Source organism: Phaseolus vulgaris, unplaced genomic scaffold, assembly GCF_000499845.2.
Source record: "Phaseolus vulgaris cultivar G19833 unplaced genomic scaffold, P. vulgaris v2.0 scaffold_23, whole genome shotgun sequence".
Classification (NCBI taxonomy): Eukaryota; Viridiplantae; Streptophyta; class Magnoliopsida; order Fabales; family Fabaceae; genus Phaseolus; species Phaseolus vulgaris.
In genome coordinates this window covers 142,230-214,318 of record NW_027174092.1, presented here as the reverse complement: position 1 = coordinate 214,318, position 72,089 = coordinate 142,230, and the positions used below count along the sequence as shown (strand labels likewise).

The window sequence follows — 72,089 nt, the reverse complement described above, 5'->3', positions numbered from 1 at the left end:
TCCCACTGCTGATTCTGAAGGTACGCTTTCTCTGAAAAGCATAACAGGGTTCTGACACATGCCAGAAAAGCATAACAGAATTCTGTTATGCCCAGAAGCGGAGAAAGAGAGATAAAAGAGAGAATCAGGGTGAGAGTGGGGGGATACGAAAAACAGAGAGCAAGAGTTTTTCACACACACTACTAGTTTTCTAGTCTTTGGTGGTTCTGTGGACTAACTTGATCGTCGGAGTGCAAACGGCCGCTAGAGGCGCCGTCTGTGTGTTTTGCAGGTCACGTTTGGAGATCCAAGAGAAGGTTCTGAGGGTGATCCTGTAGAAAACGCAGTCGCGTAGACGGGACAAAGAGTGCTACGAAGCGATTCCTCCACGTTCGAGTTGCCGGCAGGATCATTTGGCGCCCACCGTGGGGCTCGAGTGAATCGTTGTCCCATATATACCACAGTTTTAAAGCTTACCAGAGTTTCATCAGTTTCCTTGATAGAGAAAGATGCCTAGAAACAGACAACCATCACCTGCGCCATCCGCTGACGAAGGAGCTGTGACAATGGCGCAGGTCCTGGAAATGGTGTGCACGCTGTAGGATAACGCCGCAGCGTCAAAGGTTGAACAAGAGAGGATGCAGACGGAGTTAGCTGCGTCGCAAAGCAGGAACGACGAGCTGAATCGCGTCAACGAGGAGTTGAGAAGGACGCTGCAGGCGCAGAGGGAACACATGGTTGACGAAAGGGTGTCTAGGCAGCCCTCACCTCCAAGAGCGTTCCCCATGCCATTCTCCCCTGAGATCATGGGAACCATGGTGCCTCCCAACCTAGTGGGGGTGAAGGCATCGTTCAAGGGGGTAGAAGACCCGAAGGCGCATCTGATGGCGTTCCACACCCAGATGATGTTGTCTGGGGGTTCAGACGCTGTCTACTGCAAAATGTTTATGAGTACGCTCAGCGGAATCGCAATGGAGTGGTTCGTGAGCCTACCAGAAGGACATATCACGTCTTTCTCTCAGTTCTCGAAGCTCTTCACTGAACAATACATCGTCAACAAGGCGCCTGCAGTGGTGTCCTACGATCTGTTCAACGTGCGCCAATACCAGGGGGAGTCGCTGAAGGACTACCTCAACCACTTTGGGGCACAAGTGGTTAGATTGCCCAGCAAAGATGAAGATATGCTGGTGCACGCGTTTAAGAAGGGAGTGCTGCCTGGCCCCTTCAGCGAGTCTCTCATCAGAAGCCATCCCAGCACCTTTGCAGAGATCCGACGACGTGCGGTGGCGCACATAGTGGCAGAAACAGAGGTTTCTGAGAAGAGAGGAAGTGTTGCACCACCAAGACCGCGTGGAGGGCAAGGAAAGCCACAGCAAGCAAGGGTGCATGAGGCCAAGGAGGGGAAGAAGGTGCGGGAAAAACCTCGTCCCTATGCACCAGGCAAAGACCAGAGCAGGGGGCGTGCAAGGGAGAATAACGCACCCCCGAGATACAACTTCATGGTGGGATTGGCGGATCTCATCGCCCTTCCTGCTGTAGCAGCAAGACTACGAGTACCAGAGAACACAGATAAGGTACTTGGAAGGAAGAAGAATGAATGGTGTGAGTTTCATCAGGCCTTTGGCCATACACTTCATTCCTGTTTGGCGCTGGGACACCAACTGGTAGAGTTGGTGAAGTCTGGTTTTCTAGCAAATTACCTGCGTGAGCCGCAGGGTGATCGCGCGTCAGGATCCCAGACTGGAGAACAACAGCATGAAGTCCCTGTGCATGGGGAAGTGCAGACGATCGCGGGAGGCTTCTCTGGTGGGGGATGCACAGCTACACAGAGAAGGAGATACGCTCGATCGGTGATGGCGGTAGATGCAGTGAATGAGAGTCATTACCCTGAAGTGGACATTATCTTCAGGAAGGCTGATCTACGGGACGTTGTCCCGCACGACAACGACCCTGTGGTCATTTCTCTCATCACGGCGGGAAGGCGAGTGCACCGAGTACTCGTAGATCAAGGAAGTTCGGCAGACGTCATGTTCTGGCCAACATTCAACAAGTTACAGTTGTCCCCTGACCAGCTAAGACCGTATACCGGTTGTCTCTACGGTTTTGCAGGAGATCAGGTAGAGGTACGGGGATACATCGAGCTGAGGACAACGTTCACTGACGGAACGACAGCCTGCACTGAAAAGATAAAGTACCTGGTGGTGAACGCCCCTTCTGCGTACAATGTCTTGTTGGGGAGGCCAACACTCAATAGACTGGGCGCAATACCATCGACGAGGCATATGAAGTTGAAGCTGTCGTCGATGGAGGGGACCGTGATAACCATCAGGTCGGATCAGGCTGAGGCAAGACGCTGTTATGAGAACAGCTTGAAGCAAAAGAGAAGTGTGTGCCACGTCACCACAAAACCACCACCAGGCGTGCGCGAAGAGCGATCGGTGGTCAGAGAGACACAGGGCGCTCAGAGGATGGAGGATGCTACGGTGGGGGACTCCCAGGTAGCCCAAGTTGAAGAAGAAGAGGAAGGCGCGATCACTCCTCGCGAGTCAGGGATCGCGAGGGCGGTCATCGCCAGTGAGAGAAGGCCCCACCCAGCTGAAGGATGGGTCGAAGTGGACATCGGGGGAAGAAAGTTCAAGTTAGGGGGATCCCTCGTTGAAGAAGAGCGAAGGCTGATCATGGGTGTGATTGAGAAGCACATGAATGCCTTTGCATGGTCAGCATCCAACATGCCAGGAATCGACCCCGATTTCCTCTGCCATCGTCTGTCGATGGACCCTATGGTTCGACCTGTGCGACAGAGGCGAAGGAAATTCAACGAGGAGAAGAGGAAGGTGATCCACGACGAAGCGCAGAAGCTCCTTGCCCCAGGGCACATCAGAGAAATCCAGTACCCCGAGTGGCTAGCGAATGTGGTACTGGTTCAAAAGGCAAGTGGCAAGTGGAGAATGTGCGTGGACTTCACTGACCTCAATAAGGCGTGCCCCAAGGATTCTTACCCCTTGCCCAGTATAGATGCTCTAGTTGATAGCGCCTCGGGGGGAAAGCTACTCAGCTTCTTGGACGCTTTCTTGGGGTATAACCAGATCAGGATGCACCCAATGGATGAATGCAAGACTGCGTTTATGACGGAACGGTCTTGCTATTGCTACAAGGTCATGCCATTCGGGTTAAAGAATGCGGGGGCTACCTACCAACGGCTCATGGACAGGGTGCTCTCGCCCATGCTGGGAAGGAACGTACACGCCTATGTAGATGATATGGTGGTTACGTCCGAAGAGAAGAAGCATCATGCAGCTGATCTGGAAGAGCTATTCACCACCATTGCCAAGTACAGGCTGAAGCTCAACCCTGAGAAATGCATTTTCGGTGTGGAGGCTGGGAAGTTCTTGGGTTTCCTCTTGACAGAGCGGGGAATCGAAGCTAACCCGGAGAAGTGTGCGGCGATCGTGGCAATGAGGAGCCCAACGACGGTGAAGGAGGTGCAGCAGCTCACCGGTCGCTTAGCAGCTCTGTCCCGGTTTATGTCCGCTGGAGGGGAGAAAGGTCACCCATACTTCCAGTGTCTCAAACGCAACAACAGATTTCTTTGGACACAGGAGTGCGAGGAGGCCTTCATCAAGTTAAAGGGGTATCTGGCGAGCCCACCAGTCTTGCGAAAACCTCAGGTAGGCATCCCTCTTCGTCTATATTTTGCTGTGACGGAGAGAGCAGTCAGCTCAGTCCTGGTGCAAGAGCAGGACCAGGCCCAGAGGCCTGTTTACTTCGTGAGTAAAGTGCTGCAAGGCCCTGAAACAAGGCACCAAGCTCTCGAGAAGGCTGCTCTGGCGGTGGTGTTTTCAGCCAGAAGACTCAGGCATTACTTCCACAGCTTCACAGTGGTGGTGATGACTGATCTGCCTATCCAGAACGTATTGAAGAAACCTGATGTAGCAGGCAGGATGGTCAAATGGGCGGTAGAATTGTCAGAATTTGATATTTAGTACGAGCCCCGAGGACCGATCAAGGGGCAGGTGTTCGCGGACTTTGTAGTCGAGCTGTCATCAATCGCGACACCTGCAGAAGGGCTAGATTTCCGATGGGTGTTATCGGTGGATGGCTCATCTAATCAGCAGGGGAGCGGCGCGGGAGTCATCCTGGAGGGACCAAACGGGGTGCTGATCGAGCAGTCCCTCCGTTTTGCCTTCAAGGCTAGCAACAATCAGGCGGAGTATGAAGCCCTGATCGCAGGAATGTTGCTAGCAAGAGAAATGGGAGCAAGAAATCTGCTGGCCAAAAGCGACTCTTTGCTGGTCACCGGGCAGGTTACAGGGGAGTTCCAAGCAAAAGATCCCCAGATGGCAGCCTACCTGGAGTATGTGCAGCTCCTGAAGACGTCCCTCGCCGAGTTTGATTTAGTGCATGTGCCAAGAGAGCAAAATGCCAGAGCAGACCTGCGTGCCAAGCTGGCCAGCTCAGGCAAAGGGGGGAAGCAGAGGACCGTCATTCAGGAGACCCTGAAGGTACCGCACGCGTTCGTATCAGACAACCAGGTGCTTCATGTATACAAGTCAATGGAGCGTCTAACGATCGGTCATCGGTCGTTGACCCAAGAAACGCTGAGAACGCCAAGGGTGAGATCGCGACCGTCAAAGACTGATGAGTCGATGGAGGTCCATGCGGGGAAGGAGCCCGACACCTGGATAACGCCATACCAGCTATACTTAGAAGATGGTGTACTCCCGCTCGATGCGGCAGAGGCCAAAAGGATAAAGAGGAGTTCAAGTAAGTTCACTCTTATAGATGGAAACCTCTTTAGATTTGGATTTTCTCACCCTGTGCAGATCTGTGTGCACGGCGAGCAATGCACCAGACTCATGTCTGAGCTGCACGAGGGGGTGTGCGGAAGCCACGTAGGTGGTCGTGCTTTGGCAAGTAGAGTGCTCCGCGCGGGGTACTACTGGCCAAAGCTGAAGGAAGACTGCATAAGGTTTGCTCAGCGTTGCAAACAGTGTCAACTGCATGCAGACTGGCACAAGGCACCCCCTGAGGAGTTGAGGTCCATCCATAGCCCGTGGCCATTCCATACATGGGGGATTGACATCCTAGGACCCTTTCCCCTGGCGGTAAGGCAGATGAAGTTCCTCATCGTGGCCATCGAGTATTTCACCAAGTGGGTGGAGGCAGAGCCAGTCGCACACATCACCGCACAGAAAGTCGAGCACTTCGTCTGGAAGAACATTGTCTGCCGCTTCGGAATACCCAAGAGGCTGGTTTCCGACAATGGTACCCAGTTCACAAGTCATCAGCTGAGGAAGATGTGTGAAGAGTTAAAGGTACAACAGGTTTTCGCTTCAGTGGAGCACCCACAAACCAATGGGCAGGTGGAGTCAGCAAATCGAGTGCTGCTCAGGGGGCTGAAGCGAAGACTAGACAAGGCCAAAGGAGGCTGGGCAGAGGAGGTCCCCAAAATTGTATGGTCTTATCACACCACCCCACAGTCCAGCACCCATGAGACACCCTTCAGCCTTGTCTATGGGACAGACGCCATGATTCCTGTGGAGATACAGGAGAGCTCCCCTAGATTCTTGAACTTCGTTGCTGAAGAGTCCAATGAAGAGCGTAAGGTGAATCTGGATCTGCTAGACGAAGTGCGAGAAGAGGCCAGAGTCAGTGCTGAAGCTGTGAAGAGAAGAGTAGAGCGGAGGCACAACTCTAAAGTGAGGCCCAGGCGCTTCCAGGAAGGTGATCTGGTGATGAGAAAGGCGCATCAGAATGACATGCAGAACAAGTTATCCCCAAAGTGGACATGCCCGTACAGAGTGGTGGAGACATTGGAGAACGGAGCCTATCGCCTAGAGACTTTGGAGGGAGGAGCAATCCCCAGAACGTGGAACGCCACCCATTTAAAATTTTATTTCAGTTAAAGTTGTACAGTAATGGCGTTCTCGCGCTAAAAGATACATGCTTTGTATGTGGTGGAAACAGTTGAACAGACAAGGGGGCACTCTTTTCCCTAAGGAGGGTTTTTAACGAGGCCACCCAATTAAAGAAAAATTTCCAGCATATCAAGTGTGCTCAAGTATTAAAGTTAAAATCCTCCTTGCCCCAGGTGCAAGTGCAGGTGATTGGTTAGGCCCTACTTGCCCTAGGCGCAAGTACTGGCACCGATCTAAGTCTTCCTCACCCCAGGTGTGAGCGCAAGCAGTTAAAGGTTTGAAAATCCAGGGGTGCTAGTAAGACCAAGGGAGGGAAAGGAAAGGTTTTGACAAAACGTCCTTACCCACTTGGCATACACCAATATTGGCCCAGTAAGACTCTCAGTCCGAAACCCTTCTCACCCCAGAAGTGAGGCAGGGAATGAACGACTCAACGCCCTGGAGGGTGATGACCTTGGGGAAAGTAAGAGGGGTTAGCGAGAAACACTTTTATTTCCCCAAAACAAGGCATCACCTCGAGCGATCGGTGCCAAGGTTTTCTACACCACCATCTACACCTGCTCCGCCTCCAACATCGCCACCCCACCAGCTCCTGCCTCACCAGTCCAAGCAATCCCATTGGCGTCTGCGCCACCTGCGGTTGAGGCCCCCGAGCCAAATTTCATGGAGGACCCCCCGAGCGCCTCCACACCTTTCGTATCAGCTGGAGGGGGTCCTCCTTCAAATGCCTCAACCGCCAACATCGCACCAATCGGGGATGAGGTTGCCCACAACTCTCCGATTCTGATTACTGAATCCCCGACGTCGCCACCACGCCAAGAAGCACCTGCTGAGCAACCAATTCAAGAAGGTGGCGACGAAAGCCAACAACAGGCTCACCCGGTGCCTCCACAGGCAGGTCTCTCTATTGAGGTTAAGAGGATGTGGGAGCCTTTCTCTGCTAAACTGAAGATGATGGCAGAAGACTTCCCCGCCATTATCTCTAGAGCTGTGGAGAGCTCCACCAGGAAGCTCCAGGACGACCTCTACGCCCTTCGAACTGAGAACAGCACTATTAGGATCGAGGCGGAGAAGTTGTCTTGCAATCTAACACTCGCGGAGATTGAACACTCCCGAGTAGAAGATGCAATGAGCACCGAGCTCCGGGTGGCGCGCAAGGAGGCTACCGATCTCCGCCATAAGGTACAACTCTTGGCTCAAGAGAAAATTGAGCTGGAGAGCAAGATTGTACCTTATCGCGTCAAAGTGGCTGACCTGGAGGCCTTAATCAAAACTGACACCGCCAAGGTGAAGAAACTGGAGCAAAGGTCAGCCGATCGGGAGGTCTTCCTTGGAAAGGTGGAGAAAGCGAGGGATGACGCCATGGCTGAGCTTGCCGAAGCCAACAAGGAAAAAGGGGAGATTGCTGCTGAACTGGGCCAGGTGCAAGCAGAATCCAAGAAGGTTGCTGAAGACCTTCTCCAAGCTCAAGAAACCATTGAAAAACTCAAAAAACAAGCTGAAGAGCTGGAGCAGCAGAACAATGAGCTGAAGGAAAAAACTGAAGAACTCAAGAAACAGATTGAAGAACTTAATCTGAGTTCTGCCCAAATTTTGGCTGCTGGATTCGAGGCTGCACGGGAACAGTTCGCCTGCTTGTTCCCCGATCTGGACCTTAGCATGGTGTCCCTTAACAACGAGGTGGTGGATGGGAAGGTGGTTCCCGCTGAAGACTGATCAATTCCCTCCATCCACTGCCTTTATGCTCTCTCTTTGCATATAATTTGTAATAAACTTCATATTTTCTTGTACATGTGTCTTGAACTAACTTTTACTTTAATGACAAAGTCTTGGTATTCCTTCTTATAACTTCTTTAGCTGCTTTAACTTTCCTTGCACAATTTGCTTCAAGAATTTAACTTAGCGATTTCGTAAGCGCGATCATATACGTAACTGCTTCGAACCACTTCGACTTCAAATAATAATCACTTTAACAACTTGTAACCTTAAGGCAATGAACCTTAGCGCAAAATCACTCTTCAAGCAACGAACTTTAACTCAACTACTGGCTTAAAACATCGCTTCACCCGATCTGCTTCATCAAAACGGGTCTTTAACTTTCTCGCCGCTGTTTGAACTTTTCCTGGTCGCCAGAGACTCTTGGCGATATCAGCTTCTTTCTGGCTTCACAGCTTGGCCATTGTTCTTTCATCTGGGGGTAGAGGCGCCTTTCGGATCCTTCTCTACCTTCCTGAACTTCAGAACAAAAGACCGGGTGACTAGGCGTTCTCTTCGAACCTACCTTAGCCACCCTTAAAACTTCTTCCACCCTTTACACCATACCTGAACTCGTTCGAGACGAGAAGGATTTTATCTTGCCTGAACTCGCTCATAGGCGAGAAGGTCTTTAACTCGCCTGAACTCGCTCATAGGCGAGAAGGTCTTTAAATCGTGCCTCTACATTGCCCCAGGGGTTACATCTCCTCCCCCCAGAAACACTGAGGACTTTCGCTTGTGCCTCTACATTGCCCCAGGGGTTACATCTTCTCGCCCCCAGAAACACTGAGGACTTTTCACTGGTGCCTCTACATTGCCCCAGGGGTTACATCTTCTCGCCCCCAGAAACACTGAGGACTTTTCGCTCTTCCTCGCCTGCACTCGCTCGACGGCGAGGAGGTCTTTATCTCGCCTCAGGACGCGCGAGGGCGTTGAGGTCTTTTAACTCGTGCCTCCGATCGCCGAAAGACGATGAGGACTTTAACTTTAACTTGTGCATCCGATCGCCGAAAGACGATGAGGACTTAAAACTTTTTAGAAAGCATGCAACATATCTTTACTTGCCTTAAATCACATATAAGTGACAAGGTCTTTCTTCAAAACTTTCTAAAAACAACAAGCACGCAATCTAAAACAACTTTGAACTTCGAAAACTCTTCTTTTATTGGGTGGCCTCATTAAAAACCCTCCTTAGGGAAAAAAGAGTGCCCCCTTCAAACTGTTTTAACAGAGACATTGTAATATAACTTCGTGTTCGTTTTTACTTACAAAGCTCTTAACTGTAATACAACTTCAGGTGCGTGGCGTTCCAAGTGCGAGGAATCGCCCCTCCTTCCAATGTCTCTAAGCGGTAGGCGCCGTTCCCGAGCGCCTCGGTTATTCTGAACGGTCCCGTCCACTTGGGCGACAGTTTATTCTCCATCTCGTACTGGTGGGCTTTCCTCATCACCAGGTCGCCTTCTCTAAACTGTCTTGGCATCACCTTCGAGTTATATCTTCGTTCAATCCTTCTCTTCACCGCTTCAGCTTTCAATCTCGCCTCTTCCCTGACCTCGTCCAGTAGATCCAGGTTCAGCCTTCTCTCCTCGTTCGAGTCTTCATCTACAAAGTTCTGGAATCTCGGCGAGCTCTCCTAGATCTCCACTGGAATCATTGCATCACACCCATAGACCAAGCTGAACGGGGTCTCATGGGTTCCCGACTGCTCGGTGGTGTGGTACGCCCAGACTATACGGGGTACCTCCTCAGCCCAGCTTCCTTTGGCTTTCTCTAGCCTTCTCTTCAAACCTCTCAGCAACACCCGATTAGCTTATTCTACTTGGCCATTTGTCTGAGGGTGCTCGACGGATGCAAACACTTGTTGAATTCCCACCCCTTCGCACAGCTTCTTCAACAGGTGACTTGCAAACTGAGTCCCGTTGTCCGACACCAGGCGCTTGGGCACACCAAACCGGCACACAATGTTCTTCCACACGAAACCTTCGACCTTGTGTGCGGTGATCTGGGCCACTGGTTCTGCTTCGATCCACTTGGTGAAATACTCAATCGCCACCACCAAGTACTTCATCTGCCTGATCGCCAGCGGGAATGGTCCCAGGATGTCGATTCCCCAAGTATGAAACGGCCAAGGGCTATAGATCGACTTCAACTCCTCGGGAGGCGCCTTATGCCAATCGGCGTGCTGTTGGCATTGTTTGCAACACTGGGCATACCTCTTGCAATCTTCTCTCATCGTTGACCAGTAGTAACCTGCACGGAGAGTCCTCGCGGCCAGAGCTCTACCCCCGACTTGGCTTCCGCATATCCCTTCATGGAGCTCTGCCATAATCCTCGTGCATTTCTCGCCATGTACACATTCCAGGAGTGGGTGAGTGAACCCAAACCTGTACAACTAGCCATCGATCATTGTGTACTTGCTAGAATTTTTCTTTACCTTCCTAGCCTCTGTCGGATCCAGTGGGAGAAGGCCATCTGTCAGGCACCGCTTGTACTATGTTATCCAGGTGTCTGGCTCATGGATAGCGCAGACCTGCGTTATGTTCACCTTCTCTCCTCGACATGCTCTAATTCTCGGCGATCTCAAAGTTTCTTGCGTCAGGGACTTATGACTTCTCGCTGCTTTCTCCGTCGACTTGCTTATCTGAAGAACCAGGTGATCTGCTACAAATGCTCTCGGCGTCTTCAGAGTTTCTTGAATCACCGTCCTCTGCCTACCCCCCTTGCCTGAACTGGCGAGCTTAGCTAGCAAGTCAGCTCGGGCATTTTGCTCTCTGGGCACATGCACTACTTCAAAGGAGGCAAAGGAACTCTTCAATTCCTGCACATACTCCATGGATCATGTGGAGGTAGCCGTGCAACACATTTCACACATGGAGCATGTGTTAATTGTGTACTCTTTTACCTTGTTAAACTGGCCTAGGTGAATTTAGAGGTTTTAGAAACTTTAAATTAACTTAGGCTGATTTTATGTGCCAAAATTAAATTCTAAGAAAATTTACAGTAATTTCCTATTCTAACTTTGACAGAAAATAAATTCTACTCTATATTAAGCTTGTGGCTTGAACATATAGAAGAACGTTTCTATGCCATCAGTAGCAGTGTTCCAATCCTCTTGAATTCTTCTAGCCATGGCTCTTGTCGTTGGCCCGAATCTTCTATGTGTTGGGCTTAAGCTGAAGCTTGAACTTGCAATTGGGCTTGAGTTTGGCCTCTTCTAGTAGTTGTTTATGCTTTGATGAATTGGATGTCTTCTTGAATATGTTTGCACATTTCTTCAACCTAGAGTTGTCCTCTTTCTTTGGGACTACAAATATAAACAAAAGCCCTATTAGACCCTACTTGCAATTAAATCAATAAACAACCTCTAGGTCTTCATCCTCCTTATTATATGGTTGTATGAGGCTGGACGGTTTTCCATCAACTGCTGAACTGATAAAGAATGAGTACAGCCCTACAGGCCTTAAGGCATACATTGGTATCCCACTTCCCTTTACTCCTGCTAACAATATCTTGCATGTGTGTGTTTTCTGAACTCTTGTTTGTTTTATTTCTCATGTAGGCAATATGTTGGATGCTCAGAAGAGAAAGAACCTAGCTGTTTTGGCCAAGCAGAAGAAAGTCGTCCCAGCCCCTTCTGCTAAGGGCCAAAAACTAAAAGCAGTGGCTAAACTAGCCCCCTCTAGGGACGAAGAAACCTGCTCTGGACTCATCTTCAGGAGGAAGCGAACAACTACTACTGCCATCTTTGTTCCTTCTGACTCGGATGGCTGAGCTCCCTCATATCGGGACTTTCCACCCAACGCTTCCCCTCCTTGCCATATTCCAGTGCAGGAGGGCAGAGGAAAAAGTGCCTCAGAGGGAGACCAGTGGAATTCCTCCTCAAACCCAACTTCCTTCCTACAAAAGATGTTTCTCTCCACCAAAGTTAAAGGGATATTGGAAAACCTAAAGGAAGATCCTTTGATGGAGCACATGACAAGGAAACTGTGGGAATCCCTAGTTACAAATTGTCTTCTCCTTTCCAAGTTGCGGAAAGCGAAAGAACTGGCCAACGAAGAAGTCCTCCAAGCTGTTGGGCTCAAACGACAAGTCAGCGGACTCACGCTGGAAGTGGAGGAGCTTCGAAGAACTCATCAAGAGACCAAGGCTCTCCTGTTTGGGAAGTCCTAGGAGGTTGTAGGGTTATATGCCAGGAACAACGACCTCCGCACTAAAGTGGAGAAGTTGAAAGAAGAGTTGGCCAGTAGGGACGAGGAGGTGGCCAGGCAGAAGGAGGAGCTGGCGCAGAAGGATGAGCTTTTACAAAAGACCAAGGATGAGCTGATGAGCAATGCCACTAACTCTTACGCGACAGACATTGAAGATGCCATGACCCAAGTCACCTGTGTGCACCCTGAGCTGGATCTCTCCCAGATAGGACCAGGTAAAGTTGTCGTAGATGGGCATCTAGTAGATGAGGAATAGCCGTGGGGGACTCCCCAGCTATTGCCTTCCTTTTGTAATCTAACGAACAACTTACCATTTTTGTGTACATATATATATATATATGAGTGTTTGCTTTGCTGACTTCAGCTAGCTTGATAATAGTGTATGTCTTGAAACGACTTTAACAACTAATCGAACGTTGATGATCGCCCATACCTAAGTAGCACAGTCCTCTTAATTAATTAATGGTAAACTTATGTTTTAGGGTACCTGAGTTCTCTAAGCAATAGGTATTGCCTGAATAGCTATGAGCCTTACTGCTCCCTACAAGGGAGATTTCGGTCCCACTCTTGGAATCTTACCAAAGGGAGACTTGGTTCCCCCTCTTGGAATCTTACCAAGGGGAGACTTCGTTCTTGCTCTTGGAATCTCACCAAGGGGAGGTTCGTTATGAACCCTATTGTTCCCACTCTTGGATTCTTACAAGGGGAGGTTCGTTATGAACCCTACTGTTCCCACTCTTGGATTCTTACAAGGGGAGGTTCGTTATGAACCCTACTTGATGAGAATCAAGTAAAGGAGGCTTTTATTAATGAAGGAAGAGGTCATTCGCCTTCACATCTAAAGTTCTTCCTTCTAGTCTTCTCAAAATTAAAAGAAGACATAAAATAAAGATGAGGGCCAAGCCCAAGCCCAAGAAGGCCAAAGCTCAAAGAGCCCAAGTCCATCCCATGAAGGGCAAGGCCAAGTTTTAAATAATAAAGAATATTGTTTAGAAAGGTGCTTAGAGGGAAACATAAGACACCTCTTTTGTAAAAGCATCTTTAGGTCTTTAGTTTAGGAAAATAATATGAAGCTTAGGGGGTGTGAGCTTAGTAGAGTGGTGTAGACATAATATGGAGGTGCCAAAGTAAGAGAGGAAGTCACACCTTCCTCATGACTATAGTTGGCGCCACTTTCATTTGTATTTGAGGGGAATTTTGAATTTAATTAGCTTTGCATTTCAGCACCTCTAGGCTATAAATTAAGGTGCTGCCTTTCTATTTTTCAGAATTGAAATTTGATTAGAGAAATTATACTCAATTTTTGAGAGAGCATTGGAGAGCTTTGTGCCTTCCTCACTAGTCTTATCTTGAGAGTTCAATGGTTACCTCAAGTGGCGGCTTTCACACTCATCTTGGAGTCTCCATCCTCTAAGTGGCGTGATCATCCAACCATTCATCCATCTTCATGAGCTTTCTCTTCTCCTTCCTTCCTTCTTTTTTAATTGTTCATGTCTTAGCTTGCTTCCTTTGATTTTCTGTTCGGCATTTTCAATTCTTATGTGTTTTGCTTCGGTCCATTTGCTTCCTTGTTGTTCTTCATTGTTTCTTCTTCATTTCTAGTCTTTATGTTCGGTTCAATTCAGTTTTTTTCCATTTTGTTCGGTGCATTTGCTTTTCCTTCCATTTTAATCGGTTCAATTTGACATTAATTGGAACTTCCATATGAGTTTTGGGTTTTGGTACTAGTTTTGGTGAGTTCTTGTTCATAGAACCTTGATCCAATTCTATGATAAAGTGCCTATCTCATATCCAACTCAAGATGATTCCTAAGAATGTCAAGAATCATTCAAAGTGTGCTAGTGGAATCATATCACTACTGTTCCCACTCTTGGACTCTTACCAAAGGGAGGTTCGTTATGAACCCTACTGTTCCCAAACCCTAAACCTACTGTTCCCACTCTTGGATTCTAACCAAGGGGAGGTTCGCTATGAAGTCTACTATTCCCACTCTTGGACTCTTACCAAGGGGAGGTTCGTTAGGAACCCTACTGTTCCCACTCTTGGACTCTTACGAAGGGGAGGTTTGCTATGAACCCTACTGTTCCCACTCTTGGATTCTTACCAAGGGGATATTTCACTGTTAGCATGATATATTGCAAGCATATTTTCCAAATAATTTTTATTGGGAGACCTCATTAAAAAAACCCTGATAAGGGAAAAAAAGTGTCCCATTAAATGTTTGAACTGCATACAATAGCGGAATTAATTGAAATAAAATTTAAGATTGGCCTCATTCCATGTTCGGGGAATAATCCCGCCTTCTAAGGTCTCAAGTCTATACGCTCCATTCCCGAGCACCTCTATCACGCGGAATGGGCCAGTCCACTTGGGAGACAACTTGTTCTCCAACTGATAGGGGTGAGCCTTTCGCATTACCAAGTCGGCGACCTGGAATTGTCGAGGTTTCAGCTTGGACTTCTGCTTATACTCCACCCTTCTCTTCAAGGCTTCGGCCTTGATGCGCGCTTCCTCTCTGACTTTGTCGAGCAGATCTAAGTTTACCCTCTTTTTCTCATTAGACTCCTCGGCCACGAATTTTTGGAATGGAGGTGAACTTTCCTGGATCTCAACGAGAATCATGGCATCCGATCCATAAACCAGGCTAAAAGGTGTCTCCTTGGTGGTGGATTGGGGAGTGGTATGGTAAGCCCACACAATACTAGGAACCTCGTCTGCCCAAGTTCCCTTGGCTTTCTCCAGTCTCCTCTTTAGGCCTCTGAGCAGGACTTGGTTAGCAAATTCAATCTGCCCATTCGTCTGGGGGTGTTCTACCGAGGTGGACACCTGTTTGATGTCGAGCTCTATGCATAGTTTGCCTAGCTGCCGACTTGCAAACTGGGTGCCATTGTCAGACACTAAACGCTTTGGGATTCCGAAACGACATACTATGTTCTTCCACACAAAGTGTTGAACCTTGTGGGCTATGATCTGTGCAACATGCTCGACTTCTACCCACTTGGTGAAGTACTCGTGGCTACCACCAGGTACTTCATCTGACGAACTACTAGGGGAAACGAACCCAGGATGTCAATCCACCATGTGTGAAAAGGCCAATGGGCTGTGGATCGACCGCAATTCCTCCGGGGGCGCATGATGCCAATCGGCGTGCTGTTGGCACTATTTGCACTGTTGTGCGTACCTCGTACAGTCCTTCCTCATGGTCGGCCAGTAATATCCTGCTCGAACAACCTTTGATGAGAGAGCTCGTCCACCGATGTAACTTCCACAGATACCTTCATGGAGCTCAGCCATGACACATGTGCACTGCTCACCACTCACACAGGACAGGATAGGGTGAATGTAGCCATGCCTGAACAATTTTCCATCAACTAGGGTATATTTGTTTGCGTTCTTCTTAACGATTTTGGCCTCCATTGGCTCCTGTGGGAGTAGACCATCAACCTGGTAACGTCTATAGGATATCATCTAGGTTTCACCTTCGTCGAACAAGCAAACATGCGACGATTCTCCTATTGACAAGTCGTATGTACTTATCTTGGGTACCTTAATGTTTCCTGGGTCAACGACCAATGACCTCTCCTTCCGCCCTCGAAGACACCTACTAGCTGGACCTCTTCCGTAGCCTGTGGTGGTCCTGGGTGCTTTCAAGGTTTCTTGGATAACTGTCCTCTGTCGGCCCCCTCTGCCTGAGCTGGCGAGCTTCGCCAGTAAGTCAGCTCGGGCATTTTGTTCCCTGGGAACGTGCACCAACTCAAACGCAGCGAAAACCTCTTTCAAGAGCATGTCGTACTTTAGATACACGATCATCTAGGGGTCCTTGGCCTGGTACTCGCCCGTAACTTTCTCAGTTACTAGTAGCGAGTCACTCTTCACTGACAAGCTTTGAGCACCCATCTCTTTGGCTAGCAACATTCCCGCCACCAAGGCCTCATATTCAGCTGGTTGTTGCTAGCCTTGAAAGCGAATCTTAGAGCCTGCTCGATCAGTAACCCATTTGGTCCCTCTAAGATGACACCAGCCCCACTGCCCTGCTGGTTAGAGGACCCATCCACAGAGAGGACCCACTAGAAATCTCCACTGCCTCGGTGTGTGGCTGCCGAGGAGAGTTCTACCACGAAGTCAGCATAAACTTGACCCTTGATAGGTCCTCTCGGCTCATACTGCACATCAAACTCGGATAGCTCGACCGCCCAGCGCACCATCCGACCCGCCACGTCAGGTTTCTGCAAGACCTTGCGGATGGAAAGGTCGATCATCACAATGATCATGAAACTCTAGAAATAGTAGCAGAGCCTTTGTCCTGCGAATACTACTGCTAGAGGTGCCTTCTCAATGGCCTGATAGCGCACCTCGGGCCGCCCTTGCAACACCTTGCTAACAAAATATATAGGCCTCTGGACGCAATCCTGCTCTTGGACTATGACTGAGCTGATCGCTCAATCTATAATAGTGAAGCACAGGTGGAGGGGAGTACCTTGTAACGGCTTGCACAAAACTAGCGGGCTAGCCAGGTACTCATTCAGCTTGAGGAACGATTCTTCACACTCGTTTGTCCACACAAATCGTTTGTTCCTCTTCAAACACTGGAAATAGGGATGCCCCCTATCTCCTCCTACTGATACAAACTGGGATAGAGCGGCCATTCATCCCGTCAGTTATTGTACCTCCTTCACCGAGGTCGGACATCTCATAGCTATGATCGTCGCGCATTTCTTGGGGTTCGCCTCTATTCCTCGCTCGGTGAGGAGGAACCCTAAGAACTTCCTTGCCTCTATCCTGAATACGAACTTTTCGGGATTTAACTTCAATTTGTACATGGCTATTATGGTGAATAGCTCCTCTAGGTTGACAATGTGTTGGTCCTTCTCCTGGGAGGTGATGACCATATCATCCATGTATGTCTGCACGTTTTGCCCTATCATAGGGGCGAGAACCCTGTCCATCAGCCTTTGATTGGTCGCGCTAACGTTCTTGAGCCCAAGAGGCATCACCTTATAGCAATACTTGAAGAGCTCTGTCATGAATGTTGTCTTGCATTCATCTCTGGGATGCATCCGGATTTGGTTATATCCTGAGAAGGCATCCAGAAAACTAAAAAGTTTGCAACCTGACGCGTTATCCACCAAGGCGTCGATGCTAGGCAATGGATATGAATCCTTTGGACAGGCCTTGTTCAAATCCGTAAAATCGACGCACATCCTCCACTTCCCGTTGGCCTTTTTGACCAACACCACGTTTGTTAACCACTCAGGGTATTGGATTTCCCTTATGTGGCCAACACTTAGCAGCTTCTGGGTCTCTTGCCTGATAACTAGGCGTCTTTCGTCATTGAACTTCCTCCACCTCTGGCGGACAGGTCGTACCTTTGGATCCATCGTGAGGCGATGGCACAGGAAATAAGGGCTGATGTCGGGCATGTCCGAGGCAGACCACGCAAAGGCTTCCAAATGTTGTGTTATTACCTTGGCGATCTGGTCCTGTATTTCCTGGCCTAAAGATTTGCCAAGCTTAAACTTCTTTCCCCCAATCTCCCTCTCCAGCACCTCACCTGCAGGATCAGGTCGCCTCTCCCGGGCCATATCTTCACGGACGATCCCTTCTCCGTCTTAAGGTTGGCTGGTGATCAAGCATACCCCTCTCTTCGTCTTCAAGCTATTCTGATAGCACTTCTTTGCCGCCTTCTGGTCGGACTTAATGGTAGTTATCGCTCCCTCGAGGGAAGGTAACTTCATCTTCATATGCCTCGTCGAGGCCACTGCTCCTATCCTATTCAGAGCAGGTCTGCCCAAAAGGATGTTGTAAGCTGAAGGAGCGTTGATGACGAGGTACCTGATACTGACGGTGCGGGATGTGGTGTCGTATGTGAAAGTCGTCCTTAGCTCCACATGCCCCCTTACTTCTACCTGGTCTCTAGCGAAACCGTACAAACAACCGTCGTAAGGTCTCAGCTGGTTGGGCAACAACTGCAACTTGTTGAAGGTCAACCAAAACATTACATCTGCCGAGCTCCCTTGGTCGATGAGGACTCGATGTACCCTTCTCCCAAATGTCACCACTGAGATTACCACTGGGTCATTATCATGTGGGACCACATCCTGTAAATCAACCTTCGTGAAGTAGAGGTCGAGCTCAGGTGACTGGTCAGGCTCCCGTGCTTCTACTATCATGATGTGATTCCAATAACATGATAGAGATATTTCAAGGACATGCTATGGATTCAACTTGAGTTGGAATATGATTAGGCACTTTTTAAGAATTGGATCAATGTTCTTAACATTCAAGAACTCACCAAAACACAAGTAACCAAGCCAAACTCATATAGAAACCCATTTTGAACAACAAACCCATGGATAGAAACTCAAGAACACAACATATAGCAATTATACCCATGGAGGACGTGACAAAAACAGCAAGAACAACCAATTTGCACCGATTAAAATTGAATATAAGTGCAGCAAATGAAAGAGGAGATCATAAGGAAGAGATTGCACTGATTGAAAGTGAAAACAAACAAGTAGAACAAAAATGGGTAATTTGGAATGAAGGGAAAATGGATGAAGAAGATGACATGGAATAGGGAACTTATGTGGTTAGAGTTCTTGGAGATGAACACGCCACTTGAAGGATGTAAGGCTCCAAGATGAGTGTAGATGTCGCCAATTGAGGTTCCAAGATGCACTCAAGATGAGACTAGAAGAGGAGAAAACACAAGTCTCTCAATCACTCACCAATTTGGGAGAATTTCTTTACTCAAAATATCAAATCTGTATTAAAAAGACTCAAGCCCTCCTTTTATAGGAGAAGGACCAGTCATGAGTGTACAAGAAGCTTACAAAGGAAGCTAACCAAGGTTACCTTGCAACTCTTCCACTTCTAGCGCCTAAAGTGGAGAAGGAAGGGATACCTTTCTAGATTTTTCTAAAGCTAATATCTAAAGATGCTTTACACAAGAGGTATCTTTAGGTTTCCCTCTTAGCACCTACCTAAACACTATTCTATATTATTTACAATTTTATACAAAAGAAACTATAAAGAGAGATATTAATTGAAGCCCATTCTTGAAAGCTTGTAGTCTTCTTTTGGCTTTAGGCTTGGTCCTCTCTTTATTTAAATTCTTCTTTAATTTCTGAGAATACTAGAAGGAAGAACTTCAAATGTTTGGGTGAATGACCTCTTCCTCCATTAGTAAAATCTTTTCTTATTTGATCTCTATCATACTCCTCAAGTTGGAGAGAATTCGACCACGAATTCTGAATCCCTGCATATAACAAAGTCAGTTTACTTTTACAATTAACAGTTGAATTAGAAAAAGGAAAACATGACTTCGAATTTGTAAGCAGTGGGAGTTCAGAAAAGGAGGTCCTATAAACAGACCAAGTTGGAAAAAATTGTTTGGGAATGATGATATTTTTTGGAAAAAGGCCACTTAAATGGTGAAAACCATTAAGAGGTATGAAAAAATCATCCCTAACATTTTTTAACCAAGATGGTGTTGAAATAGGAACCTTGGGTAATGAAAAAGATAAAGAAGAAGAATACCTTTGAGGTTCAACTTGAGGCATAGCACGAGTCAACATGATTGATTTAGTGGATAAAGTGGTGTGACTCGGTTTAGTACTTACTTCTTTTGCTTTCTCATTTTCTCTTTTAGTTTTCATTTTTATTTGGTCCTCATGAACCTCCTTGGGAGAGAGGGGTTTTAAGATAACCTTGCGCCCTTGTAAGGAAAAAGACATTGTATTGGATAGGCCATCATGTAAAACATGTCTATCATATTGTCAAGGCCTTCCTAAAAGAAGATGAGTTACTTCCATGGGCACAACATCACATAAAACCTCATATTTATACTTGCATATTGCAAAGTTAATGAGGACTTGTTTGTTAACCATGATTTCACCTTCGGTACTTAACCATTGCAATTTATAAGGCTTGGTACGAGAGATAGTGGGTAAGGCTAACTTCTCCACAACTCTTGTACTAGCCACATTAGTGCAACTACCCCCATCAATAATCAAGGAACATAACTTGTTGTTGATAACACAACGGGTGTGAAAAATATTTTCTCTTTGGGTATCATCCAAAGATTTTGGAATTGTGCCCAACATTCGCCTTATCATCAATAAGTCACCTTCACAAGGACTTTCGCTTTCAATCTCACTTGATGGCTTAGAAGGTGAAGAATGCCTAGATGAATTGGAATCATGCTCACTAACTACTACCCCATTATGCACAAACATATTCCTTTTAGAAGGGCAATTAGAAGCTATGTGACCATATCCCAAACATTTAAAACATTTCGTACTAGACGATTTGATTGGTGATATATGAGTAGAAGTAGAAGGCTTAGACTCTTTAGGTTTGAAAGAAGAATCTTTAGAAGGAAGGTTTGAAAAAGTTTTTTTTATTTTTCCAAGAATTGTTGTAGTAGCCATCATTGGGAGAAGTTTTAAAAGCATTTTTCTTTGCAAGTTGGGATTCAACCTTCATTGCAAGGTGAACCAAAGATCCTAAAGATGAATACTCTTGAAGATCAACAATATCTTGAATATCCCTTCTTAGACCACTCACAAACCTAGCTATCATAGCTTCCTCACTTTCTTTCATGTGTACTTTAAGTAAAAGCGTTTCTAACTCCTTAAAATAAGCATCCACACTTAGCGTGCCTTGTTGAAACTGTTGGAGCTTCAACATTAGGTCTTTCCTAAAGTGTGGTGGCACAAATCTAAGGCGCATACACTATCAAATCGTTCCAAGAGACCACGGGAGGTCTCTTGTTATAGCAAACGTCCGTTACAAGGCTATGCCACCATTTCATGGCATAATCTACAAATTCTAAGGTGGCTATTTTCACCTTTTGTTCCTCCTCAACCTCATAGGCTTTAAAAAGTTGTTCACATTTAGCCTCCCAATCTAAATACACATTAGGATCACTATCACCATTAAAGCTAGGGACTGTTACAAAAGGAACTTGAGGCTTGGTCTCTTGGTGATGTCTTTGGTCACGGTGGTGGCTTCCCCCATTGGAATGATGACGATGCCTCCTTCTTCTAGTATCCTCTCCATGGCCGTGAGCAGTTGAAGAATCCTTGGAAGAATGCCGAGGAGAAGTATGTCTACCATGAAAAGAATGGGACACTCTTTCTCGCTTCAATTCAACCTTTGCCATTCGTTCTTCCAATCTTTGCAAGGCCTCATCTTTTTGAGCAAGAGCCTTCTTTGCTTCTTTTAACTCGTTAAGAACATAAGCCTTATGAGTAGAGTGTGGTTTTGAAGATTCAACACTTGAATATGTATCCATTAGAAAAGGAAAACAACAAACACAAGAGCAACCAATGTTAAGAAAACAATGTTAGCAAAAACAATTAGAACAAAGTGTTGAAGGTAAAAGTCACTCAAATCACTCCAAGAAAGAATACTTCCCTTAACCAATCTGCTCTTGAGGCCTTAGTAACCTCAAATGAAAGATGTCAAAGCAAAAACACTCAATCTCAAAGCCAAGCACCACAAAACCAAAGAACAAACAAAGACAAACAAGAAAAGGTGTAAACAAGAAAGGCTACACAAAAGGAGTACAAGAATAATGACAAACACAAAGAATAGTGAAGAAAAGACAAGCAAGAAAATAAGGTACTCAATGAAAAGGGAGGCACACAAAAGAAACCTAGAGAAAAGCACTAGAATAGATGAAGAAAACAAAAATAGAACTACTGGAAAAATATTTTTGTGCAAACTGTGCGTGACTTCACAGATTTATCTGGAATTGTATAAAGCGAACTGGATTATGAAATTGTAACCACGGAAAGTTCAAGATCTTATCTCAACAATGGCACTGGAATTGCACAAAAAAAAAGTAAGCCAATTAATTGCGATAAATTTTGCAAAATCACTGCCAGGTTGCCGTATTTTTTTCGGCAGAATTACACACTGATCGTATTTTATTTATCATTTTTTGTGTACTTGGAATTTTGAAGTAATTCTTTTTTCTATTATTTTATAACACTTTGAAGAACTCAAATCCAGAATTTCAGAAATTTCCAGTAAGCAAATAAATTGCAATAAATCGAAACAGTCAGCATGCTTTCAAGAAAACAGAAGAAACCTAGCAGGAATGAAAAACGGAATTAAGAACTAGCAAAGACATAATAGAAATGATGTTTAAGAACTTGTATAGGTCTATTACACAAGTATGAACTCAATACTAAAAAGAAAAGGCACCAAAGGATCAAGAAACAAACACATAAAACTGTACTTAACACAAAATCAAGAAACAAAAATTATCAACAAAAGGACTACAGAGAATTGATAACATTTTTGGATAAACATGACTTTGACAAAACTTATAAGGATTCAAAAATCAAAATGACACAAACACAATGTAATAAAAACAAGAAATACCCAAAAATAAACCTAAAACAGAAAGGTAACAACAAGAATGTAAAGTTCTTGAATTAAAAATGCCAAAACAACTCAAACACACACAAGAACAAACCTAAGACTCATGATACCACATGATGTGATTCCAATAACATGATAGAGATATTTCAAGGACATGTTATGGATTCAACTTGAGTTGGAATATGATTAGGCACTTTTTAAGAATTGGATCAATGTTCTTAACATTCAAGAACTCACCAAAACACAAGTAACCAAGCCAAACTCATATAGAAACCCATTTTGAACAACAAACCCATGGATAGAAACTCAAGAACACAACATATAGCAATTATACCCATGGAGGACGTGACAAAAACAGCAAGAACAACCAATTTGCACCGATTAAAATTGAATATAAGTGCAGCAAATGACAGAGTACATCATAAGGAAGAGATTGCATCGATTGAAAGTGAAAACAAACAAGTAGAACAAAAATGGGTAATTTGGAATGAAGGGAAAATGGATGAAGAAGATGAAATGAAATAGGGAACTTGGAGATGAACACGCCACTTGAAGGATGTAAGGCTCCAAGATGAGTGTAGATGCCGCCACTTGAGGTTCCGAGATGCACTCTAGATGAGACCAGAAGAGGAGAAGACACAAGTCTCTCAATCACTCACCAATTTAGGAGAATTTCTTTACTCAAAATATCAAATCTGTATTAGAAAGACTCAAACCCTCCTTTTATAGGAGAAGGACCGGTCATGAGTGTGTACAAGAAGCTTACAAAGGAAGCTAACCAAGGTTACCTTACAACTCTTCCACTTCTAGCGCCTAAAGTGGAGAAGGAAGGGATACCTTTCTAGATTTTTCTAAAGCTAATATCTAAAGATGCTTTACACAAGAGGTATCTTTAGGTTTCCCTCTTAGCACCTACCTAAACACTATTCTATATTATTTACAATTTTATACAAAAGAAACTATAAAGAGAGATATTAATTGAAGCCCATTCTTGAAAACTTGTAGTCTTTTTTTGGCTTTAGGCTTGGTCCTCTCTTTATTTAAATTCTTCTTTAATTTTTGAGAAGACTAGAAGGAAGAACTTCAAATGTTTGGGTGAATGACCTCTTCCTCCATTAGTAAAATCCTCTCTTATTTGATCTCTATCATATCATCACCTTACTAGCATACTTCTTTCGCTGGGAGGCGGTGCATCCTCCTCCTGAGAAACCCCAAAGATCGTGTTGACCTCGCCATGGACTGGTACTTCGTGTCCCTAATCCTCTACTGGGGTTACTATCGTTGAGGCTTCGTGACCTTCCTCTAGGTATTCCTTCAGGAAGCCATCCTTCACCAAATCAGCGAATTGGTGTCCAAGTGCCAAATAGTTGTGCAAGCTGTGCCTAAAGGCCTTGTGAAACTCGCACCAGGTGCCCCTGCTTGGCCCCAACCTCTTGTCACTCTTTAGGGGTGGCTTCAGCTTGTCTCCCACGTCTGGGATAACGATTAGCTCCTTGATGTTTACTCTTAATTTGTGTCGATAGGGCATGTCTTCCTTCGCTCGTGCCCTAGTATGATGCTTTTTCGGCTCGTAAGGCGCATGTTTGGCCGGTGATATCTTCTCCGTTGCAGCTTTATGTACCCTCATGGGTTGAGCTCGGTTTTTCTCTCGAGGTCTTGTCGGTCGCTTCCACGTTTTTCCGTTACCTCCTCCTCTGCACCGATGTGGATGACAGCTCGACGCCGAATCTCACTAAATGTCTTTGGCCGACACCTTATTAAAGAATCGCTGAAGGGCCTTGACAGAATTTCCCTTCTGAAGGCGTGCACCATCATAACTTCTTTCTTGGTGTGCAACTTTACCATCAGTGCCCCAAACCAATTTAGGAAGTCCTTCAGGGGCTCTCCCTGTTGATTGCACTCTGGCGATCAAGTCAGTACTGGCTAAGAAACAATGAGTAAGTAAATAGTTTCAGTCTTAGAAATGGTGTACCTTTACTAGGGATCACGAATCCCTTTTATAGACTATTTTTAGGCCACCTCATTGTAACGACCCTTCCCTCATGAGAACCTTATCTCGAGTGAAAGTAGGTTTGATGGGAAGACATTCTATTACGATGTCACACAATCTTAGTGTAACAACAACACAAAATCTTCCTCATTGGAGTGCACAATCTTAACAACATGGCTGCCAGGGTACCAACTCATGTACCAGCATCATGGGGCCCATTTGTCACTATAGGCGCTCTAACCTTTACGTATCATGCATGCGACTTACCCCTGAAAACCCTAACGCTCTTGGGCCTTGGCATCTTTAGGGGGTATTTACTTATACTAGACCCAAATCTTCTATACACACTACATGCACTTTTTCGCTGATTAGGCCTTAGATATATACGGGTTTCAACACACACATTCTTGGGGCCCACTTACGTGGCCCATTAACTTGACCATACCATCGAGCTAACCTGGTCCACACAGACGTCGATGTCCGATCACCTGAGCATCGAGCCCAACGCTATGGTCTAGTACAACATATATATATATATAATATTTCTTAATTTTCTTGGCTACATCTCAATAATTATTTCATTTTTATAATTCGTTAGTATTATTGTTTTCCACCTTATATCACATATATTATTTTATTTACTCTTTTTATTATAAAAGTATGATATAAAACAATTCTTTACTATCGTGTAATTCTTTAATAATAAATTTATTGATATGTATATATGTATAGTTTTATTTTCATAAAGTAGTTTATTTTATCAGTACATTTATACAAATACGATTCCTTCCAAAGAAAAATGGTTAAGAAATAACAAACACTATTATTTTTATCAGCAATAATCAGATTTAAGTATAAAAAACAAAATAAGGGGAAAATAATATCTACTTCGGTGAATGGATCGAGTCGCTGCTGGTTTCGTTTGAAGAAAAGAAAACACGAAGCTTTTATTAAAAGGGAACCATTTTTTATTTTTGTATCTTTTTTCTCCTTCTCCCTCCTTTCAATTCACGGCGCCTCACGATGTCTCTTCAAATTTCGCCCCAAACATCGAAACATTGTGACTCGTAAGAACACACACTGTACCCGACTCGTATATGAACCTTTTCCTTTCCATGCCTTTATTCTGAAGGAGGATCGAATCATCTCGATTTTCGAAGGAGGTTTCTACCTAATTCCCTCTCTCTCTCTCTCTCTCTCTCTCATATTCAATGCAAACGTAGAGATCTAGAAGCCATTTGCCGCAACTACATCCCTGCTTTCCTCTGTTTCCGCGATTAAGGTACTACGCTTCGTTTTTAGCATGATTCAGAATATTTGCTTTTAATCAATAAATAAATAAATTGCATTGCACAAATGCCAGTTCTGTTGATGATTGCTTCGTTAGCTATTTGCTGTTACTTAATTAGGTTTAGGATTTAGTCCCAACCGCAGACCTGTTGTTGTTTAACATTAGAGTGAAATTGTAGATGGACAAAACTTTTTCATGTGTAACGTAACTTTTTCATGTGCAACGGAAAATTTGATACGATTACCCTAGGGCTTGGCGGCGATTTCTTCACTGCTTATTTGACACTCGAGTGTACTTTAACTCATTTTGACAGGGTTCTATTTCTTTTATCGAGGCAGATTTCATGAACAGGCAAGTCAATTGTGCGGTAGTGTAAAACATTGACGTTAGTTTTTGGAATCAGGGTGGTGATATTTATTAGAACGTAGAAGTCTGTCTTTTTCGTGATAGTGAGTTCACATTTATGTTTCCTATCTCAGAATTTGAATGAAGTTTGATGGTTTTCCATATTCATGAGGAATGGTAGGAAGTTAGAGGAATAAGATGATTTGGATGTAGTTGCTAAACACACAGTTAATCGAGCAATATTGGTTCTTTTATTTTTCATAAAACGTCTTCTAGTAATTTGGAAAATAATTTTTTTTATGGGGCTGTAGGCTTTGGGGGATAGATCACTTAGGCAGAGGTAGTTTAGATTCTATTTTAAAGCTCCTGTAGGTGGTTAGTTCAGCATTGGCATAGTTTTGTGGGAACATTGTTTTCCTGTTTTCAGACGGTAAACAAAATTAGGCTTTTTATGTGTCAATAAGGTATATGGTACAGTTGTTGCTCATGGACTTGATGGTTATCAGTGACTTTTGCCTGCACCTTTTAAAAGATTAAGGTATTTGAAATAATGGACTCAAAAGCAACTGGGTTAATTTATCTGGCTTAACTATCATAGGTAGAGAAAATATTATCTTTGGACATGGAATTATTTTTTTACATATTTTTGAATTGAATTCTGCATGTTGTTCTGTTATTTGCCACCGTTGTGCTTTTCCTCCACATTGTTGTTGGCCTCTTTGTCATTATCTGAGAAAGTTGTACAGTTACAAGTTTCATGTATAGTTCATCTTATTTAATATGCTGTCTTGTATGTTTGTTTGTCCTCATGATGTAACCGTTGCTAGAGATGGAGGGAAAAACCGAGGATGAAATGTTGGATATTGAGAGTGCTTCTAGTGGTTCTTTCAATGATGATTCAGATGACGAGGAATCTGTAGTTCCTGAAATAGATGATGGAGTGAATCTTGAGGTCAGTGATAAAGATATTTTCTTTCACTCTGTCTTTGTTTATTGATGATTTTTTTTATGCTCTTAAAAACCTAGCTGTCCATCTAAATTTGCCTTTTCTGATATAAATTTTAGTGTGCTTTATTTTATTTCCATTTTTATGTGTATCATGTAGGAGCCGTTAACAGAAGAGGAAATCCAAGATCTTATTTCTGAGTTGTTAGAAGTTGAGAGTAAGGTACTATAATTATACAGACACACGCATGCAATGTATTAGATAGGTACCCCACATCACCACACACACACTAACACATACTATTTAAGCCTCTCATAATCTCTTATCTGGTATTATTCCACGTTCTAAATGTATCTTTACGTTATGTTTTTTTAATTACAATTTAATTTTAATATCCTTACTACTTTGTAATAACTGGGTACTTATTTTATTTTTTTAGTTTATTTCATTGCTTATGGAACTTACAAAAAAGAACTAGTATTTATACTCATCAAATATACGAATAGTTAATCAAATTAGCAGTTTCTAACTTCTCTGGGAAATTATCTATTTAAGCTGTTAATTTTTTTAAATATGTTTAATATCTTAAGTTGAATATATCTATTTATATTCACTAAATATTGTATCATGAGAGTAGTCAATCATTGATTGTTAGTCTAGAGTTTGATTTTTTTCTCAGCTGAGATTACTATCCAACTGATTCTAAATATAGAAACTAGTACCACACATGTATGTACTTTGCCAGGCTTATCTATAGCACACAATAGTGCTGTTGTGGCCTCTGACAGCTTCCTCCGTACTAATAGTGTTGCATTTTTGTTTCACCCCCATAACACAGTCTATATCATGGAAAAATGCGGCCATACTTGCAAATATGTCACATTGAAATATTCCCCCTTTATTCTCATTTTGTACAGTCAACACCTATTTTTTGGGTTTATTTTTATGTTTTTTTTATTTAGATCAGAAACAGTGTTTCTTGTTTCCAGTGTGATTTCCAGCAAACCCATGCACGCAGACATAATTTCCTGTGAACCTAACGTACGTTTGTTTTTTGTCACATTACTTTTGTTCAGTTTCTCTAACACTTCACTGTTCTAAGCAAAAACATCCAAGTTCTCTCTCTTGAGAATTTTCTGGCCATTCTATTTATTGCAGCAGATTCAATTCTGGCTGTGATACAGTATATGTAGTTCTCATATTTTCCATTGTAATATAGTATATTCCTAATTAGTTAGTATTCTCTTAGGATGTCAGTTAACAGTGGCTGCAACTGTCAGTCAGGGGCTTGCTGAACAAGCTCAAAGTAAATGAGAGTTTAAACTCTTCAGTTTGTTTGGATGAGCGTTTGCAAAATTTGTTTTGAATGAGTTTGGTTTTCATTAAAATTGAATTTGAAGTGATGTGATTTATGTTTGTATGTTTTTATTATAAAAGCAAGTTAGTAGTAGAAATTATATATTTTTTTATCCAACACAAACCCTAAAGTTGCTTCAACATAGAATCAGTTTGGATCCATAATCAATTTCTCAACATGAAATTAAACATGTGAAATTTACCTAAAATCATTTTAAGTGATATTTTATTATTTTGGAGAACGCAAGGTGAAATCAAACACACTAAGTCAGTGTATACAAAATCAACTTCATTTTCTCTGATCTCTTTGTCTCACTATTTATGGTGTTTTGGAAGCTTAATAAATTGTTTCTGATCTGACACCACCTATTCACCTTTGCCACCACTTGAGGTGTCAAATTTCTCTCTTACACCACTGAGCAAATCCTATGGTTTCAGAGCCTCCTTTGACAAATTATGTCGCATGCACCAGATCTGTTGACCTATGCTGCAAATTCATATTCTCTAGTAACTCCCATGATTCCAGCAACAGTTTGGTGCAATTCTCCTGCCCAATCATTGGAAAAATTAATAATTTTGTTTGGAAACAACAAATTGGGCCGCTTGGGTCACAAGCTTCATAAAGTTCTTGCAAATCTAGATATTCTACCTTGATACCTCTCTCAAGCTAATTTTGATACTGGCGCGTCATAGTTATCATTCATGCATCTTTAGAATCATACATATTTACTATTCCTATGATTTGTTACATTTCAGTACCTATCAATTTGTATCATTAGATGACTCTGTATCATACATGAATGAATACACAATTTCTTGGCAACAATGGAGGTTGTAACATTTTTTTAGGCTGCAGAGGCTCAAGAAGCTCTTGAAGAGGAGTCTCTTTCTAAAGTGGAGATTGAAGTTAGACAAGAACTGAAGCAAAATCTTCAGGCAGAGGATGTTGGTTTTTCTCTTTGTTCTGATTGTTTTTATCTATCTGTATTTTGTATTTATGATTTGTGTGTCTTGTCTGTAGTTGGAAACTGCTGTTGCTGATGAGATGGCTGCTTTTAAAGAAGAATGGGAAGCTGTTTTGGATGACCTTGAAACTGAAAGTGCCCACTTACTGGTTTGATTTTATCTTTGATTTTCAGTACATATTTTGGTTTGTAATATTTGCTTTTCTATTTGTGCTGTTATCAATTTTTGATAATATCAATACTTTAAAAAAATGTCTCAGCTTTATTATTCTGCTAATCTGCTGTCTATGATGTTGATTTAGGTCTTGCTATTTATTTATTTTTGCTATGATACTTAACAGTGAAAAGAAGAAATAGAAGCAAACCACATATTGAATTCTATGTCTGACTATGCATGAGCAAAACTTCTGAACCCAATGTCGGGTGCTTCCTGTGAATCAAAATCTTAAAACGTCAAGCCTGTGGGAATATTCACAACTCATTTCAAAGGAGGGGAATGTACATAAAAATTTGCGCTTAATTCTTTATAATCTTCAGTAGAAGATTGTACAATTCCTAGGAAAAAAGTATTCTCTGACCTATGGAGAAGATAAGTTGAAAAGTCCTTTTCAAAATAATGGTCAACTCCAAAGTCAACGTTCCTCTCATCATATAAAAGCACAAAATCATCAATACAATCGGGTTTTAAGTACATCCCCAATATATGTAACTTTTAACTAGCATTAAATTCATAATAAGTTATAAAATTATACCTTAACTATTAGAAGCCTGATTTAGGTCTATCCATATATATGCCAACTACATATTAAGCTTGGTGGCACTTTCTAAGTACCCAAAAAGCTTCATTTATTTCTAAAACGTTCATACAAGTAGATTGTTAGAAATAGGAATATTTTGGAGATAAAAGATTCTTTAATGTTTATTTAAGTAGCCTAGATACGTGCAATATAGGTAGCTACATTTAATGCATCTGAAGGAGTAGTGCTATCATGATTATGAAAATCAAAAGTGAATTTATAAACTAACGAGTTAGTGTTTTTCCAGGAAACTGGATAACTTGTCTGCAAACTTGTTTTTGAGTAAGCTCGTATAAACTCACAAGTTCAGTGACAATTATGAGTTTGGTTGAATCATTGTTTGGACGTTGATTTTGTGGTTTTTAGTCATCTCCAAAAACTTGATGTGTAAATGTGGAATACAATCGTAGCCATGAGGAGTAGAAAACACACTCACTATTGAAAAACGAGTTGCATTGCATGCCATTAACAGTTAAGACCATGGTTATCAAACTCGCGAGTCAACTTGTTGACTCGTCCGAGTTTACGTGCCCACTTTGCCTTACCGAGTTAACTCGGTAGTAAACTCGTTTTTTTGGGTAAACTCAGTGGACTCGGTGCAGACTCGGCGAAATCGCAGTGGACTCGCGACTCTGGGCTGAGTTGGCGAGTCCAACTGGGTTTTTTTAAACCCCAAAACGATGTCGTTTGTGTTTGCGTATGGACTGCGTCTTCTTCGTGTTCTTATGTGGAGTGTGACGGTAGATCGAGCGGAGCGTGCGGTGGCCGCGAGTTGTAGGTGGTCGCGGGTTGCAGGCAGTTGCGTCGCGGGTTGCAGATGGAGGCGTCGCAGGTTGCTGCTTATCATTTAAGGATAGAGATGGGTGGTGTGAAATTAGGGTAGGGAAGGGATGAGGGTTTTGTTTTTTTTTATTGGGCTGCTGCAGAATGAAGTCTGTTTTTTTTAATTGGGCTTGCTGCACATTTGTTTTCTTTGCAGAAATTGAATTTGGAGGAGCAGGATATTTTTTAAGGAATGTGTGGGAGGGAGTGGATCAAATTCAAGTGAGGTTAATAGAATTGCATCTTTTAATAAAAGTAAAAATATTATAGAAAACTAGTAATTTTTTTTTTAATATGAAAGTAGACTCTTACGAGTCTACTTAGTCGAGTTTACGAGTCGAGTCTACGGAGCTCCCACGAGTCTACGTAGACTCGCGAGTTTAACAACCTTGGTTAAGACTATGCAGAATTGCATTGCAGAAAGGGGTTTTGTGGCTTCTACAATTATTTCACAGTGAACCTAATATAAAAATGAGGAAACAATGTTGTTCTGTCAAGTTAAGCTTCAGTTGCGGCTATGGAAATAGGGACGACAATGTGGGCTGGCCTGCCTCGCTTAGGCCCGTCCCGCATAGAATATGCAGGTTGATGCGGGGGTGTAGAAAAAATTTCTACATTTTTATGTTATGCGGGTCATGCGGGCCAGCCCGTCCCGCCTTGCACTTGGCTCGCGCAAGCTGCTAGTTATGCAGGATGAGCCTAAGCGGGTCGACAGGTTGAAGGCTTCTTCTTCCTGCACCCCCACAATTTTTAAAATTCCAAAACTGACCTTGATCTATTATTTGAAAAGGGGCTCTGGATTTTCTTTGCTACTGTTCATCTTCTTCATTCATCTCAAGTGCTGGTGCATGCAGGGTCTTTGTAGTTGTGCGGAGCAAGGTAGAGAAGTAGGATCGGGATTGAGTAATGTGCTACGGATTGATGAATTCGGAATTGAGTAATGTGTTACGGATTCATCAATCCGGAATTGAATAATGTACTACGGATTCATTAATCTGGAATATTATCGGAAATAGTAATTCAAAATTTCTACGGATTCCATAATTCGGAATGTGAAAAAACATAAACGGATTCTTTATTCTGTAAAACTACCGGAGTGCATTATCTGATATATTATAGATGAAGTGTAGAAACGAAAATCCAAAAAAAAGATAGAAGTAGAGATCCAAAAACCATAAATTTTACTTACCTTCAAGTTGACAATATCACCCTAAAGCATAAAGAGATGTGGAGTTCTGGAATGGCGTCGCACGGAATGAAAATCTGGACTGGGAGTTGCGGCTGCGTTGGGAGGAAGAAAATGAAAGTGAGAGTTTTAAGGTTTTTAGGAATTAGGGGCATTTTAGGGTTTTTAAAAAATAATAAGGACAATTTAGTCTTTGCATAACATTGTAGGGGTGCAGGAAGAAAAACGTAGGGGTGTAGGAAGAAACTGCCCGGGTTGAAATAGGCAGCACACCCCATGTTTTTCTTAGCGGGTCGTGGGCCGGCTCGCACAACCCACCCCACTTTGCTATCCCTAAATGGAAAGCAGGAAAGTGGTGGTGGTTCGGGTCATAATTTGAGTCTATGTGACATTTTGTCCTTTTATATTTGTTGGGCCTTTACTTAATTAGGGTTGGGTCACAATGACTTGGTATCTTATTTGAGTCCAATATATTTTTTAGTGAGTTTGTTAAACAAAAAAAGTATGGATGAATTATTTACTTGTAAGCCAATAATTGCTACCTATTATATATAATATAATAATTTGTAAAATAATAAGAATATAATAATATTAGAAATATAAAAATAATTAAAACATACCATGTATAGTATATAATACAATAATTAAAAAAAATTATAAACTAAAGAAAATATTATATATGATACTATAGTTAAAAATTAAAATATAATAAACTAAATAATATAGTGGTTTTAGTTGAAAACTAAAGAACTATTTTATTGATATTAATCACACAAATTACGTTCTCATCATCTCTATTTGCAATAGCCAAAACCTTAAAAAAATATGCTGGAATAAATAGGAAGATTCTAAAGATATTTTTCTTCTAATTACTATGAAGACATTGAGAATATATTTTATCCTAATAATCTAGAATTTACAAAGCTCACCCTTAAGTTGGTAAATGAATATCAATCATTCTTCACTTGCCTACAAGATCTTGCAGTCTGCCTTGAGGAAGCCCTTTAATGGGAATGTCTGCCGTCTGAAATCATGTAGGAAAGTGAGTTGTGACCACTAGGCCTTCGTCAAGATTATCTTTGATGATTTTTTTGTAAATTTCAATATGTTTGGTCGGATCATGTTGGACTAGATTATGGTCAATGCTCATGGTTGCTTGTTATCACAATACAATTGTATAGGAATGCCATTTAATTTTATGGTCATCATCCAGAGTCCTTCACACACACCTTGAGTAAAGACTTGAAATTCAACTTCTGCACTAAACAAGATACTCTATCTCGTATTTTGCTTCTCCAGGTCATTAGACTTTCTCGATGAAACATACATTACCCAAATGTAGATTTTTTTTTATCAATAATAGAGCCTACATAATCTGCATCAATATATATCTTTAGGTTCAAAGTGTCTCCTTTCTTAAAGAATAACCCCTTTCTTGGGCTTGACTAATAGTGAAGTATTTTGTCAATTGCTTGCATATGCCTTTATCTTGGATCATGCATAAACTGACTCACAATACTAACTACATAAACATTGTCTTGTCTCATGTGTGTTAAATAAATAAATTTTCCTACCAATCTTTGATATTGGGTTTTTTCTAAGATAGAACTCTCTTCACTTCCAATTCTATGATTTTAATAGGAACTGTTGAGGTTCTACATCCTAGCTTACCAGTTTTGTTAAGGAGAATAAGTACATATTTTCTTTGGGAGATGAAAATCTCTTTATTTTTGAATAAGCAACCTCTAATCCAAGGAAATACTAAGTTTTCTTAGGTCTTTCATTTTAAATTGAGCCGCCAATTTTTCCTTGGAAGTCAATTTCTACGTTTCACCATCTCCTGTAATAATATTGTCATCCACATAGACTAACAAAAGTGTAAGTTTACCTGTAACGAAGTGTTTTATGAATAAAGTATGATCTTCTCGACTTTGCTTATATCCTCAAGAAACCATTGCTTTTGTAAATCTCCCTAACTATGCTCTTGGGGATTGTTGAATATAAGGCCTTCTTTAGGAGGAATACCTTATTCCTTTTACCATGAATTTCAAATCTAGAATGATTCTTCTTGTACACTTCTTCTAAATCTCCATGAAGAAAGACATTGTTCACATCCAATTGGTGTAATTTTCATCCAACATGAGCTATTAGATTAAGAATAACTCGAGCTATATTAATCTTTGCTACAGGAGAAAAAAAATCTCCTCATAGTCAATTCCATAAGTTTGAGTATACCCCTTCGCAACCAATCTAACCCATTTGCCTTATGTTTCATTGTAAATATCCATTTGCATCATATTGCTCTTTTGTCTATTGGTTTGTCAACAATCTCCCATGCATCCACTTCTTCCTTATGCATCCTTCTCCTCTCTTATAGCTTGAGTCCAATGTTTACTCCTCATGGCTTCTTACACTTGGGTAGGAAGTGTTATCTCCCCTTAAAGCATAGGACTTACGAAAAAGGATTATGTTTCATGAGAGGTGGCATCCATGGTGATATAGACATGACTCTTAGGATGATAACATTTTGTACCCGTTTTTATTATGAGGATAACCAATAAATACACATTTAAGAGCTCTAGGACCTAATTTACTGTGATTAGAATTATGAGAGTGAACAAAAACAGAACCTCCTAACCTTGACAAGGTAGACTTGACTCTAAAGGAGTAAAGGGAACAAAAGACAAAAAAGACAAAATAGGACTAACGTTATTTAAGATATAAGTGGGTAACTTGTTGATGAGGTATGTAGCTGTTAACACAACTTCTCCCCAATAGGTTTTAGGAACAAATATCGGGAAAGGAAGGCCCTAACTCTGTTTTGTTGTGGAGTGTTAACACATGTTAGTTCATGAACAATACCATTATGATTCACAAATTTGGAGAGTTCTTCACATTCAGTACTATTATCAAACCAAAATCTTTTTGATATTTTTTCCAAAGTTATTTTTGGACCAGACGAAAAAGTTTAACAAAAATTTGAAAGACTCCGTATTTACGTTTCATAATGTATGTTCATGTGAGATGAGTACAATCATCAATGATTAACAATCCATTTTGCTCATGAAATAAATTTTAAAACAGGTCCTCAAACATCCGAATGAATTAAGTTAAACGGGAAATTACTCCTTTTACCTAATATGGGATAAGATGCACGATGATGCTTTGACAATTGACAAATATTACATTTGAAAGACTCAACATAGCTCTTAAAAGGTTGAAAGAGATGCCCAAATCACTAATATTACCCTAGCCATTTTCTAATGTTGCTAGTCGGCTTATGAAATTTTGTTTTGTTTTGATTACCCTAGCCATGTATGATTATTGCATTTTACCCAAATACCCTTGTGCATGCATTTTATTATAATATACAATATACAAAATTAAATATTACGTAAATTTATTTAACAATTTCAAAAATATTTAATTGTACTATTAATAACACATAATTATAAATAATGAAAATAATAAAATAAAATTATAATGTCAACAACACATTTTTTTTTTTTGATCAGCAATGAATATATAAAATTAAGAGGGATACTTCAGGGGTATCCCAACCCATATATAGAACCAAAACAATTACACCCCTGCCAGATACTAACAGACCCATACAAAGAGCTTATAGCAGGTAAACCAAGGCTTTACAACTCCAAGGGCAGATCCAAGGGTGTTTTAACAAAACTAAAGAACTCTAGAACTATCTACCACCAAACCTTCCTCGGGAACCTAGGGAGAGGCAAGTAAAAAAGAAGCTACACGAAAACCTTGGGTATAGATCCGAAATGTCTTCACACCTGCAATGCCACTAGGAGATGCACAAAGAGAACCAATTGCAGACCCACTCCGGCACACCAACCCTTTAACAACCAAATTTGTGACTCCTGTATGCTCACGGTACCATATCAGTATACCACACCGCTCCTTAACGGTCTACATCGTTAATAAACTTTCAAACAGCCAAACTTTCGCCCATATGCCTAGTTGGTGGGGAACATTTTAACAATAGCTATGGAGAGTAGGCATTGTTGTAGTGGAGTTACATATTTTTTGAACTGGGTGACATACTGATGACAGGAAATGGTGTTGTAGTTCTGATATCATGTTGGAATTATTGGATTTAAGGAGTAAACTCATCAACAACACATATATAGTTATATAAAATAACAAATATATATAATAATTAATATTATTTTTATAATTTTTAATATATTTATTTCAATTTAACACAAATATTTTCTATTATATTTTTTTATTAAAAAATACAAGTAATTATGGATATTACATATTAGAAATTTAATTAATTCAAAACTACAAAAAAATATATCATAATTCATTATTCAAATATTTTTTATAACAAGGATAAATTTGTAAATTTATATTTTACATATTCAAAATAATTTCTGATTTTTCTCATAACTATCACATCACTCACAAATTTCAAGAAACCTTCCTCACAAATCCACTCTATCATCCCTCAATCCAAACAATTTCACATATTTTCACATCCTCTCTAATCCTCACAAATCCATTCCCTCCCCTACCTCCCCTCCCCACAAATCCCTTCCTCAATCCAAACATAACATAAAAGATGTCATACTGACATTGGAAAACACAAAACAAAGAGATAATAAAGATTCAACCCTTATCGTTTTGATTCGTAACAAAAAAAACGAGATGTTTGGCAACAAAACCAAATCAAAGTGAAATGTCACCCCTTGGTGCTTAAGAGGTCTCAATTACCCTAGGTGGGGAACACCTTTTTAGACCACCACTGACCTAACAACGATCGCTAACAACGACAAAGATGGTGGTTAATGAGGTTGGGGAAATAGGTCTCCCAACATCGCAAGCTCTGATACCAAGTTGAAAGCTAAAGAATTATTTTATTGATATCAGCCACAAGTTACATTCCTACCATCTCTATTTTTAATAACCAAAACCTTTATAAAAGGAAAATATGCTGAAATAAATACGAAAATTCTGAAGATATATTTTCCTAATTACTATGAAGATATTGAGAATATTTTTATCTAATAATATGCTATTTACAATAGTTTTCTTCCTTCAATTTTGAGTGTAATGTATTAACTGTATTGAGATATAATAGTTTACTGTTTTGCTTCATTATGAAATTAAACTATTGAATTATTTTTTTTATTGGTATTTTAATATTTTTTTAAAAATTAAGTAAACTCTTGTGATTTTATGGAACCTCCACAAGTTTATGCAAACTCTTGATATGGACAATCTTGGCGATCTTAATTGTTCTGTTGCAAAATTTTTTGCATTGATTAACTTCTTTATAGTGTGCTCTTAAATAAGAGCAGTCCATTATGGTGTGTGGAAAGCAAACTCAAGCACATTCAAAATAAAAATTATTTCTCAATTTCTCATATAGATTCTAGTTGGCACCATGTCATGAACTTAAGCAATTAGCAATTAGGTTATCATTGCCGTTTTAGTCTCTTCACTTGTGCTCTTGCCATTTTGCCACTATGAACCGTCGGCTTATCACCATTCAATTTTGCTTCGCTTCCTTCCTCAAACTCTATTACTTACTTTTCGATCACCCTGTTAAGAGTATCTCTAACAGAATATGCTAGCAGTTGCTTTAAGTAACATTCCATTGAAGGAATACGAGTTGACATTGTAAGTTGTTTAAAAAAGAATTTAAACATGCTTCACTAAGCCACTGTTGCTTATGAATAATAAGATAATATTTTGGGACAAGGGGGAGAGAGAGAGAGAGCAGTGATAGGCAGAGAACAAAAAGAGAGTAAAAACATATAACATAATGAGTTGCTAGGAGTTCCTTCAAATTTCTTCTATTTGAGCAAAATTGAGTATGAGTTGCTTAAGAATGATGTGGCACTGTGAGATCCACATTTTACATTTTGCAATGTGGGATGTAACTCATGTAAGTTGCTCCCATTGCAGTTGCCCTAAGGTTGCTTGCATTTGACCTTTCCCAGACCCCTTAATTATCAAAGCTTTGTGTAATTAACCGCCTTTTATTTGTCTGCATTTGTGCTTTTCTTTTCTCTTTCTTTTGTTTCCTTTGTAAATGTGGTAGATTCTAACATTCCCAGTTGCTAATATTTTTGTTTGGTTGTAGAAATTTACTGAGTAAATTCTGCCTCCTTTGAAATGTACTTGTGTTTTTCTTCTATTATTGATTGATACAACATTATGCAGGAACAACTTGATGGGGCTGGCATTGAACTTCCTAGCCTTTATAAGTTGATTGAAAAAGAAGCTCCTAATGTTTGCTCCACTGAAGCTTGGAAAAAGAGAAATCACTGGGTTGGCTCTGTGGCAACTTCAGAAATTGCTGAGTCAATTGCTGATGCTGAGAAGCATCTACAAGTAAACAGACCTGTTAGAAGGTATGGTTTTTATCTGGTATTGTATCTGGAAACAATGAAATATGTTCTCTTACAGGTTTTAGGTGTTGGTTCAGGCGACATGGTAAATTACTGGAAGAGGGTGCTAGTGGCTTTCTCCAGAAAAAACTTTGTGATGAAACCCAGGAGCCAGTGAAGAATGAAATTGAGGGTGATTGGGATATGTTCAATAAATTAGTTTCTGATGGGAGTGGCATTGATGCTTCATTTGGCAGTAAGCACTGGGCTTCAGTTTATTTGGCCAGCACTCCACAGCAAGCTGCCTTGATGGGACTCAAATTTCCTGGAGTTGATGAGGTGGAAAATATACTTTTGGCTGTGCTTACTGCTTTTGTTTTATTTTATTGAATGTAAATGTCAAAGAAATCAAATGAAGGGGAAGAAGGAATAGTTACTGGAGCTAGCTGATGTTAGTGATTTTTTAATTTATCATGCCCCCCCTTACCCCTTGAGTTATTGATGATTGATTTGCACTATACGTAGTGCTGTACAAATACATAGATAAATAAGTGTCAGGAAATGGCTGGGGTAATATTAGTGATTCTATTTTATCCAATGAAAGATTGCATTAGTACTTCCTCAGATCTCATGTTTCATTGTAAACATCACTTGTTAACTTTTACTCAGTTACTGTCCTAAACAATCTAGCATGTGCTACCTTTTCTTTCCCTGCTACTGGTTTAAATACGGTATGTTTCTAAATAGTATGGCATTGTGCGTGTGTGCATGGATCCTGTGATTGGTTAATAGTTGCTTGATTATTCATTAATTTTTTTTAGTCCTGTCTGTATGGTTTTTTATTCTATATGTAGAAAATTGGTTAAGTTTTTTTGTATTTGGTCTGGAATTTTTTTTATCTTTTCCATGAATTCTTAAATTGTTGGCCTTTGCATAATTTAAAACATTATAGCAGCTGTTTCATACAGCATGTTAATTACCTTTTTTTTCTTTAGGTGGAGGAGATTGATGATGTTGATGGCAATTCTATGGATCCATTTATTGCAGCTGCCATTGCAAATGAAAGAGAACTAGATCTTTCTGATGAGCAAAGGAGACAATTTAAAAAGGTTGGTTAACAATTCATTATTCATTTATCGAGTAAAATTGGATGCTGATCCTTGTAAGTGTTTGATTTAGTGTGTATTGGGATTAACTTATTTAGAAGAAATTATCATCCTTTTATTGTTAGTCTCCTACAAGAGCTTTTTAAAAACATTTATTTCCCAAAATTACACAGTTGGTGAAATTTTTAGCCTTCAAAATATGCAAACATGTTTCATGTTTTGTATCTTGGTATCAGTTAAGTTTTGATGAATAACATGACCCAAGTTTGAATAATTTAAGAACTAAATAATATAATTAAGTAAAATGAGAGATTAAATTGTAGTTGTAAATTCAGAATATTTTTAAGGACCAAAATGACTGTTCAGTACTTTTTGTTTATTAGTAATAATTGTTTCTGAAACTAAGATGTTTGTTTTACAAGACTTTTTGATTTTCCTTTATTTGTTGCAAAGTGGGATGTCCTGTATTCGTTTCTATTGTATGTAATATATTAGTAATCATATATTTGGATGAAAAGGTTTTAATTCTTAATATAAAAAATCTTAAAATACCAATAAATAACATAATTAGTCAATATTTTAATTTCATAATAAAGCTAGCAAATTATAATATCTAAATACATTACATTCTGAAATTGAAGGAGCAAAACCAATGTCTTATTTAATTTTTTATAATTTTATTTTTTAATCATATATTATGTATATTACATGTTATGTTTTCAATTTTTATTTATGTTTTTCATACCATTATACTTTTTATCATTCATCTTCTCTAATTTATAACATTTTATAATAATTATATAGTAACTAACAGTTCTTGATTAACAAGTTAAAGTTCACTTGTTTTATTGGTTCAGTAAACCCACCAGAAATTTTGGACTCAATTAAGATTTAACTTAAGCCCCAATAAACCAAAAAAGAGTAAAACACACCCAAACCTAGTTAGGACCCGACCCGCTAGTTCTCTGTTGGCTAGCGCCACAAGCGAAGCTTTCCTAACTGTTGCTTTTGGAGTGATTTGCGGTGTGGCTCAACGTGTTCTTTTAAAGTGTAGCAGTGCTGTTCTGCTCCACACCTCCACAATCTGCCATTGACATCTATGGAACAGATTAGAAAGAACCATCAATACACTCCCAGATTGGAGATCCAAATGGCGAGAACTGAACTGAACTGAACTCACAGAACTGCCTCTGAATTTGCGATTTTACTTGAGTTTGAGTAAGTATGCTTTAGTCCATGCGAGCTTACTCAAAACCGAATTTGAAAACAAGTTGATTCGTTTCATGGATCTAAGAATGTAACCTTGTAGTTTACTAACCATGCATCTGAATATTTTTGTGTATTTGAACAGTAGAAAAATTCAACTCTGGTAATTGACTTAGATGCTATTGTCTTGTTTAATTTTCTTTTCTCTTTCTTTTCTTAAATTGTTTTGTGAATGATTCACTTTTAGAGTTTATTAATGAATTTAGACTCTTTGCTTTTGTTTTTTAGTTGTCTTGAGTTCTTTTGAACTTGGGTACTTACTGAGCAGCCTTTTTTCTTCTTAATATTTCCAATTTGGAATGAACTCGTTATTGGTTGATTTCTGTATAAATCTTTGTTTTTTGGTTTATTCTATCCTGTTTAAGGTAAGTAATTATGATTCCATTTTTTAGCATTACTATTAATTATTACAATCTTTATTTCTCTGCTTTCTTAATATAGTCTATGAATAAAGTGTCTATTCTTATCCTTGTTTCATGTCCTCCTTGTTTTTCAAAATTATCTTCATGGAATGAGCCTATGACTCAGTTATTGAATTATTGATTTCATGCATTAGAGGCACTATGACAATATAGAGGTGCAGGGTGGCAATGTGATGCAAAAGTTCATTGGTTGATTTCTGTATAAATCTTTGTTTTTTTGTTTATTCTGTCCTGTTTAAGGTAAGTAATTATGGTTCCATTTTTTAGCATTACTATTAATTATTACAATCTTTATTTCTCTGCTTTCTTAATGTAGTCTATGAATAAAGTGTCTATTCTTATCCTTGTTTCATGTCCTCCTTGTTTTTCAAAATTATCTTCATGGAATGAGCCTATGACTCAGTTATTGAATTATTGATTTCATGCAATAGAGGCACTATGACAATATAGAGGTGCAGAGTGGCAATGTGATGCAAAAGTATTTGAACAGTGGGTCTGTTTTCAAGTGGCAATGCTAGAGTAAGATATTTCAAAGCCATGGTTTTGTCCTCCCCCTTTTCATAATGCTGACAAACCCTAAATGGACGCCTTTTTCCACCCGTACTTTTCTCTACTGTGACCACAACTTAGCCATCTTTTCCAGTATTCTTCAGTGTTGATACTCACATTCCATTATTTTATATGTTCTGAACTCTGAAAGGCTTTTGTTCTGAATTGAGTTTGTTTGGAGCATTTATGTGTTTATTACAAATTATATTATATGCAGTTTTTTTCTCTGTTCTGAACACTTTTAGTGTGTTTGTTGTCAGTTGCTATGTTCTGCTATGCGTGATTGATAACTACAATATGATTATATGACTTCCAAATTGGCATTCATTCTTGTGGCCATATCTTAATTGTCAAATTAGTTATGGTCTTTGACGTCTGGGCTTTTTGAATGATTATGCATACTGTAAACATAAGAACACAAACACTATCTGATATGCTAACATATAGCAGACTGGTGTATTATACATCAGTACATGTAGGGGTATTCCATGTTAATCAATGTTATGCATATGTATATATTTTGTTTTTCATGACGATGTATTCTTGCTTGTGTTTAGGAAGTTGATTATATTTTTCATGCACTTTCTTTCACAGGTCAAAGAAGAAGATGATGCAATTGTTGATAAGAAACTACAAATCCATTTGAAACATAGGAGGCATAAAAAGATAAGTAAACAGGTGAGTTTTATAACTTCGTTCTCATTTTTTTTACTTGAAACCGTCTGACATTACTGTTATCTATTTTTGTTATGAATATTACTTTTGAGATTTTTGACGCCAATGGTTTCTTTTTTGGTATAATTTACTGAAATTAATGATTTTGTGTATGGGATAAGTAACATGTGCTTCTTTGTATTCCTAATTCAGTGTTGGGATTGTAGGAAATCATATGGTTTAATGATGTTGAATTGATTTGGTTCTATTCTTTTAACATTGTTATAACTTGTAACTAATTCGGATTGTAAATCAGCGAGAAATGAGCACACCTATCCTGTTGACAGAGAGCCCCACACAGAAACCTTATGCTGATCATTTAAACCCTGATACGAAAGAAGGAACTAAAGATGATGGGAAAATAGTCTCTGACAATGGCAAGGATACATGTGCTCTTATGGAGACTGATAATATTAAAGGTTTTGATGCCAATCATCATCTTGACAAAGAAAAGCTTACAAGTACTGGTGGCTTGTCAGATCCACCCAAATCCTTAGCAGATGGTGTTATTGAACAGAGAGGAATCAAACGTGTATGCAGTGGTGAGCTTGATGCTGATAATAAAAAATCTCGGCTCATTGTTATTGATAGTGATGATGAAGAGGGGGTCACTAAGGAGAAATTAGATTGCAATACTCACGAAGTAAAAGAAGATTTATCTAACAATGATACTGGTTCTCTTCCTTCAGAGTGTCCGGATGAAAATTTTTTGTGCACAGTTTGTGATAAAATGGCTCTTGAAGTGCATCCACACCCTCTCTTGAAAGTAATTACTTGTGGAGATTGCAACCGCTTATTAAAAGAAAAGGCATATCAAAAGGTACTAGTCTATATCTACTAACGTTTAGCTTTGAAATTGTACTAAAATTCTGAGGGATCTTTGGTGCATAATTGCATACTTCTGTTTTAATATATTAGTAAAACAGACTTTACTGTTAATAAGATTCAATGACAGTTTTTTGCAGTTGGGAAAGCCATATGATTTTTTTCATCCCATTTGTGGAAAGTATCTATTTTGATTGTGTAAATTGGTAAATAGTTCTGTGTAGTTTGCTTTGGACGACGAAAAAGCTATTCTTTTAATCAACCTGAAAGAATATTGTTTTTCAAAGTAATGTGTTTCATTAAACATTAATATTTCTATTTCTGTACAGGAGACTCACTCAATTTTAATGATTACTTGTCACAGGATCTGGGACAAGATTGTTCGAAGGGTTACTGTACCTGGTGTGGAGGAAACAGTGAATTAGTTAGTTGTAAATTATGCAATATTTTATTTTGCACGAATTGTTTAAAGAAGAATCTTGGTGTAGAATTGGTTTCTGGAACTCAGACCACGAGCTGGCATTGCTGTTGTTGCCGTCCAAATCTTTTGCAAAGACTGTCCTTACAACTAGAGAAAGCTGTGGGGTCCGCTACCATAGTAGTTTCTAGTTCTAGTAGTGATTCAGATGATTCAGACGATTCAGATAATTCAGATGATTCAGATGCACAGATTAATGTTACAATGAGGTGAAGTCATTGTTGCAGCTTAATTAATTGACAACACTTCTTATGGCTTGGTTATATTCCTGAATATCAATTTATCTCATGCTCATGCTTTTATCCTGAGATTGCTGATTGTCTTTTTCTGCTGCATAAGACTTCATGTCCTCTACCATCACAGCTATATTTTTATTATTATTTCTTACTAATCATTGACAATTTATAGTTGAAGCTTAGGAATTAGTGGTATTCGCCAAGGGTTAATGATTCTTGCATCTGCTGGACATACTTTTTCCTTTTGACCATTCTCGTATTAATTCTGACAATGATTAAGACAATGAAGGTGGTTTGAAAAACATTTAACTATTTTGTTTTTTGGAATGTATATCTCAAATTTGGAAAATTATTTGATGACTTATATGTGTTTCTGTTCAATATTATTGTCTTCATTGTCGTTTCATCTTGGATATTCTTTGTCATTCCTTCTAAATATCCATGTGGCTGTCTCTTAGAGACTTAAGCATAAGAGGAGAGCCAATTCAAAAGACTTGTCCATTAGATGGAGAAATCTCATGACTTAAAGTACCACATTAAGTTTTTTATTCTATTCAATATGAGATTCCTAATGTTGCCCCCCTACTTTAAGAGCCAATGCTCAGGATGGCTTTCACTCTCTAAAATTTATAGATAGAGAAAGTAGAGAATAAACTAAACTATTTTTATTCCATTCTTTTCATCTGATTACAACTAGAGTATGTATAGTGTGTAATACAGAGTGCTAGATCTGATTGTAAGTCTGTTATCAAATAAACAGTTGTCATAACTAACTGATGTAGTGCTAAGATACCTGCAAGTCTATTATACTATTAGTAAAGCCTATACACTACATTCACTATAACATTATCGACACTTACCCAATGGTTTAAGCACCACATTCAGTTTTTCATTCTACTAAATGTAAGACTCCTAAAAGTCTCATCTGATATTAAATCATATGCATACATTTTTGTTGTGCTATTGTAACTTTACACTAGTTATCTACAACAGTCTTCTTTTTTTAGTTGCCGAGATGTTCTATAATCTTATATTTTTTTTACAGTTCCAAACGAAGACCCAAAAAGAAGATTCGCAGGATACTTGATGATGCTGAATTAGGAGAAGAGACAAAAAGGAAAATTGCAATTGAAAAGGTGAAATTTGTTTTCTCGAAAACTGGCTTTGCTAGGCCAAATTGTTCATTATCGTCTTTACTTTTGTAGGAACGTCAGGAACGCCTGAAGTCTTTGAGAGGGCAGTTTTCTGCTTCATCAATTGAGATGAGCTCTGACGGGTGTAATGGAAACTTATCAGAAGGTGCAAGTGTTGAAGTTCTTGGTGATGCACTAGCAGGTTACATAGTGAATGTTGTGAGGGAGAAAGGTGAAGAAGCTGTTAGAATTCCTCCTAGCATCTCAGCTAAACTGAAGGCGCATCAGGTTTTTGATTCTTTATGGAGTTGCTTCTCTGGATACAAATTCTCAATTCTTTTTTCTGAATTTCCAGTGTACCTAGTTCTTTTTCTCTGTATTAATCCTGATTTATTTTGTTTTGGATAATGAACCTTATTAGGATTCAATTTAGATCATATTAAGTACACTTGTTTCTGGTTGAGCTTGCAATTGTTATTTGCATATTGCTTAGCGATGGAAGCAAAGGAAAAAAGACTAGGTGTATTTTACGTGTCAGTTGATACTTCTGGATGTTAGACTGGCACCTTTTTGTTGGATGTTCTAACTGGAGGATTTTAGGAAACTTCGAATACCTGTTTGGATTTTTAACTTATTATTGGCACCATACTTAGCAATTATAATCTGACAATATGAACTCTGTACATCTTGGATAGTTGGTATGTCTTCATTTGCTACTAGAGTAAATATGCAGGAAAGCTTGTTTTTCAGGAAATAAGCATTTTTAACATCTCATGATCTTGTAAAAATGGAGATTATTTCTTCATAATAACCAAACCAAACATGCACATAGTGTGGTTTAGTTGCTAAACAAGCAAAGTAGGGACACCATAGTAGTAAGGAGTATGAATAAGTCGTACTTTTCACCAGTCTTACGTCTTCCATTTCTTCATTCGTGTTTTTATTGCCATTTATTGAAGTATTTTTGAAGTTATTACATGGAGTTTGTTGGTCTTTTTTAGATTTGGTATTTTTCTATAATATAATTTGTTGCACATTTGCAGATATCTGGAATAAGATTCATGTGGGAAAATATCATACAGTCAATCAGAAAAGTGAAGTCTGGGGATAAAGGTCTTGGATGTATTCTAGCTCATACCATGGGCCTTGGTAAAACATTTCAGGTATTGTACTCAATATGGAGATTTTACTACATAGGTATAATTGAGGAGTGAATTCTTTTTTGGTTAAAATAAATGTGAGATCAGGGCTTTTCCCGTGAAATTGTAATTTTTTTAGTACATACATATTTCTTCTTTCGTTCACTGTTAAAAGTTTTTCATCATCTAGTGTAATATTTGGTCATCATAATCTGTTTTCCGAATTGAAGTTTAAATCAAATTGAACAAATATTACTAAAAATGTGACTTTGTGCCTTTTACGGAATAGTTGGTCTTCAATTATAAACCATTATTCTTATTTTTGTCCCTGTTCCTATATTTATGGATTTATTACAATCCTCTTTAATTTTTTTGTTGTATTAGATGAAGCGAGGGAATGATGGATAAATGAATTGCTTTACCACTCCTAGATGACATTTAAAGCATGTTCACTATCTAGACATCTGCTGAAGTGCCTTCTAGAGAAAAAGAAATAACTAGGGTTAAATATTACATAATACAAAGAGTCACGACCCAAAACTACTGAGCATGCAGACTAGCCTAGTGGGTGATTGTTCAAGATTAACTAGGGGTTTTGAGTTCAAGTCCCTAGGAGTGCAATTGTTTTACACACTTGAAGTAAGAACTTTGTTCGTTATAGTGGTCCTCTTTGATTTGCATCAGCTGGATGTCTGATGTGGTTGATACTGGTTTTCGTAAATAAAAAATATAGACATTGTAATGATATCTTACCAATTAGGTTCATCATGAACATTTTGATATCTTCATCAATCCTTTTTCTGTCCCACAAATATTGTTCTTGTTGATCTTGATAGGAATGGTTCAAGGGCCAGTGCATGATCAAAGACTATGCCAATGTGTGGATTCACATTTGGTTATATATGAAAAGAAGGTCTACGTGGGTGGTCAAGTGTAAATTACTGGAAAAAAAGACATTATATTATATAAAGGACACATGAAGAGATTATACATTACTGGAAATGGTCAAGGTGGGAGACTCTATGCAAATCCCAGTGCTGAGTGTTCTGGAGTGTTGTGCTTTATTCTTTTGGAATATTTTGGCAAACAGCTAACCTGAAAGTTATATACCTGATGGCTGCTAGATGTAAGATTAATGACTTTTGAAGAGAGACGTTGTTATCCATCAGCCATCTTTGGATTTCGAACTAGCCTATTTTGCTTGTTGAACCACATGTTTTTTCTTAAGACAAAAATTGAACAATAATGAGACATGCTTTAAGTAAATTTTGTAGTGTTTATAATAACAATAGTAGGGTAATTAGTATTGATAGCAAAATTTTTTAACAACACACCACTGGAGCAGGAACAAGGCTCCATTCTATATAATGACGCCCAAAAGTGAGAAACTACATGGCATCTGCATGCAGTTGTAATAGCTGCCATAACTTAACTTTTAGCGGTTTGCTAGAGCTTAAAGCACTTATATACTATGAGTTGAAAGAAATAGATGAAATATATTTCTGAGATATTTTACAAATGTGATTACAGTTTCTATTTATAGACTGTTTTACAACCTAATTAAGGAAAGAAATAATAGGTAATGAAAGCCATAAATAATGGGTGTTTAAAGCTGTACAAATAAAATAAAATCACTAACAAATCTGTCCTAATAAATATAAAATGGAATCTGCACTTAATTATAACAATTCTCTTGATTATGCAACACTCCCCCTCAAGTTGGTGAATGTATATCTATCATTCCCAACTTGCAAGTAAGATCTTCGAATTGTTTTGTGGGAAGTCCCTTAGTAAACATATCTGCCAATTGGAGTTTTGAAGGGATGTAATACTGATAGCGGACTTATTATCACACGCCAAACCCATAGGAGCTTCATATTTTATTTTTAGGTCATCAAGTATGATCTTCATCCATAAGAGTTCACACACCCCTTGAGCCATGGCCCTAAATTCTGCCTCTGCACTTGATCTTGCAACTACATTTTGCTTCTTGCTCCTCCATGTCACCAGATTTCCACCCAAGAACATGCAGTAGCCTGTGGTGGATCTCCTATCAACAATCGATCCTGCATAGTCAGCATCAGTATATACAACCCAATTTACCAGTCTCTTTGAGAAGATCAAGGATGTATTTCCTTTGAGAAATAAAGATGCCCTATCTCGAGTAAGCAACCTCTATCCCAAGGAAGTACTTCAGCTTCCCAAGATCCTTCATCTCAAATTGAGCAGGTAGTCTCTACTTCAAATTTTGTTTTTCAATCTCATCATCACCTGCAATAATCATATCATCCACATAGACCAAAAGTAGAGTGAGTTTACCATTCTGAGAATGTTTCATAAACAGAGTATGGTCACCTTGGCTTTGTCGGTACCCTAAAGATACCATAGCTTGAGTAAAACTTCCAAATCAAGCACGAGGTGATTATTTAAGACCATACCGGGCCTTCTTAAGTCTGCACACCTTATTTTCTTCATTAACATTACCATAACCAGGTGGAATCTCCATGTATACTTCTTCCTCCAAGCTTCCATGCAAGAAGGCATTCTTTTTTATTTTCTATTAGCAAAGAATGAAATTAAGTTAAGAGGGATACAAAAGGGGTATCCCAACCCTTTTACATAAACCAAATCACATTAAGAATCACCAAGAATAAAGAGATGAACAAACACCCCATAAGCAATAGATAGATAATGTTTGCTGCATAAGCTAGACATCCTATTCCAGCTAGCATCGTGCTCGTATTGGAATGCTATAAGCACTGCAAACTGCAGCTACAGAACCGTCAAAATACACCAAAATATTGGTTATCTCCACCACCACATCGACATTCCTTCTACCCTGCTTGCAGTGGCACGATTGTAGCACTTGTCACAAAATTAATCACTTCAATGCAGCAACTTCCATTCGCTCCTTTTTGGACATTGGCTTCCCCCTGTTTGCTCCTTTTAAGCTCACTTTTATCAGAAACTAACTTCCTATCAGCAAGAAGGCATTCTTAACATCAAATTGATGCATCTCCCAACCAAAGTGCGCTGCCAAGTAGAGAATAATTATGACTGTATTCATTTTTGCTACTGGAGCAAAAATTTCCTCATAATCGATCCCATAGGTTTGAGTGTACCCTTTTGCAACCAACCTTGCCTTATATCGATCCAATGTGCCATTAGACTGATACTTCACTGTGTATATCCACCGACAACCCACTGCCTTCTTATCCTTTGGTCTCTCTACAATCTCCCAAGTCTCATTCTTTTCTAATGCCTTCATTTCTTCATTCATGCCTCGAACCCAGTTCTCATTCTTTAAGGCTTCTTGTACTGATGTAGGGATTCTAATAGAATCAATAGCTGAAAGAAAACTCTGGTGCTGCATAGAAAGTTTTTCTGTAGACACAAATTGAGATATAGGATATTTGACACAAGATCTTTTTTCTTTTCTGAAGGCAATAGGTAAATCATCTAGGTTAGTTTCATTTAAGGTGTCCTCAAAAGTCTAATAGGTATGAGTTCTTACCTCTGGTTCGGACAATTGAAGTTGCTGTTCGATCAGGACGGGTTCTTGTTGCCTTCGTTGATATTGTTTCCCAAAGTATTTGTCCTCATTATTCTTCTCTGGTAATGATGTTGGCATAAGGTCTTTGTCATTCTCCCTAAGAACGAAATCCTGCAACAAAGGAAAAAGGTGGTAACTCAAGGTCCTCAGCTTCTTGAATACTCTCCCCTTGAAGTTGAGAACTGGGAAAGAAAGACTCTATTTCATGGAAGGTGACATTTTTGGAAATATAAACTTTACGACTTTGAGGATGATCACATTTGTACCCCTTTTTGTTGGGGACATAACTGATGAAGACACATTTGATGGCGCGAGGATCTAACTTACCCCGATAAGGACTATGAACATGGACTAAAGCAGGACAACCAAAGACACCATTCTAAAGACTATTCAATATGGGAACCGAAGGATATAATGTGGTCATAACCTGAATAGGAGTAACACCCTCTAGAACCCGAGAGGGTAATCTATTAATCAAATAAGTGGCAGTCAGGATTGCTTCCCCCCCAGTAAGATCTAGGAACAGATGTTTGGAAAAGTAAAGCTCGAGTAACCTCAAGGAGATGACGATTTTTCCTTTCAGCAACCCCACTTTGTTGAGGAGTGTCCACACAGGTTAATTCATGAACAACTCCATTTTCCTGAAGGAACTTGGAAAGGTTTTGGTTCACATATTCTCTTCCATTATCAGAACGCAATCTCTTAATTGGACTTTCAAATTGTGTTTGAATCATTCTGTAAAACAAGTGAAAAACTTCAGACTTATCTTTCATGAGGAATATCCAAGTAACCTTAGTACAATCATCAATAAATGAAACAAACCATTTTGCACCTGAGATATTAGGAATAGGTGAAGGTCCCCATAATGAATAAGATCAAAAGGTTTAGAACTTTTATTACCATTGGGAGGAAAAGTTGTCCGATGGTGTTTAGCAAACTGACAAACATCACAATGAAATGACTCAGCAGACACTTTTGTAAATAAAACAGGAAATAATGACTTTAGGGTACTAAATGGAGGATGACCAAGACGTCTGTGTTGAAGCCATATCTGAGAGGATGACCAAGATTCACAACCTTGCTGAAGATTAGAAGTGTGTGCCTGTAGTCTAGCACACTTTTTACTTTCTTCATGCTGTAAATAATATAACCCGCCCTGCTCTTTAACAATTCCAATAGTCTTCCCCATGGCAAGATCTTGAAAAACACAATGGGAAGGGAAAAATACCACTGCACAATTTAAGTCTTGGGTAATCTTTTGAATAAACAAAAGGTTATGGGATAGTTTGGGAACATGAAACACATTTTTTAAAGGAAATGAAGGTTGAAGGTGATTGTTACCACGACCATTAATGGGGGTAGTGGAACCATTAGCAACAGTAATATATGGGTTACCGGATAAAGCAATGTAGGATGAAAAAGAAGAATGAGGTGTCATATGATCAGTACCACCAGAGTCTATAATCCAGATATTTTCAGTACTAGAAGCATTAAAGGATAAAAAACTAGAACTCTTACCACTCATAGTAAAGGAACAATAGCTAGATGGCTTACTAAGGGAGTCCATGAGAGCTCAAAACCAACTGAGTTTTTCAGATTGGCAAAATTTGATCCTATTCACAAAAAATAAAATCCGCCAGAAAAATTTTCAGGTGGCGGTTTCCGGCGGCCGGTGGCAGTTTCCGGCGAGCAGTGGCAGTTCCGGCGAGCGGTGCAGTTTACGGCGAGCGACGGCGGTGGTGGTCGGTGGTGGTGGTCGGCGACGGTCAATGGCGGTGGCAGTAACAATCAATGGTGCAAGGTGGTGGCAGTAACAATCAATAGAAAGTTGTAGCATTGAAGGCTGTCCAAAAAAAAAATAATAATAATTGCAGCAATGAAGGCTGCCAAGGAAAATGATTATAACAAGGAAGGCTGCCAAGGACAATGATTTCAGCAATGAAGGAAATATATTTCTGAGATGTTTTACAAATGTGATTACAGTCTCTATTTATAGACTCTTTTACAACCCAATTAAGGAAAGAAATAATAGGTAATGAAAGCCAAAAATAATGGGTGTTTAAAACTGTACAAATCAAATAAAATCAAATCACTAACAAATCTGTCCTAATAAATATAGAATGGAATCTGCACTTAATTATAACAATTCTCTTGATTATGCAACACTATGAAATGTCTTTATCTCTAGTCGATTTGGGATCCCCAACACACCCTCCTTTCGTCGATGATGCCAACTTGTGTGTGAGATTATATATTTATGGGTGGTCAATTAGCGGTCTGATAGCGGGTGACCTGATAAGCCCAATAAACTCTCGCTATGATAGACTTTAAATGACTCGGATATCATATTAAGAAGTGAACTTTAAGCTTAATTCAACCTTATAAAGCCGACTCGAGTGGCTTAAACCCACCAAACTCTCGTTAGGATAGACTATAAATTGTTTTGATACCATATTAAAAAGTGAACTTCAAGCCTAACTCAATCTTATAAAATTGGTTTATAAGGTGAAGTTTTTATCCACTTATATATTATGAAATGCCCTTATCTCTAGTCGATGTGGGATCTCCAACACATCTCCTTTAGCCGAGACTGTCGATTCAGGCATGAGGCTATATATTTATGGGTGGTATGATAGCGGTCCGATAGCGGGTCACCGGATGGACCAATAAACTCTCGTTAGGTTAAACTCTAAAGGACTCTGATACCATATTATGTTCTTATCTCTAGTCGATGTGAGATCTTTAACAAAAATAAATAGGAGGGGAATGGAAACCAGGGATAGAGAAGTGTGAGGAGTGGTTGTGGTATGTAAATAGAAATAAGATAACAATTAGAATTTTTTTGCCTGTTGGATAGCTCCCTAATTAATAAGGTAGGGAACTTGTATTTTAGACAGAATGAGAGTGACAGTTCTTTGATCTATCCTTCCCTCTCTATCCTCTATTCTGTTTTCTTCTCTCCCCTCTTTCTTTCTGTGTTTCTCTTTTTTTCTCTTTCCCTACCAAACTCTGTATAAGTTGGCCTCTCATAGCCGGAGTAGGAGACTATTGTAATTCTTAATCATTTTTGTCACCTTGGTCAGGTCTTAGCTGTGATTGCCGAGAATAAAATTCATTCTTTTATTTTCTTTTCCTACCATTCTAAGAGTTTCTTGTTTTAGTTTCAAAACTGCCAGTATTATGAAGAAAATTATGGAGGAATCTATTTACAATTCAAAGAATCAAATGATAGCTTATTCTAGTTTTCTGTATTATTTTCATGTTGTGAATAACTTTTGCAACATTTTTGGATACATTCTCCTTTCTTTTTCTGTTTGGTTGTTTTGGCCTGATTACTGTTTATGTTGGAACTTTTAGGTTATAGCTTTTTTGTACACGGCAATGAGATGTGTTGATCTGGGGTTAAGAACTGCACTTATAGTAACACCTGTGAACGTGCTACATAATTGGCGGCAAGAGTTCATTAAGTGGAGACCTTCTGAGTTAAAGCCACTCAGAGTCTTCATGCTTGAAGATGTACCAAGGTTTGCTTATTATTTTGTTGACATCATTACGCTATTCACTAGAACTAAAACATGTAGCAGTGTACTATCACATTGAAGTTAAAATATTTGACTAATAACTATTGTAATTCTTGATCAAAGAATCTTTCAATTTAGCATATATTTCTTGGAAATTTGAAGGACCCGTTGAGTGTATGTTAAATTTGTTTGTCTGGTACTATGAGTGGTATCAAAAAAGATATTCATTCTGTTACTATTTCATGAAGTTATTTATCACAATTAGACGCATGTCTAACATTGAAACAATCCCAATTCTTTTCTGTAGCTCTCTCAATTCTGTTCAGTTGTTGGAAATAATTCTTGATCAAATAATCTTTCAATTTAGTGTTTATTTCTTGAAAAATTTAAGGACCTGTTGAGGGTATGTTAAATTCGTATGTCTTATAGTATGAGTGCTGTATGAATATTCATTTAATCCTTTTCCATAGAAGTTTGGATTTGCAAGACGAGGGAGATTGTATGGATATCTTATGATATCTGCATTTTGCTCTGTTGTTTTATTTTCTTTATATTATTCTCCTTTTTTTGTTGTGTTCTGTCTCTTGAATCTTAATGATTTAATAAAAATATATTAATCTTTTTACCATATCACGGGATTATTTATCACAATTAGATATTGATAAGTATCCTCCGATTGTTAAAATTCTATAAAAGAAAAATAAAAGACTGGTGAGCAACATGCATGTTGATGGTACACAGGTGGAAGGGATGGATAATATGCTGGTAAGTAACTGCCTACATACGTTTCAGCGTAGGTATGGATTGTCTGTTAGTGAACAGTTAGGGAATATACTGTAATGGAATATGGTGGAAAATTGGTAGCTAAGAAATGGGGGTTAAGGTCTAGGAGGATACAGGTCCCTTGATTTTTCTTTCTAATGATTTCTATTTTTCTGTTGTTTTCCTGTTCTATGGTTTTTTGATTTGGAATCGGATCAGTTATTGAACTGGTGAAGGTGGAGGATTCAAAATAGTTTAGCCATTAAACTAGTAATTAAAAATCTCTAAAGTTTTAATAAGTAATATTAAACAGGAATAACATCATATTTATTACTTTGACAAAAAAAAATTCACTTATAAATGTTATTTGTCTTGAGTCATAATTCAAATGTTATAACATAATGTTTAAGAAAACACAATAATATTCATTAACATATCCAATTAAAAATCTTAATTAATATAATTGATATGGGCATCAATCATCATATAATTGGGGTACAATATCGAGTATTAAAAAAATTAAAAATGTTTCTCCCCCAATGAACTGGCTTTGCTAATGTGCCTATTAGACACTGAAAAATCTGTAATAACAACAGTTTAATTGCAAGTCCACGTGGCTATACCCCTGTTCAATTTTTTCGTGCTTTCAACACAAAATTCATCTAATTATTAGTATATTTTTATTTTCCCAGGGATAGAAGGGCGGAATTGCTTAAAAAATGGAGAGCTAAAGGTGGTATCTTTTTGATTGGTTATACCGCTTTCCGAAATTTGTCTTTTGGGAAGCATGTGAAAGATCGGAACATGGCCAGGGAAATTTGCCATGCTTTACAGGTAAGTCTATTTTTTTTTTTTAATTTCATGTTAGACATCACAATGAAATCTAGGATCTCTGTTAGACTGACACTCCAGATTCCAACTATCATATGCCATCATATGAACGATAACATAAAAGAGATAAAAAAAGGAAGATACAAACAAACCTGGGGGATTAGGCCAAAACCCATGCAGAAAAAAAAAAAAAACTCCCAAAAATTAAACAAAGCGAAACATGGGGAGTTTAAACTTGTTATGAAAATAGTCTAAAGAAATGCTGGGAGGTAAACTACTATATCAAACAAACTCCAACCTATTAAGTAACCCTAATGAGGTCAGTTTATCGACACAGTGATTGCCTTCTCTAAAGATATGGGAAATTTTATAATCAATCCCTCTACAAAAAGAAAAACCTTTGTTCCATCTATTGCGTAAAGTCCAAGGCACAAGAGAGTTGGAAGAGAAAGGTGAACACACTATGGAAGAATCACACTCTAACCATAGTTGTCTATAGCCAGCTTTTTGTGCCTCCTCTAAAACAATAATAGCACCCACAAACTCTGCAACCATAAAGGACTGTACAACAAGGAAGGAGGAGAAACCCCCAACATACCATGCTACCTCTAAAGATCCCAGCACATAAAGCAAGCCCAGGAAACCCTCTAGCAGCTCCTTCCGTATTAATCTTAATCCAACCAGCCAAAGGAAAGCTCCAAACAACTTGAAAAGGCTGAAGAACATTACTAGGCCTCGTGTTAATATAAAAAATATTTCAACACAAAAAAGTCAAATATATTTTTGTTCACAGATTTATTAGAAGCATTACCTGACAGTATGATAAAGCCTTATTTGTTAATCAGTTTATTTATACTTCATACTATTTACATAATTAGGCATTATATTCAACTTTATTTTACTTGGGAAAGAGTATTTGAAAGATATGATGTTAATACTCGTATTGAGTTCCTTAAGAATAATAGCTAACAAAGGACTAATGACATTGTTAATGTTTAGATATTAACTACATTAATATAACTGACTAACATTCCAACATGTTATTAATTATAGTTAGTTAATCTAGGATCCATTTTTTTTAATTATTTTTGAATAAAAGTGTTTTTTTAAGTTAAAAAATATATACAAATTTTATGATAATTAAATTAATTTCTTGAAGAAAAAGCAAAATCACTTTTTCAAAAGCTAGAATAATAATAGCTCATGGAAAAATAACTTTTTCAAAGAGTATACACTCAATACTTGTTGAAAACATTCACTATATTTTATTAACCTCAATGTAATTTAGATTTTTTTGATCTATCCATCTTAAGTTTATCTCTTTTGTAGGTTGTTTGGTTGTGAAAATAAAATTTAGGGATGTAGGTTGAGAAATTGTTAAATCCCCAAGGGTAATGTGTAACATAAAAAATCTGTCATTTAAAGTGATACCTAAACACCGAGGAGGGTTATTGGAAAAGCCTAAAAAACAAAGGGTAATGTGAAATTTAGCTAAAAATTAAAGTGAGGTCTTAAACTATTTAGCATGGCTGGAGAGAGAGCACACCTATATAAATTAGTCCAAACATTGGATGGCTGCTAGAGAGACAAATGAGCACTGTGTTGGAAGGATAAAGCATCTGCAAGAGACAACCAGAAACACCACACGTCGACAATCACTTCTGAAATTTCGAACAGCTTGGACTGAAGACAGTGCAGAAGTAGCTGTTGGCATGTGAGTAGGTTTTTGGAAACAAAATTGATGGCCTACGATTCTGATATCAATGCCTTTTCTATTTTCTCTTTGGAAAAGTGAAATATGATGGTAGCAGCAGATGAATTATCTAGCAGTGAAGGTTGTGGAGAAGAAATGGCCTAAAATGGTGGAAAGATACCTTCTGGTTTAATTTGTGGGGTATGGATTGCAGACTGGGTAAAGTCAAGTTGATATGGCAGCCACAGCAGACAGGACAAGAACACTGAAAATTAAGACTGGGTGAAGACAGCACATTGAATATTGCAGTACCATAGTTGTATAAGGAAGCAGTAGAATATTAAATGGATTAGTACTCCTAAATCTTGAATAATCCTAATATTCAAATTTGTGTCATTTGCAATTACATTCCTTTTACATTGTTGATATGTTACTGCAGGATGGTCCTGACATTCTTGTATGTGATGAAGCCCATATGATAAAAAATACTAAGGCTGATGTAACACAAGCGTTAAAACAAGTAAAAAGCCAGAGAAGAATTGCGCTTACTGGGTCACCCCTTCAAAACAATCTCATGGAGTATTACTGTGTAAGTTTGTCTAGAAATTGCAAATCATATGACCATTATGTTATTGCGTGCAGTCTTTGACTCTTTTGCATTTATATGAAATAGATGGTTGATTTTGTAAGAGAAGGTTTTCTTGGAAGCAGCCATGAATTTCGGAACCGGCAAGGCTTTTTTTCTCTTTGTTCTGGTTTTTGCTGTAATTTATTAAATGAATTTCTAACCAAATATTTTAATTTATGTGCAGCTTCCAAAATCCTATAGAGAATGGACAACACACCAATTCAACTCTGACAGATGTGAAAATTATGAACCAGAGGTCTCATATCCTCTATGAAGAGTTAAAAGGCTTTGTTCAAAGAATGGACATGAATGTGGTGAAGAAGGATCTACCACCCAAAACTGTCTTTGTGATAACTGTCAAACTTTCTCCCCTGCAGAGAAAATTGTATAAGAGATTCCTTGATGTGCATGGGTTCACTACCCAGGAGCATCCTGAAATGTTAAGGAAGAGATGCTTTTTTGCTGGGTACCAGGCATTAGCTCGGGTAAGTGTGCCTTCATGGAGTTTAGTAGTTAATTGAATTTTCTGAGAAATATTGGTATATGTTATACCAATGATAAATTGATAGGGTATCTGATACTATCCGTATCTGATAAGGCTATATGTCAATTCTTGAGAATATAGGATACAATACATAAATTCGGCTTGAGGTAGTTTGCACATTTCTCCTAGTTTTCAACTACTCCTGTAATATTTATTTCAAGACAGCTGATTTTGATGTAAATAAATTCATAGCTGCTATTTTCCAAAATTGTGCTCTTCTCCCTGCAGTTATTTATTTGAAAATGAGGTAAGAAAGCTAAAAACTTTTAAATATTCTTTTAAATATAAAATTATGCTAATTTCTATTTGGTACCATGCAAAGCTGTGTAAATAGCTTTTAACTTATATTTCTTTCCTAAATACAGCCTGCATCTGTCAGCTTGCTTATATACTTGAAGTGATATACATGATCTGAATGTAATGTAATTGTATAATAATGGCATCACAATTTTCATGTTTTTTACTTGAAGAATTGTTATTGTGTACACAGACTCTAAGTGGTGGAGATTTGTAATCGATTTGAAATTAAGATGTTCTTTTAACTTTCATAAGATTTTAGGAATGTTAAAATTAGACATCAAATGTGGGTATTCCTTTATTATTAATTATAGACTCACCACCAAGCTTCTTTTGGACTGAAGTTTCTGCAGACAATAGTTGACTAAATCTTATTCTAAATTTTGAAACAATTTAATGAAATGATTTTGTTGATTTGGATACTAGTATTTTAGGCAAGCTTCTTTTGCAGAGGTCTCATGCGAAACAATTTCTTGGGGGGCTTTGATACTTTATTTGATAAGTCACTCATTTTACTACTGAATATTGCTCCCCAATGATAATTTTTTGCTTAGTTTATTATTGGGTTGTACCATTTTAAAATGCATGGTGAAAATTGTATTAATATCAGATATTAATGAATGGATGATGTTTCATATTTCTCAAAATTGCCAATTTGTTTTAATGACTTTCCCAACTGGCTTTGGACTGAAATGAAATATTATTGTTTCTTGGACATTTTTAAATTACAGTTTTTTCTTGTTTTATCATTTGATGGTGAAATTGGCTTTTTTGCCTGTAGTAGATATGGAACCACCCTGGGATCTTGCAGTTGACAAAAGAAGCCAAGGAATATGCAAAAGAAGAAGATGCTGTTGAGAATTTTCTCGTGGATGATAGTTCTAGTGACGAAAATTCTGATTATAATGTTCTTGCAGGAGGTAAGCCTTCATATATAGGATTATAAGCACCTGTTAGTTTTTGCTTCTAATATTTGTTTTTGTTATTGATTAATAGAGTTTTTATTTGATTGAACACTAGAATTTCATTTTTTTTATTTGCTTAATCTTATTGTTAGTTTGTCATTGTATGCTTTGGATCTCTAGAAATCTGTTCTGCATATTGTATGATAACATCTTATATTTTAAATAAGGTTAATTTAACATTTTATGTTGCATATTTGTTTTGTCGTACTTTATGAAAGCTTGAGATAATACACTTAGTGGGTCTTATATTGAGGAACAACTGGTTCTGTAATGTGTGAACATAGTTTATTTCTTGCAAGTGCCATAAGTTTTGTGATGGGAATTAGTCAAATTTTTTTTATATAAATGAGCAAATTTTACTACTTTTAAATTTTTTTGTCAAGGTACAAATGTGAAAAGAACTATTAAGAATAGGCTTACCTTAATAGGATCTTTCAAATAAAAAAATGAACTAATTTAAACTGTTGCTTTTGTGTGCTTAGTGTGTGAGGAGCTAGGGATATATGGTAATCATTTGGAATTATTTCTACATGTCTGATAATGGTGTGTATATATATATATATATATATATATATATATATATATCATCTTCATATTTTAAGTCTACATCAACTACTTTGCTTCTTTTCAAACATTATAAAATTGCTGTCTTTGCCATTTTATAGTTCCAATAAGGGACATTCAAAATCTAGAAACATAGTTCCTGTGACATTAAGTGGACAATAAAATTTGCTGTCCACTCTTAGAGCACTTCCAATCATGTGCTAAAGTGGTACAACACATGGAAAATAAAACATTTTTTCCTATATATAACCAATTGACTATTTCTAGTTTTATTTATTATGTCATTTGTTCTTCATATCACAAATTAAAGTTCTTATTGTACTTTTTAACAATCCATTACTTTACAGAGAAGATAGGGTTTGCAAATGACTTACTGCAAAGGAAAGATGGTAATGGCTATTTTCTGAAGGTATGAAACTTAACAAAAGTAAATTAATGAATGAGATTCAGTGTTAGTTGTTTTGTTTGTCCTGTTCTGATGATATTATTTTTGCATGAGTTTATGCTAGATTCTGTGGTATGAATTATCCTTTTAGCACATGCTTTCAGTGGTGATGCTTCTTAGTTTTCACGTTCCAGGGTTGGTGGAATGACCTTCTTCATGGAAAAATATATAAAGAGATCGATCACAGTGGCAAAATGGTTTTGCTGATGGAGATACTAACTATGAGTTCTGATGTGGGTGATAAGGTATTAGTTTTTAGTCAGAGCATACCAACCCTAGACCTCATTGAACTTTATCTCTCAAGGATACCTCGACGTGGAAAACGAGGAAAGTTCTGGAAGAAGGGGAAAGATTGGTATAGGTGAGTCCTGATTTTTTAAACCTGTTCAACTTGATGCTACTCCTTAACATACTGATTTGCTTTCTATTATTTTTTTAACCTCATTTTGTGGTTCTAAATGTATGTTTCTTTTCTTGAAAGACTCTCATATAAAGACATTTTCTGGGTGGGGATGATCTATCTTTTCAGTGTTAGTTGCTGCTTAATTTTTCTTAAATTATTTCAGATTGATGTTTGATTTGACAACAAGCTTTGATATATATCTTTTTACCGGCTTGCTCAATCTTCTTTATACTTGCAAATTTTTTGATTTTTTTTTTCGTGTGTGATGAAGAAATTATGATGAAACCACAAATATGATTTTCATTAAATATATGTAGTAAGTTGGTTAGTTCAGTAATATTTGGATTGGAATGACATACAATTTTTATTACCAGACTGTTTTTAAAGAAACAAAATAAAATAGTATCAGGACTTACCAACCATCTTACGGTTTAAATACTTAGTTCTTATTCACCTCAATTCCCTATCATTAAAAAATTTTAGACCCTATAATGACTAATTTCTGAAGATTAGGATTTGGTCTCCATAGTTTTCACTCAATTTAGATTTTGATCCCTGTACATTTATTTTGTTTAGGTTTCTTTCCCTGTAGTATACCAGACATCAGCTAGTGTATTGGCATATTGTTGATAACAGAGACTAAATCAAATTGTTTACAACTTAATCCAAAATCAAGGTAAAGCTAAGTGTAGACTAGAAATGTATTTAAACCTTATTTTTATCCCACAGGAGACAAGAGCTAGTCATTGGATTTAATATATCATTTTTTCTTGGAGTTCTTAAGCATATTTTTTTATTTTGTTTCTTCTGATTATTTATTACTTTCCCTTTTATGAATTTTGTCTGTTATTCAGGACCTTCAAATCTGTATGCTTTTTATTGTTTCATATGTTTCTTCTCTCTTGTACTGGTTTCATCTCAGAATGATCATGTGATGTGCTATCCAGAAACTTTCCATTATGTTAACACTTCAAAATTTTGTGTGTTCCTCTTTAAGGAGTTTTTGTTATTTCTTTCATTATTTTCTGATATGAATTAACCTATAGGTTGGACGGGAGGACAGTGAGTTCTGAGAGGCAGAAGCTTGTTGAGAGATTTAATGAGCCTTTGAATAAGAGGGTAAAGTGCACTCTGATTTCAACCAGAGCTGGCTCTTTGGGTATAAATCTTCATGCAGCTAACCGAGTTGTTATAGTTGATGGTTCTTGGAATCCAACATATGATCTCCAGGCCATTTATCGATCATGGAGGTAAGCTCCTTTTACTTTTTCTCAGTCAAAGTAAGCTTTCTTCTGATGGAAACATTACTTATAAAATAATGTACTTTGGTACCATTTATTGAGAAATTAGAGTAGGAATAAATTTTATGGGGAGGATGGAATAAGTTTACAATTAATGGGGCCTTAGGGAAAATTCTTTTTGTGAGCAGCATCTTTGAGATAATAAAAGGTGCGGCTTCAACTTGGTTTAAAGCTCATTGTCTTTTTAGAGCCATTTCTTTACAGATACATCAAAGGACTGCTTATATTGGCTTAGTTATTTTTTTGTTTGTATTTTTTTTTTAAATTAGATTCTGTTATCCCAATTTTTTTTTGCATTCATCTCCATTTATCTGAATAGAATTGAAAGTCCATAAAAAATAAAAGAGATATCCTATAGACTTCTCACTTATCTTACAAATAATGCTAATTGTTACAAAAAGACTCCTGAAAGCTTAAGCTGAAAATGAAATCACATTGATTTTATTTTATCTTTGACGTAAGCCCCATGCAAGAACCCAATGGGCTTGAAGAAGTGTGCGCAATACATATGTGCTCTCCTACCTTTTGCTTAAACTTAGTTTTCTTGAGAAGAACGGATAACAGAAGGGTAACCATTTGATCTTAAAGAGGCTCCAAAATTAGGTCAAGAATCCATTCTCTCAAAATCCTAAGCTGTAAGGTGAAAGTCGAGAGTTACACTCTTAATGATGGTCATCGATATTTCTTATTGCTTCCAAAACATTTGCATATAGTGGAGGAAAGTAGGTGCTTTGTTGACACAGTATTGTACGCAATGGATACCACAAAATTTACAAATCAAAATCTTTATTTGATTTTGAATAGCTATGCTAGTTTTACTCATGGATAGATAGATCCTTAAATTGAAAGTGGTAAATGATTTAGTGGTCATTTACAAACTATTTAATTTATGTTTATGTTTGGAGAAGCTTCTCCATAAGTATTTTTTAGGAGAGAAATTAGAAGGAAGAATAAATTTAGGTTTTACGTAAACTAAAATTATTTTTTATACAGATGCTAAATTAGGGAAGTGATTTCGTATTAGCTTCTCCAAAATCATATTTTAACCAGTCTCTCAGCTAGTTTTAGCTTATGAAAAAACTGATTTAATTTATTCTACGTATTTTTCTTGCCTAGAAGTGCTTGTGAAAGACTTTTCTTCAAACAGACCCTATGTTAATTGTTAACAATGTGGTTGAGATCAAAATAATTTTCATGATTGCAGGTACGGACAGACAAAGCCTGTATTTGCTTATCGATTGCTAGCTCATGGAACTATGGAAGAGAAGATATACAAGCGCCAGGTAGTACAACATGATGTGCTTCTATTGTTCATTTGTCAATCTTTTCTAACTCTAGAAATGATTTCAATAGGTAACAAAGGAGGGGCTTGCTGCTAGGGTGGTTGATAGGCAGCAGGTGCATAGGACCATATCTAAAGAAGAAATGCTGCATCTCTTTGAGTTTGGTGATGACGACAACCCTGAGACTTTAGGCAATCTAGGTCAAGAAAACGAGCATCAAGACAACCCAATTTTGGTTGGGCATTCTCTGAAACACACAGAACCACATTCAAATGGAAGTAGTTATTCTGATAAGTTAATGGAAAGCTTACTTACCAAGCACCATCCATGGTAGGTTCTCTGGACTTTAGCCATATTTCATTTGAGACTCTTTTCATGAATGTGGTGTCTTTTGGACTTTTTCGTATCTTTGAATGCTAATCTCCCACATTCTTTTCAATTTCCATTTCTGGATCCTGTTAGATCGTGAATCTACATGTAGAAATGGAGTTCATAAGAGAATTTTTATTTTATCATCATACTTTTTAATATACAACAACGTGGAAGACAGTATCCTATTTTAATTAGTTAGATATAAAATCCATTCCTAAGCCTAGCTTCAACAACTTAAGCTTTTGGGTTGGTTGGTTTATGATGGGATATTAGGTCATATTCAACCAAACAGTCAAGACCTTAATCATTCCTGCCCCATTTCTTAGATAAAAGTTGGATTTTAGGCCAATGTATGATGAATTTGTGCATTATTTGTTAGTCCTATAAGCAACATTATCAAACTTGAGTCTACGCAAACTTGTGGGAGTTCCGTAAACTTAACTCATAAACTCGTAAGAGTTTACTTCATATAAAATAAAATAATGTATACAAATAACATACTAATTCAATATTTTAATAATATAACAAAGCAATATGTAGTAGTTAAAACAATAGTATAATCAAACATAGTTAAAACAATTGTCCTTAGTTGAATTTGATCTACTCCTAGGCATAGTTTAAAAAGCATTAATTTAAAATATAGAATTTCCTGTAATAAAAAAATAGAATTAAAAAACCCTAATTTAATCCCCTACCTATTTTAGTTTGTATTTTCAATTAAAAAATAAAAAATCAATGTAGAACAAAGCAAACCAAACATCTCCGGGATGACCACGACATGGCATGGTAGAAAAATCTTTGCAGACAACGACTGCACCACCACGTAGTAGCAGTGCACAAACGTTCAGAATATAGACAAGAATGAGACGAACACGAACAAAGAGAACCAGATGAACATGAACAAAGAGAACGACAATGAACACAAATGAAACAACGACCACCACGAACACAAACTAGCAACCACGATGAACACAAATCTTAACGTGAGCAACAATGGAGAAGAAAGAAACTGGTTAGTTTCTTTAATTCTGGGTTCAAAAACGACATCGTTTTGGGTTTAAAAATATCCTTTGGACTCGTTAACTCGGTTGCAAACTTGCATGTTTGACTGAGTTCACAACGAGTTTACAGAGTTTCTCCAAAAACAAGTTTGCTTCCGAGTCTACTCGCTAGGATAAATGGGAACATAAAGTCAGACAAGTTAACGAGTTAATTAACCATGCCTATAAGTAGTTAATGACCAAGTAAGTTAGATATGATATCATTAATGAGCCTTCCCCATAGTGCTTAAGCATTTTGGATAATTGGTCCATGACAAACTGCTGTGCAAGGTTAGGTGCATGTACAAATAATTAATGAAAAGTTTGTGATTATTTTCCCTATGAAGTCAAATGATATGTAGAAAAACAATTTTGTGGCCAATAAGGGTTGTTTGATTAATGGGATCAAAAAGGTTTCGAGTTTGGTTCTAGTGGTGCTCTTTCTTTAGAAGGTCATGTTTCATGCCATGCCACTACCTCCAAATAGGGCAACAGCCACTCCCTGAAAAAACTTGTTACAAAGGATAAACATATTTTCATACTTTTGGTTGAGGACTCTAGTATCCCAAAGTTTCTTGTTTGAGATGCATTTATACTGTATTGGACTAGTTTGTTTCTGCTTATTTTTAAATAAGCATATTTTCTGTCTTTTAATGTGTTTGTTTAATCTGCTTATTTTAAAAATATGCAATTTTCTTGTTTTGGAAGCAAATCCTATTTGCATCCTAAATAAATGATTTAAAAAAATTTATTTCAAAAATACTTATTTTAAGTTTAAACAAATTGACCCATTATTTTGTCTTTTTTTTAAGTAGTAGCATTTTTTCACCTTTTAACTAAAAAAATACACGGTTATTTAAAATCATAGTTTCTTTTATATTTCAATATCTCCCCTTGTTTCATGGCATGCAATTTTTTTCCAAGTTTGAACGTAAGAGGTGACCTAGGTGTAGGAGGAGAGGAATAATTTGCTTAATGAAGGTTTGAATCTCAGCATCATCATACCTATTCTAAGAGTCTTGAGCTACTACTAGCTTATTAGTAATATTTTCTATTCCTAGAAATTTATTATTTCTTTTGAAAAGGCATTCTGAAAATAAATTTGGTTCGTTTAGAGTTTTTTTTTAAAGAACTTATTATATATATATATATATATATACACACACACACACACACACACACAGATTTTAAATTTGAGTGTGATGAAAACGAATAAGTTTCTTGGATTAAGTTAGTGGTTGGTTCTGGTGTTATTATATGTTTCATTCTTTAATCTCAGGTTTTAGTCTTGTATGTAGTATTAATTTCAGATAGGAGAACTAGCTCCACTCTGTGGGGATGTTCCTAGTATGAACAAGATTGTTTCTTGTAGAGGATACTTGTGATGCTAAACCAAAAAACCATTGCACAAGGTAACTTAATTTTTTTTGTGCAATTCAAGGGAAACTAGAATGTGTTGAAAATAATAGTTGACTTAGGATTTCACTGTACAAATCCATATTTACTACATATAGCTTTGCCAACTAGCAGATAATCTAGATCTAGAAACTTGATCTAGAGGGGTATTGTGAGTCAGTTTATTAATCCTCCTTTTCTTTGGTTTCCAAATTTTTTCTGCAAATCTGTTGCAGTTTATTTTAAATTGAGAAGAAACTTCGTCACAAAGGAAAATAGATAAATGGAAAATTGGATGTTATGTTAATTTTGTTTAATTACCCTTAGTTTCAACAGTTGGGACTGGGTTTGTCAGATAGTTGGAGATGGAAGTTAAGCATCCAATTGATGTAATTCTTATTACGTTTGTTTCAAACTTGCAGTTATTCATTCATTAATTCCTAAAGAATCTGACTTGTATTTTTCTGGGTATATTTCTGCCTATGAAGTCATGATACATTAGCACGATTAGAACACTATTTGAACCGGATTTTTGAGTGGGTATATGTATATTAATAAGGATTTCAGTTAAGTACATAGACTAAGGATTTGTGCTAGAGGCAGATCTGTAGAAAATATGGATTCTTCTATTTAGTTTTGAACTATTTTTCATTAAGTAGAACGTACCTGACACATCTGCGAATATAATTTTTTTAACAGGTGGATTGCCAATTATCATGAACATGAATCACTGTTGCAAGAAAATGAAGAGGAAAAGCTATCAAAAGAGGAGCAAGATATGGCTTGGGAGGTTTACCGGAAATCCCTGGAATGGGAAGAAGTCCAGAGAGTACCATTAGGTGAGTCTATTGTGCCTATTCAGAAACCAGAAATTCCAAATGATGTGCCTCACGTATCAGAAACCTGCAACATCTTGCCAAATAAACTAAGCCGACGTTTCGCGTCACGGAAATGCACAAACCTTGCGCACATGTTGACACTTCGAAGCCAGGGAACAAAATTCGGTTGCAGTACTGTCTGTGGGGAATGTGCCCAGGAGATTAGGTGGGAAGACTTGAAGAAGAGATAGGAATGTGGCAACATGAAGGATGGCATAATCTAATCTGTTTATATATAATTAAATATTATTTTTTAGTCGTAAATGGTTATGTCCCATGTTTAAATCTTTTCTGGATGAAACATAAATGTTCCTCCCAAAAAGTGAAATAGAAATGTTTATTTTGTTGCCGTGAGCATTTAATGGCTTTTCTTTAGTACCACATGTGGAAAATAGTCTAGTGTTTTATCAAAGCTTATTGGATACCTGGTGTCGCGACGGTCACAGGGAGGATTCATCATATTTCAAGTAATATATCATGGTCTGTCGTCACTTGCTGGTAATAATATGTAATAATGCAATATCAATAGAAGAATATCTAAGGATTCATCATATTTCAAGTAATATATCATGGTCTGTCGTCACTTGCTGGTAATAATATGTAATAATGCAATATCAATAGAAGAATATCTAAGGATTCATCATATTTCAAGTAATATATCCTGGACTATAACTTGTTCTTGCTCCTATGTATGTAATTTTTAGTTTCTTTCTGATACACATTTTTTCTACCTGTGATTAATTCAAATTTTCACATATTTTATCGAGTAAGAGGAATCATAATCTCCTTTTCTTCAAATAGTTTTGAAGGACTGTTAGAAACACAACAATCGCGGTTGACTTTGATTTTCTGAACAAACCCGTTGATTATTTCAATTTGTAAGAAACAAAAAAACATATTTTGAAGTTCAATTTATGGCATTAGGATAACAAAATTAAAAGACTACGAAATCACGTAAATTAAGCGAACAGAATTAATTGATACTAAATGTCTAACTTTATATGTAGACCTGGTTAACATGATTCAGTATTGATGGAAGAGGTCCAAGCACAAGCCCACATGCAAGTTCATCAAAGGTAGATTAGGGTCAACCACTAGAGTTATGGTACTGAGGATCCAAGAAGACTGGAATGTTGCTATTGATGACAGAGAAACGTTATTATACATGTTCAAATGTCATAAGTTCTAGTGTAGAAGATTTTAATTTCTTGTCAAAATTAGCATAGGAACTTTATTTGTAATTTTTCTTAGAATTAATTTTGGCCCCTAAAACACCAACCTAGGTAAACTTAGAGTTTCTAAACAAATCTCTAAATTTACCAAGGCCGATCTAGAAAGCCCATGGAGGGGGTGAGCATACAAACTAGACACACCACTCCCCATGTACTCATTTAGGCCCCACTTTTGGGAGGGAATTCATTTTGAATTTTCCTCCACTTTCTTTTGAATTTTCAGCCCTCTAAACACTATAAATAAGAGGGTTTGACTCATGTATTTGCAAGATTAATATAATAGTGAATTGTTGCCAATATCACTCATTCCTTAGGTTCAATTTGTGTGCCACCTTTTGTTGAGTGCCTTATTTGTTTGATTGTCATATTCATTCAATACTCTTTCAAGTTGTGTCATATAATTACTCCCTTTGTTGTTGTCCTATTTCAAATTGAATTGTTTCTTTGCTTTAAATTTGTTGACCTCTATTGTTGGTGAAAGTTTTCAAAAGTGTTGCTTGGTGAAGTTTGGAATTAACCTTTGTGGTGAGTCCATTACTACTTAGTAGGTACTGTTTTGAAGATTTAAATTAAGTAAACTTGAGAGGTTGAACAAGGGTGCTGCAGCAAGTGAGTTTACAAAAATACACAAAGAGCGGGTTCCAATAGAAAGAGTCACAACAAGAAGGAGTACCAAAAGCAAAAGAAGTGCATAGAATAGGAATTATAAATTTCCTTTTGTAATCCAATTTCCTTTGTATTTCTTTTAAATTGTAATTGCATTAAACCTTAATTAATTAGTGGAATAATTACGCATTAGACGGTGAGTGTGTCTTCAATGGCTCTAAGTGTCTAGAAGCCTCACCTTAGGATACGCCTAGCTTTAAAGCTTTCTAGTTAGTAATCTTTAATTGTGTCTTAGTTAATTGCTTTGCATTGTTACTTGCTTTGTATTGTTTAATTGCTTTGCATTTTTTCTTGCATAAAATAGTGTTTTTCATTCTTAATTTTAATATAAGTAAATTACTTAGAAAAAGATTTGTGAAAATTTTTGAGGGATAGGTTTTGGCAAGGCAAGACTTGGTACTTAAGAGATCCTAGTGATCCACCTCTCTTTCCTGGAAAGCTACCTTCACTACTCTCCTTTTCTTTTTTGAGGTAAATTACTTACAACACATAACTTTAACCATGTCTTCTCATCATTCTAATGAAAGTGAAGAAGAGTCTATCAAATCTCTTTTGAAACAACTAGCCTCTCAATCACTTTCATATAGACAAATGGTTAAAGAAAAGGATGAATACAACAAATAAAAAAAAATCTCATGCATCTAACTCTAGGGTAGATAATTATTTGGGAAACAAAGCTTTAGAATTAATTAATATTATCAACCATCGTTTAGGAGAGCTAGAAAAGAAAGAGAAGAAAACCCAAAGGAGGTTAGGGTAGAGCTACCTCATTTCTATTGAAAAGAAAATGTTGAAACATATCTAGATTGGGAAATGAAGGTAGAACAATTGTTTGCTTGCCATAGACTAAGTGAGGAAAGAAAGGTACCCTTAGCCACCTTAAGTTTTCAAGGAAATGTTATGAATTGGAGGACTGCCCTAAAAAGAGAGAGACATCTCCACAAGGACCCTCCCATTACATATTGGAATGACCTTAGGGGAGGCTTGAGATGTCGCCATATTCCCTCACATGTGAGGGTCGAAGAATATTGGCAAAAGATGGTGTTATATATAAAAAGGGCAGGGATTAATGAAGAAAACCATACCACCTGTACCGTCCCGTCCCCGGGCATTGACCAAAGGTCAGAGTCAACGCATGGAGGGACCCCTCAAGGGACCCAAGGAAGAGAAGTCAATAGGTTGACCGCTCGAGTCATCGCCTCGCTGAGACGTCGCCTAAGTGAGGCGTCGCCCAAGAGAGGCGTTGCCCAAGAGAGGCATCGCCCAGAAGAGGCATCGCCCGAGAGAGGCGTCGCCCGAGAGAGACATCGCCCGAGAGAAACATCGTCGAGTAAATACATCGCCAGAGAGGCTTCGAGCCTCGACCATATAGAACAGTAGTAAGGAGAAGAGAAAGGTGGCTTCAAGGCCATAAGTCTAGCACCAGAAGGGGGTATCCTGACTTGTGAGGTATCCACGCCACTGCTGGGAGCCCCTGGTACAGATACGACCCATGAGAGGGCCATGACCAGGGGAGAACCACGTGCGTGGTACGAGAGCAAGGTAGATACGCCCCCAGGGTGAGTGACTAGTGATTGGGAAGCATGGGTTGGCACCCAGAAAGTCAGCCCACGTGCCAGAGAGTATTTCAAAGGGAAGCTCACACAATAGAATAACCCTAAGTTGGGTTGCGGCGCTGTGGGACCCTCTGCACAGAATAACCAGTCAAGTCAGAAGGCCACGTGGCAATGCACACGTGCCCATTAAAGGTTTCAGTGAAAGTTTGCTAAGGTACGCGCTAATTTAAGATTACGTATCAAATGTTTCAGGGGACATTTTTATACGCTTTCAATGCGCTTTAGCGCGCTTTAAATGCTGGATGTGTATAAAAAGGAACCTTGGGAGATTTGAAAGGAATCAGAATTTTAACCTAATACACACAGATACACAGAGCAAACCCTAGTTGTCTTCGCGGCGCACTCACAGTGAGCACAAGGCAATTAGGGCAACACAGTTCTAGTTACACAGTTTCAGTCATTCAGTACAGTTTTTTCGACCACCTCTCAAGGGTGTGTCCCCTTTTGATGTTTCTCGCTAGCTGACTTGATCGTCGGAGTGCAAACGGCCGCGAGGGTGCCCCTTTGTTCACTTCTTTCAGGTACTCACAGACGGAGCAAGACGAAGGTGCCCTAGCTCGCAGGGACAAGTCACGCGCAAAGACGATCCCGGTCAACTGGCGGGAACATTTGGCGCCCACCGTGGGGCTGATATAAAACATCAGTCCCACCACACAAGTTTTCCAGTTCCAGTTCTCAAGACCTAGGCAAGTTAAGAGGGTTTTCAGAAAGCCATGGCCACGAGACCTGCACGCGCTAGGAGTGAAGAGATGACCATGCAACAACTCATGGGCATGATGCAAGGGCTGCAGGAAGCAATGGCAGCATCGAAAGCGGAGCAAGAGCGCATGCAGGCAGATCTCGCAGCTTCTCAGGCGAGAAACGATGAGCTCCACCGTGCCAACGAGGAACTACGCCATGGTTGGCGTGATGTAGACGAACCTGAGGCTGCCACCCCACCTAGAGAATTCACAACACCATTCTCGCAGGCAATCTTAGAGACAACAATCCCCAACACGTTCACAGGGCCCAAGGTAACCTTCACAGGGATAGAGGATCCTGAGGCGCACCTCACTGCGTTCCACACACAAATGATGCTGGTTGGCGGTTCTGATGCCGTGAGATGCAAGCTCTTTATGAGCACTTTGACTGGGATGGCCATGGATTGGTTCATCAGCCTCCCAGAGGGTCACATTACGTCTTTCGCACAGCTCTCACGACTATTCAGAGAGCAGTATCTAGCCAACAGGGCCCCAGCCCCAGTTTCGTATGACCTTTTCGACGTAAAGAAATACCAAGGAGAAACACTGAAGGAGTACATAAGCCGCTTCGGGGCACAGGTTGTGAAGGTGGGTACCACAGACGAGCCCATGATCATGTACGCATTTAGGAAGGGGGTGTGTCCTCGATCTTTTAGCAAATCGCACAACCGCAGCCGCCCCAAAACTTTTGCTGAAGTGAGGTGTCGGGCGGTAGAGCACATTGCCTCGGAGGGCGAGGCATACGAGAAGTGCACGATTACTGCACCTGCGCGACCAAGGGCGCAGATACGCACACAACCTGCTAGGGTCCACGAAGCTGCCACAGAGAAAAGGAACTCAGACAGGAAGCGCACTTACGAGACAAGGAGGACCCAACCAAGGGATCGAGCCGAAGGAAGGAGAGAGGGAAATAGACCACTAAGGCATAACTTTGTGATGGAACTCAAAGACCTCATCATTGTGCCCAACATAGCTGACAGGTTGAGGCCACCGGTGAAGTTAGACAAAATACTTGGGCCTCACAAGGAATCATGGTGCGAATTCCACGAGGCGTTTGGGCACCATATTAATAACTTCTTGGCGCTGGGCTATCAGTTGGACGAGCTTGTGAAGAATGGTTTCTTGAAAGATTATCTCGCTGGGTCCACCACGACCACAGTCTCGGCGACGC

The 72,089-nt window shown here is 38.6% G+C and overlaps 3 protein-coding genes across 4 annotated transcripts in view; 2 read left to right on the top strand and 1 right to left on the bottom strand.

Annotated features, from left to right (window-relative positions):
- Positions 1-17,469: 17,469 nt before the first annotated feature.
- Positions 17,470-18,030, bottom strand: LOC137817251 (uncharacterized). Its single transcript, XM_068620503.1, has one exon. The coding sequence runs from the start codon at positions 18,028-18,030 to the stop codon at positions 17,470-17,472; it is 561 nt and encodes a 186-aa protein (XP_068476604.1).
- Positions 18,031-25,134: 7,104 nt separating this feature from the next.
- Positions 25,135-67,026, top strand: LOC137817236 (protein CHROMATIN REMODELING 20). 2 transcript variants are annotated; one of them, XM_068620483.1, is made up of 26 exons: positions 25,135-25,530; positions 26,714-26,836; positions 26,990-27,052; positions 29,043-29,131; positions 29,208-29,300; positions 38,155-38,345; positions 38,420-38,660; positions 39,317-39,430; positions 42,259-42,342; positions 42,635-43,198; positions 43,568-43,890; positions 44,963-45,053; positions 45,123-45,338; positions 46,094-46,213; positions 53,100-53,266; positions 54,718-54,859; positions 56,989-57,138; positions 57,223-57,278; positions 57,362-57,662; positions 58,803-58,938; positions 59,895-59,956; positions 60,127-60,353; positions 61,442-61,645; positions 62,901-62,979; positions 63,050-63,309; positions 66,486-67,026. In XM_068620483.1, the coding sequence occupies exons 5-26, from the start codon at positions 29,232-29,234 to the stop codon at positions 66,853-66,855; spliced, it is 4,167 nt and encodes a 1,388-aa protein (XP_068476584.1). In that variant the 5' UTR covers positions 25,135-25,530; positions 26,714-26,836; positions 26,990-27,052; positions 29,043-29,131; positions 29,208-29,231; the 3' UTR covers positions 66,856-67,026. The 2 variants fall into 2 exon arrangements, with proteins under 2 accessions (XP_068476584.1, XP_068476583.1); XM_068620482.1 differs by having other exon boundaries at positions 29,036-29,131.
- A 3,979-nt stretch (positions 67,027-71,005) lies between these two features.
- The window catches only part of LOC137817250 (uncharacterized), a 2,988-nt gene continuing 1,904 nt past the window's right edge, over positions 71,006-72,089 (top strand). The window contains exon 1 of the mRNA XM_068620502.1: positions 71,006-72,089. This exon is cut by the window's right edge and continues 276 nt beyond it. Within this exon, the coding sequence (XP_068476603.1) occupies positions 71,006-72,089 (1,084 nt within the window).

Bases quoted from the DNA above. Each gene is read 5' to 3' on its own strand.
- LOC137817251 (XM_068620503.1), bottom strand. From the start codon at position 18,030: ATGATAGTAGAAGCACGGGAGCCTGACCAGTCACCTGAGCTCGACCTC.
- LOC137817236 (XM_068620482.1), top strand. From the start codon at position 26,714: ATGGAGGGAAAAACCGAGGATGAAATGTTGGATATTGAGAGTGCTTCT. The intron at 26,837-26,989 runs GTCAGTGATAAA...TGTATCATGTAG, and splicing joins ATGATGGAGTGAATCTTGAG to GAGCCGTTAACAGAAGAGGA. The intron at 53,267-54,717 runs GTTTGCTTATTA...TTATTTTCCCAG, and splicing joins ATGCTTGAAGATGTACCAAG to GGATAGAAGGGCGGAATTGC.